This window comes from Schistocerca cancellata, chromosome 6 (assembly GCF_023864275.1).
Source record: "Schistocerca cancellata isolate TAMUIC-IGC-003103 chromosome 6, iqSchCanc2.1, whole genome shotgun sequence".
In the NCBI taxonomy this organism is placed as follows: Eukaryota; Metazoa; Arthropoda; class Insecta; order Orthoptera; family Acrididae; genus Schistocerca; species Schistocerca cancellata.
In genome coordinates, this window is record NC_064631.1 from 314,450,043 (window position 1) to 314,522,131 (window position 72,089).

A 72,089-nucleotide genomic window follows, 5' to 3' on the forward strand; every position below is an offset into this window, starting at 1 on the left:
TAGTTTGGATCTTTTATTTAGCTGTCAGTAGTGGCGCTCGCTGTATTGCAGTAGTTCGAGTAACGAAGATTTTTGTGAGGTAAGTGATTTGTGAAAGGTACAGGTTAACGTTAGTCAGGGCCATTCCTTTGTAGGGATTTCTGAAAGTCAGATTGCGTTGCGCTAAAAAATATTGTCTGTCAGTACAAGCATAGTCATGTATAAATTGTTCTAAGGGGACGTTTCACATGTCAACATTTTGTAGAGCACTTTGGGTTACAGCAGCGGTATGTGGCAGAGCGTTATCGTGTTGGATAACACAGGCCGGAATGCTGTTCATGACTGTTGCACGGTATTGCAGTCAAGGTTCATGGGATGACCACAAGAGTGTTCGTGCTCTCACACGAAATCGCACCCCAGACCGCAATATCGCAGAAGGAACTTCCAGCTTTTCGTACCCCTACTACACGGCCTCGTTCTTACTGGTTGTAGAACTGATGAATGCCTCTTGACTAACATCAACTCACCTCGTTCGATCTCAAAGGTAACTATCCCTCACGAAATTTTCGGTGTGTATTTAAATGGTGATAGAGTTTCTACTTGTCGCCTCTCCTGACTTTATTGTGGTGCAATCTAATGTTTACGTGGTAGAGAAGGAATATCACTTTTAATGTAAATTTCAGACCACAATGCCATTATACCCTCTTCACTTGGCGTAGCCAGAAGAGAAAAGAATCTGTCTTTCCCTATCAAAAATCATGAGAAGATGTTGGACACGAACCCACACCATAAGTATAAGAAGCTTTCATCAATCCAACAGACCGCCAAATCGTCTTCTGTGTGACTCATTTTTCTATCATAACGCCGTTGCGACAAACTGAGTGAGAATTCTGACACACGCGCTCGATCAGTGGTTTGCAGCATGTTCAGTACATTCATTTACTTGGTTGACCGAATCGCTATGAACTAGCTGCCTCGGCAACCCAGTGCATACAGTCGACTCTATTTTGTAATCACCGAAATAAAACGACGTAACTGCCACCTACACATAACTACCAACAGTGTAGGATGCAGAAATTTAAATACGAAGTGTTCCTTTCCATTTGAGCTACTCTATTGCGCTATCTGTTTGTTGAAAACGTTGTGCAAAGCAAAAGAAAATCAGTAACTGTCTGTCTCTCAGAAGTCTAGATCCAGCCATATGCCTTATCTCACAGCACTGTGGAATGCGGAAGTTCTGGAGGAATTTTTGTTAACTCCTGGAGCTTATAACGGATCTTTTACGTTGTGATAAATTTATTTTATTTTTTGTTAGATGTTTTCGTTAAATAGCTGAATAAATTGCAATAAGGAATAATTTAACTAAGCAGAGTAGAAAAGATAAAGTCAAAGAGATGTTCATTGGGCGGACATTGTCATAATGTAATGTCATTGCGTTGTTCGGTTGTTAAAACAAGTCGTTTGTGTTCTGTTCTGCTGTTCGGTTGTGCACGTATCTGAAAGGAATTAATTCGGGGACTAGAAGAAACTTTCACATAATAGTTACGATTCGATGTTCCGACAAAAGGGGTTAACGTCAGTGTTAATTTGAATTGTGGGCGACAGGATTATTTTTGACAGATACGTGAAAACGGACGTAACGAAAGTTGTTCGCGTATCATCCTTGAACGTGATTTTTTATTTAATTAACGATTGTGGGCTCATTAAAAGCTATTATCTCATGATTAGGATCAATCCCTCTTTCCTCCTAGATAGTGATCATACATTAACATTTACGTCATAAGAAAAAGAATTATTAATAAATGTGATGTTAAATGACAATTACGTGTCATTTCGTTAGTGTGGAACCGACGTAATATCTCTGAAATGACATTGATATATAATTTGTGTTGAATACTGAACTGAGATAGGAAGTAAATTGAAATTAGTGAACATTTGATACTGAGACTATAGAAGCAGAAGCGCTTAAGGTTTCTCTTCTCTAAAATGGAAAAATAGGTACGAAATTTAACTCAATAGTCGACATTATGTATTGCAAAGATATTAGAATTTCATACTTATTTTGACGACGCGCTGTTAAACGAAGGAACACTGAGTCTCTGTACGAGTAATACAATTAAATCTAAAATCATAATTAATAACGGCGAACTCCGCTTTAACAAACTGTATTGTGTGTCGTCATCGGGCAATAACTGCTCAACCCTGGAGACTTGTGTGGTGAAATTAGAAGTCAGGCATATAAAACAAACTTAAAAATCCATTCAAGCTACAGTGGAGTCGGCACAACACGACGTAGGCAGTGATAAGCTACAGCAGGCGAGTGTGAGCTAGTAGCGTAGCAGTAAGCGTCGTTCACCGTAGATTAAACGTCTCGAGTTTGAGTACATTCACATGTTTTAAAAGGCAATTCTGCTGTCTGCTGAAGTTATCAATCTAATGGAACTATGAACATAATTCCCACCACTTCTCAATCCAAAATAGTCGCATGTGGAAAAAGCTCTAACTTCTGCGACATTTTGATCTTTTCAGATTTAATAGATGGCCAGGCAGCAGATGCATCTCGAAACTTTTGTATTATGTATGGGGAGAGTGCATCGTGCCAAAATACGTCAGAAAAGTATCTTCTACATTCGCTGTCGTGTGGTAGTGGCATTTTATTCTTCTTCAAACCTTGTTTGACAGCATTAACTCAGAACAAGTTTTCTACATGCATGTAATCAATAAACTGCAGGTGCATTGTCAGACTGTTATAGATAACATCAGAGAATTCCCATATATCGTTGACGATTAATTTCTCTCTCATGTTTGCTATTGTTTTAACAACACTAAGAGACACCTTACGAAAGTTGTGCATTGTATTATAAGAAATGAAGTAAAACTACCCACGATAACCGTACCACGAACGTCTGTTTTAATAATACTGAGTATCTGTACACAAGATTGCCTCTATTGGCACGGATTAGTAAAATACTACTCACATTTCTATTGGGTCTGTGTTTAATTAATATGTTGTGTCATACACAAGAGATATGCAAATGTGGCATTTCATAAATAAAGTTATGTATCACTGGAAACCCAAAATTTGCTTGTCAGCAGCGGAACAAGGCGTGACCTGTTGTGCAGCATTGTAAGTTTTCACAATTGCGCTATGAGCCGAAAGATTTTTTCTTGCGATTTTCTTATCAATGTTTGATCTGACTGCTTGTAGCTCTTCCACAGAAGAGAAAAAAACATTACTGTCAACGAGACTTGAACCACGAACCGTAACAGATACTTTTCCACATGCCAGCACGTTACGAGAGAGCTAGGAAAGAAACTTACATTTGCGAGGCCATTAGTGGCTAGAACTCGTAAATCGCTATTTAAAGGACGAGATTAGTTGCTATTTCCACGTGTAACCACTTTCCTGGGCTGAAAACCGTGAATTTACAATCTTTTGTTACACTTCAACCGATAACAACTCAGATTATTCAATGAAAATCACAGGAAAAATCAAGTGAACTTTGAAGCTTAATTCCGTGCACATCAGGAAGTAACTCGTCGATCATCGAGATGCCAAACATACCTTGCCTTGTTGCCAAATCTCAGTTACAGTACCAGCAGCAAGAAGACGAACTAATGTGATCCTACGGCGGGCTGGGAAGTGGCCATAGCTGGCGTCTCAAAAGACGCGGCTGCTACAGTCTGTAATACGTCATGCGTCTGATTCGCTTTTTCTGTAACTAGATTTAGGGACTGGAGCGTAGGTACTAATATAATACTCAGAACTGACTGCACGGGCGACCGCTACGGTCGCAGGTTCGAATCCTGCCTCGGGCATGGATGTGTGTGACGTCCTTAGGTTAGTTAGAATTAAGTTGTTCTAAGTTCTAGGGGACTGATGACCTCAGAAGTTAAGTCCCATAGTGCTCAGAGACTTTTGAACTGACTGCATACTAATCATTATAAATCAGTAACTCTCATAGTTGTTTTTATATTTCTGTTGCAAGTGTACTCAAAACTAAGAAACTCATTCACTGACGTTTTGGTGCCTCACAACTAGTCGATCACAACAAACCAACAAAAATAAAAAAAGAATGTGTGTGTGTGTGTGTGTGTCAGAGAGAGAAAGAGAGAGAGAGAGAGAGAGAGTAAAAAATTATTGTAAAGAAACTGAATCATGATATTTAAAGAAATGACACGTTCCATATCATTGCTGCATTAAAAATGCACGTTAATTTTCACTAGCAGGCCGGTGTGCACGTGATATGGCTTGAAATGAAATAATGAATATTTTTGTACTGGTTCAGGATTCGGACCCACATATCTACCTTTGGAGGAGACCTAGAGAAGATTGCAGTCTTGGTGAAAGGGACGAAATGATTGAACTATACTGTTCCGAGAGATTCAGATCCTCGAAAGAGGATTTACGAATTCGAATCACAGTCCAGCACCAAATTTTTCAACGCCTCTAGTTCAATGAAGTGCAAGTAAAATAAGAGCCCTGTTCCTTTAAGTGGCTGTCGGTTCATCAAATAAAATAAAATTTTCTAATGTAAGTAAGTTTCCTGACGACAGTATTTCAGTTTACCATGACTTCAACCTAGGTCATTCCCAACGTAAACTGGCTCTGCCCAGTTGGTAATGAAGGAATGATATGTTTCATGCTGATTCTGGGTTATAACGCCATTCTCTTGAAGTTACCAGAGGTAAAGGTAAATGCCTGAACCCACGCATTGCACCTGTGGTAGTTCGTTCCACCAGGCCATTGCGGCCACATTTCTCAGCCCCAGTAGTGTGCTGTAACGGATGATGTGCTTAGCTTACAATGTTAGTCACAGTGGAAAAAAGTGAGTCTATTAAATGGTTACTTAACCATTTCTTCCGATTTCAATACAGAATTTTTTCTGGAAATTTGTAGCTCCATAAAATAAATCAGAAAAAAAGCTCGCACATGCTGGCCCCTACCAAGGTTAGAACTGATGACTCATTTAGTCATTGCGACATGAGACACAGGTGGTACCACGGGGTTATGGACACACTGCTGTCTGCACGCCACTCTCATCACGGTATTGGTCGCTCAGCGTCATAATGCATCATGAAAGATAAGTCGTCACTTATGTGAAGAATAGCATTTCTTTAACCAAAAATTTGTATTTTCTGTCTCAGTGTCTTAGATTACATGAGGATTGTATAGCACGAGTCATTCAAATGGAAAGGGAATATCAAGTGAATTTTACGAGTCAGTTCAGTACCATACGCGGAAGTGATTGCACTGTCACAGTGTTGCCAATGTTTGTGAGGATGTTGCCAATTCTCACTTGCTCTAGGAAAAACTCTGTAGCGGTATACAAGGAGAATCCTGTGCTAGTGTCATAGGAGGATACGGAGAGGAGGTGTGGGATTTGATTAATGTGCAGCGTTTTCTCTTACCAGTTGTGTCAAACATTCAGGTGTATAATGTTCCATCACGATTACAGTTTCTCACAATATATATATGGATAGAACACTTGCCTTGTTGCTTTGTGACAAAAAATTATTTCAGTACAATAAAAAGTTTTTGTAAATCAACTTTGTCCACCTGTCATGAAAAGTAAGATAACAAACACTTTGCACCACGAAATCGATTCCATCTATGTGCAGTCTTGTGATCATACAAGTAGAATATCATGATTTGCACGAGAATGTAGAAAAATGTTAGTGTGAATGGAAGCTGTAAGAAACACAGTTAACTAATTATTCTGTGCCATGTAATAATCAATTCATTTGAAAATTCAGAAGAGAGAAAACTAAAAATTATGCCTATTGAGACAGAAACTAAAGTGCAGATGTGGGCACTGTGCAGGTCTGTGATTTTTCATCTTCAGATCTGTACAAATAATGTATACTAACCAGCGTCTTCATTGCTTTCATAATGTTTCCCTCTTGTTTAGTCTTCTAATGATGAACTAGATCCACACCCATGAGTCTAATTGTTTCTTTGTATCCTTCCAGCTTCTATCTTTGTGTGTTATTTTCGGTGTTCAAAAAGCAAAACATTATGCCTGCTCCAAAGAGGTATTAGAACGAGGTTGCAAGAAGGCTAACGAACTATAATCGAAATACACTGAGGGTCCAATCTGTCTGTCGTCATGGTGTTAAGTCGCCAGAAATAGTTGGGTATTATTGCCTGCATCACTGGCCACAATATTTAAAGACCCCCCAACCAAAATCATTAAATATAATTATAAAAATGAAAATATATCATTATCCTGTGATGAGCGGTCCCACACATACATATATAAGTTATACTGAGATAAAGAGCACTGGCAAACAGTCTTCGGTACATTAGGTTACTTAAACTGGTGTCACTCTGAGCTAGAATTTATGGTCAGCGACTAAATGTAAGGTCAATGAGTCGGATGTGGGTTTTGCCCGGCACTAAATTTTTCATTATGTATTATCAAGCTCTAGCATGAGAACACCTATCTGCTGGTGGATAATAATTTTGATGATTAATGTATTTTCATTCGTTGTCAACACTAACGATATGTGACGTTTTTGAATCCCAGTGAGACACAGAACTAATTCCAAGATCTCTGTAAGTTCAAGGATGTTATTCCGAGCTGCTGGTGGAGAAAAACTCGGTAGCTAAAGTCTCTTTGTGTGTATTCAAGAACGATATGAGTCGGGATCGGTTCCCAGTCAGCACTGAACTCTTCGTCATATTATTTCTAGTTCAAACATGCTCACATGTCGCTGCTGGTGTAACAAACCCATATTTAACGTTCGTTTCCTCTAGAATATAACAGCGATAGGTGCCGCGTTGGAATCCTAGGAAATCACAATTAATGTTTCGTCTCGTCATTTCAGTTAAAACATCTAGCTACTTCCGAGAAAATCCAATATGTCACAGTTGATTTGCTTCGATAACAATCCGATTAGGTTCTGGGTTCGAATCCCTGTCCAACAAAAATTTTACCTCACGGCATTTCAAGTAAGTTGCTTATGAAGAAGCAATATTTACCATCTCTCGTAGTTCGTTAACAGGGACAATAGGTGCTGGATAGGAATTCGTGTCCGTTAAAAATGTGTACGTTATGTAATTTAAAGTTTATATTTGCTAACTGATACTGTCTAAAATCGAGGTATATCACTCTCTGCATGCCTTGTCAGGAATGACTGTTAGTTTCCGTCAGTCACGAAATTGTTGCTTAGTCTGCATGACCTGGGTTTGAATCCATATGCAGAACGAGACGGTTCGTCGTGTCATTCCAAGTTCATACATATTCTCAACTAGCTGCTCTTGAATAACTCAAATTCTTAACGTCATTTTATGTTAAATAATAAGTACGGTACATTACTTTGAAGAGGAAATCATAAATATGACTAACTTTCTACGTGCAATACCTAATTGACGTAATAATGAGAGTGGTAACATTTTAGGCATGTCATTTATTGTAATAAATATGAGGTCACAAGCCTTAAGGACAATCTTATCTGTGATAAGGTGTTCCCTGATATTTGTAGTTTCGTGGTATAACTTTATATTTGATTTATTGCGATACAGAGCAATGTTTTCTAGTGGTGACTTGTTGGAAGTATTTTCAATAGTCAAACGACTGTACCGAGGAGCGATTAGAGGACCTGCTAGACAGCTGCGTTATGCGGGTTGCATTCGAATCAGGTGAAATGCAATTCAGGTCGTTTGGATATTTTCAAGCACGACTGTACATCTACTCCCTTGTGTGACTTAGAATAAAATATTTGGTTTCCAGTTTATAACATCCTGTGAGTCCTGGCGATCCCAAAGTACTTCCTCCTCCTGTGGTTTTTATATTATATGTAGGTATTACTAGCTGAAATTTGTTACTGAGCTGAATAAAATTTTCTCCAATATCATTCCCGTGGCCGATTTCACATGCTCTCGTAACTCTGCCTTCTCTTCGTTCGCCTTCTGAATGTTCCAGTCCCACATTAGCACTAGTTTCTCGTTCCCCTTTGCATACTGACTGAGCGGTTTCCTCACATACTCTTACGTGTCGGTGAGCCATGCGTGTGCTTTTGGCGATTCTGTTTCTCTGGCGTCTCGGTAGGTGGCACGCTCCTGGATTTAAGCAGGAGCCCAGCTCGCAATTGCGAATAATTTGCAGGTGACACCGCCTCTTTAACATCACCGCGGAGTCTTGATACGGCATCCGACGACTTCAGACTCAACTGTGAGTCACAGAACAGTGGCTAGTCACAATCAAGATACAGGTTAACCATACAAAAACGACGGCTATGATTGGCGTTCGTCGTAAACCACTTCTTCATGAAGGCCAACATCTTCTCAACACAGACATCACATGAGCAATATCACCAAATTGCTTCGAGTAACTCTCCACGAGAAGTTGCTCTTTAAAGCATACATCTTGGAAGAACGGACGAAAGTTGTCAAGATGATACATATGCTTCAGCCGCTCCTGAAAAGTAACGACCTCAACGATCGCACTAAATTACGATTTTACCTAGACATCATACAGCTGATGATAATATATGGAGGTCCCACAAAAGGGATATCGGCCAAATCACATATTGTGCTCTTTCCTACTTCAAAACAGATGTCTAAGGCTCGTGGTCAACGCTCAGCGACGGGCACTAACTCGAGAACTACGTCAGGAACTCAATATGCCAACCGTAGAACAACAGATCAAAGACCGTACGCAAGAACACGTAAACAAAATTAACTTTTCGAGGCCATAGTCTAGGGAATTAAAAACAAATAAAGGGGAGTCCCCTAGAGGCATGCCACCGAATAAAAGCGCCACTACCCCCCTTTTTTTTGTCTGCAGTCTTCTGACTGATTTGATGTGGGCCTCATCTCCTGACTCTTCTATTATTTGATAAATATATTCCTCTACCCGGCCATTGACCTTCTTCTCTACGAATGCACACGCTTTGCCCGAACTCTTACGGGACTCGTCAGTTTAGTCTGGTGCGAGTAATGAGTGAAGGGGCAAATATCTATTAGTATTAGTACAAGTTTAGGTTGTGGACAGTTGGGAACGTGGGTCTCACGGGAGGCGTGCATGAGATAAGTCCCTGCAGTCGCCTTCGGTGGCTCACATGGATAGAGCGTCTGCCAGGTAAGCAGATGATCTCGGGTTCGAGTCCCGGTCAGGGCACACATTTTCATCTGTCCCCGTTGACGTATGCCAACGCTTGTAAGCAGCTAAGGGTGTTCATTTCATTGTAATTTCAATCGGTACTAGGTTGAGATGCTTTCTGATTTTAACTAAAAAATATGATTGTTGTGAAAAGCATTTAGCACCCCATGATTTTCACTTTTAACATCGAATTCCGGTTTTTTGTTCTTAACGTCATTTCAGTGCATTTTTATTTCTAAGTGTTTTTAGACATCACTTTTTCTAGCATGTTATATAAAAATGTCACACCGGCAAAGAGTACAAAATGCAAACAAACGGACCTTTTCTACACTCCATAACGCACAGAAACTGTTCGCAGTATTGCTTTAAGAAAAGAGTTTCAGGTATTTTTTGCCACAACGAAAACCAAAACACCGAATGAAAATATTACTAACAAGACAAATAAGATGCAAGTGAAATAAAGCCATTCAGGAACTCAAGTAACAAAATAACACTCATAACCGTCCACTCTTAAAAAAAAATCCATGGATAGAGAGTCTGCCATGTAAGCAGGAGATCCCAGTTTCGAGTCACGGTCGGGACACACATTTTCAGTTGTCCGCATTGATGTATATAAACAACACCTGTCGGCAGCTAAGGGTTTCGATTTAAGTATCATTTCAATGTGTAACTTGTTGTTCTATTAGAATAAAGTTAATTGAGAATTTTTTTCACGTCTGGTGCAATGAAATGAAACTCGGTACGTATGCAAAACTTGCCGAGTCAGTAACATATCGAGTTTAAGCTCTCATACAACACGAGGTGGACACTGAAAATATTTACTGTGATACAACACTTCTGCACGACTTAATTACAATAATACAAAATAGAATTTCAGTAAAGCAATGATATATAGCTTCACTGTTGTTGTTTTGACTCACATTAAGTAAAATGTATCGTTGGGGATAATATTTAGGATCGTACTGTATTCTCATGGGTGAACCAGAGCGAGGCGTACTACGACCTACCAATAGTGGTATGTGCCAGAATACAACATCCGGTGTAGACGATTTGTTCGTTAAATTACGCATTATTAAGGTAGAAGTTCCTTCCTAAAGTAGTGCCCGTGATCCAATCCGTGAATATTGTTCCGTACTACGCTCGCTACACGTGTTGTTCCATGAAGCATGCTAGTGTACAATATAATATTCGTGGTTAAGTATTAAAGTACTGATCACGTGACAAATAACAGAAAACATAGCCGGTATTTGTGTGATTCCTTAAGAAATCCGGTGGCCAAAATATGTACATTGATATTTACATATATTTACCAGACGTCAGAATACAGTGTTACTCACATGGTTAGAAATTTATTTGCTTATCAAAAAGTGGCACATTACACGTCACTTATGCCAGCACAGAAAGTATACGACCCTCTCAATGCATAAGCTTTTTGGATCATCCACGAAACTGATCGTTAGCTTTGTCCAACAATCCTGTTTTGGGGCAATATTGTGTGCCATGTTTTCGAAATCTTATGTCAGTTTCACTTTTGATATCGCGCTCTTGAATAAATTAATAAAAATGATTGTAGAGGGCATCAACATGCCCCCGAAAATTTTCCACTCGAGAATACAAAATATGTCTACTAAAAAACAACTTGTCGATAACTACCGTCGAGATCTCCCCAATTTCAAAAGCTCTCCTAAGACTCTGTACTAATGATGGCTATGTGACATAGGCAGAGCAGAGCCTTTAACTTGATATGGTGTAAATGTGCACATTTTGGCACACACATGAAGAGATTGTGTTCGTCAAAAATTTCTGCTTTACAAATTACAGAAGCTCTTGGATCACGTTAGTCTTTGACAAAGTGAAGAATGCCATATTCATTTTCAATAAGCAAATTTTACGAGACTTATGTAATAAAAGAGCGCCAGTTAGTTTTTTCTGTGACCTATCTAAGGCTTTTGGTTGTGTGAATCACAGTATTCTCCTAGTGAAATTGAAATTTTATGGGAATGATGGTATTGACAACCAAGGGATAATTCATATCTAACAAAAGGAATGCAGAAAATATAGTCCGGAGACGTAATTCTGACTAGAGAGAAACCACATATGGGGTTCTCCAAGACTCAATCTTAAGTCCACTATTGCTCCTCATATACGTAAACCATCTTCCGTCTAATACGCATTAAACAGGAGTATATCCTTTTCAGGTGCCTTCAGTGTTGTAATCAATCCAACGACACGTACATAAGCAGAAGAATTGTTAAACAATGTTCTTAAATGCGTCATTGACTGCTATTCTGCGAGTGGCCTTGCCCTCAGTTTTAAAAACACACAGCACAAGTTCTGCACTTGTAGGTATACTACGCCAATGACGGAATAATAAACAGGGTGGGAACTTGAAAAGGTTTATGTGTCCATATTAATGAGAGTTTAAACTGGAAATCCTATGATAACTTAGTACAGCAGCACATCCACTTAGAATCATTGAAGATCTTGGTGAGACACAAATCAGTAAGTTGACGTATTTTCATTCAGTAACGTTATAAGGATTAATGTTCTAAGGTAACTCATCTTTAAGAAATAAAGTTGTAAAAGCTCAGATATAATATGTGGTGCTCACCCATGCTCATCTTGTCGACATCTGTTTAAGGAGTTCCCCACTCTTACTATTGCTCCAGAGTATGCTTTTTCCCTCGTGAAGTTGATTGTAAATAATCCACAACAGTTCAAAAGGGACAATGATGTTCATATTTATGACACCAGAAGGAAATATTACATTCATCACTCCACGTTAAGGTTGTCTTTAGCAATTAAGGGGTGTACAATAGTACAACAAAAGCTATTGATAATTTATCTAGTGATACATAATGTCTGACAGATAGAAAAGTAAATTTAAAAAACAAACTGAAAAAGTTTCTCCTTGACAACTCCTTCTATTCTATAGAATTTCTATTACTATAATGCCTAAAAGGTGGAGAATAGGAATTATAAACACACACATGCATACTAAAAAAATCAAATGTGCAGAATATAGTCGTATTTACTAGATAATTTGTGATGTGAGTGTACAGTGACTTGTTCCATATCATTAAGATTTATCATGCAAAATGATCCATGGAAGATGAAACTAACTAACTAATCCACCTTCTAGTTAGCCAGTCGTTAAAATATTTTATTGTCTCTTGGAATCTACCCTTAGCTGTCAGATTCCTGGGACCATTACTGTAATCGCATCATTGTTTTCTACATAACAAAGTAAAATGGTTACCACATGTCGCAATTATACCTGAAACAAGAACTTTGTTGCACAATAAGATATCAGAGGTCACCTGCGTCTGTAAACACAACTGCCGTTTGCGTACAATTCTACAAAGCAACTGGTTAAAAGAAGTGCCAAACGCCAGTGATTGCCAAAACGACGTAATAGTAGCAGCTTCATTCATCAGTCGGACTGTTCTACAAGAATAATGGGCTTGTCATAACAATGAAAGTTTAAGAATTAGCGAATAAAAACATAATTCATCTACAAAGGCTTTATCACACTTACAGGTAATGTTGACAAGGATAGGAAGGCTGTCAGCTGTGGCCTTACAGTAGGATCCATCCTGATATGTGCCCGAAATAATTGAAAAAAAAACTAAATCAAGACGACCGGTTACCCTTCGGAATACACATGCCAGTCTGTTTAAAACAGTTTAACACATTCGGTTTATCCCTAGTGTACAATATTGTTTTGCATATAAGTTGTTTTAACACTGTAATAGGCTAGAGCTATATTGTCCATTTATTTCTCACTACCAGTCGCTGCACAGACTATATACACCACACACACTTTACTTCAGAATTAGTCGTAGACATTCAATCAGCTGGCGTCTAGACAATAACCATGGTCTTTTGAGGTTATTTATTACAGTTTTCCGTTTTATTGTCAGCACTTCTTTACATACAGATGGCAGCAGTATCTCGTATATAAGGTGTAAAAGACCAATGCGTTGGCGGAGCTGTATTTGTACCCAGGTGACTCCCGTGTAAAGGTTTGCAACGTGATTGTGGCCACACACAGGTGTTAACAGATTTTGAGCGCGGAATGGTAGTTGGAGCTAGATGCATGGGATATTCCATTTTGTAAATCGTTAGGGAATTCAATATTCCTCTATTTCGTAAATCGTTAGGGAATTCAATATTCCGCTATCAACAGTGTCAAGAGTGTGCCGAGGATACAACATTTCAGGCATTACTACTCATCACGGACAACGAGTCGTCGACAGCCTTCACTTAACGATCGAGAGCAGCGGAATTTGCAGGGATTTCAGCACCGTCAGTGGGTTTTATTGTCTTTCTATGAAACAAAAAGTCTTTTTTACTACTTATAAACATACAAACTTGAGTTTTTAAGACAGTACTTACATCTTTGAGAAACAGATATTTTTTTTAACATATTATGTTACTACATGCTGCAGATTTCCTGGATTTTTGTGCTGTTTAATGCAGTCGTTTTGTTTCACATATCGCTGCACTCAAACGTCTATCACACTACACCAACCCATAAACACCTCAAACCGCCACTTCTCAATGCACAAACACACACTCACAAACACACACACACGCACGCGTACACACCCACACCCACCGACACACACACACACACACACACACACACACACACACACACACACACACACACAGATTGAAAACTCCAGCCCAGAAAACATTCAACTGGTCAGCTGTTCGCCATCTTGTTTCCATAGTTTGTACATACTGATAGTGAAGTTAATTAATGCAGGTCTTTGTAGCGAAGGTAACGGGAAACCAGAAAAAGGAAGTGAAATGCATACCAAAACAAACACACACACACACACACACACACACAGACTTTTCCACATACTATTATTCAGTTAATGGTAGACATAACCACAACATGAACAGTGGTAAAATTTCGAAGTAAATAACTGTTCCACATTAATTCTATATGGTTGCTGATGACAAACTGAAACAAAATCACTGCCTTAAATAACATAAGAATCCAGGAAATCCACAGTATGTTGTAACAAGGTATATATACAAAACTTTGTGTTTTTTAAATACGCAAATACTGTCTAAAACAAAACCAATTTATGGGTGTGCGATACAACTAGTAGAAAATATTTTTTCTGTTTTATAGAAAGACAATAAAAAATCACTGATGGTAGTGAAACTACGGCGAAACATGTTTCGGAAATACAAAGAAAAACAAAGATTGCATTTTGTTCAAGGCACACACTCTCCAATAACAAATCTACTCTAATGACAACCTGCTTGCAAGTGTCTTTGTAACGTCGTCGATTATTCACTTGCGTTTACAGCACACCCGTATCCAGTCCTATTGTCCATTCCCTGTAACCCACTCATGAAGCATGTCGTCGTTTTCTACTGACATTCCCAACCGCTAATCGTTGCTGTTAGAGTGCCATGATTCGAGCTCTGATCTGGAGACACACTAAAGCGGCCATTGATTACGCCGGAGCTGAGGGCATAGCGCTTATGACGGCTGCTTCCCTGGCTGATTTCTATGCTCCTCTCGAACTTGCAGATGGAAATTTAAACGAACCCTGATTGCCTCTGGCAGGCTCGCCTAATAACACGCGCAGCTTTCCGCCCGCAGAATGTTCCGGCCGGCAAGGCCTCTGATTTCTCTCTCTCTCTCTCTCTCTCTCTCTCTCTGTCTCCCTCACGCTTTCTCCCTGTCTCTATCCCTCGCCACTAACACCAAACAAATGACCTCTCTGAATGAAAGTGAGGCTGGCGAGCAGATTGTTTTCTGGGCAGACGAAAACTAATTCTGCCGAAGTGCGGCGTGCAGTTTCTTCGCATCAGCACTTCGGACGGCTATAAAATTTAAATTAGCTCGCTGTACCCCCGCCGCTATCTCAGCGTCTGCTTGTAGCACTGCTCTCCTAAAACACTGCGCAAGAGCACTTCCTTAGTTTCCCGTTTAATGAAAGGGGTTCTATCTAAATTAATATCTTTGGGAAACCTCTACTTTACGACTCTGGAGTTTAAGTTAAATTTCGAAGAGATTCTTTGAGGAGAATAAACAAAGATACAGTAAAATGTTACGTTCACGACGCTTTAGGAGTGACTGACAGCCTCAAATGTCCTGTCAATTCAATGAAGCATCGGGCAAAACTAGAGAAACAAATCTTTCTTGTAACAGGTCTGTTGACAGTATCATCGTACTCTTATTTGTGCCCGTTGCTGATTCATGCTTCTATAGTGTAACCATTGCACATTTTTCTGTAGATGTGTTACTCGTCGAATTTCTTGATAGACTGTAACTGTCAAAGTAGTCGTCGAGCGCGGTCGGATGCTTGGCATCCGGGTGAATTTGGCATCTCAAAGCTTCAGTATGTCACCATTTTAGTCCTAGCTTGTAAAAAAAATGGTAAAAAATAAAAAAAATCACACTCCATGAAACGAATATCGATATGAGAATGATAAAAAACTATCTTCGTAGCATCCGGATAATCTACTATTTATCGCGTCAGAAGTAAATTGATACATCCGTAACACCCTACGTCAAAGGAAGTCAAGAAAAGAAAAAATTAAATACACACGATGATCAACCAATATTTTGTTTTGTTTACCAGACACTACGAGCGCCATTAGTGATGATGCGATGGGGTCCTTCCTTACTCCTGTTTCAGAACATAAACTATGAGGTTATTTTTTTCTAGTATGTAAAGTTTTCAGAACCCTGCATTTCTACCATCAGATCCGTGTATGCACGTCATATAATTGTGTAGCAGAAGCCATTCATGGCCGCCTTCGTCCACATTTGCGTTTGTTTGAGTTTATTTAAATTATCTTGGTTAATACTGACCATGTTTGCAGACATACTTCCTCAGTTGCTTCTTCCCTTATGTTTATCATGTAGGCGAGAACAACAGTGGACGTCTCAAACACTATTACATCCTGTCCTAGAACATAGTTATAGACAATCGTGTTGCATGTCATTTTGCTTACTACTGAACACCTGCATCCATTAGGTAACAAAGATGCAAATGATTTAGGTTTCATTTTTCTTATTTCTTTTCTTACTTCTTATTGTTGCACCTCCAGTATCCACATATAGGTAAGCCACTAACGAAGAAAACTACTACCATAACTACTGCTACAACAACGACGACGTTTTGTAGCACGGAGAAAGTAACTTACAGTTTCAGTGCAGTTAGAAAAGCTAAGAAGTCAAAACTAAAATCAGTAGTACATTGAAAGAACAATCTACTTCTTGTTTAAACTAATTAACACTACAGTGATATATGGCCTACTAAACTGTTCGTCATCTCATTCAGATAACAATTGTTTCATAGTAACGTCAGGCTCGTAACGCAACCACTCATACTAAACGACATTTTTGTTTATGCTAATAAGTTTCAATCCCACATCGGATGCTGTAACATATGTTCTTTGATTTTCTTTGAGAATGCTGTATGTTTGTTTGTTGACCCAATTATTTGTCATCTTTCAGTGTTTGAATGTAAAATTGTTTAGAACTAAAAGACGTGTAACACAGATCGTAACGTTCTTAGCTGTATCGCCCCATACTGAAAGGGTTAGTTGTTGCCCAAACGTTGTACGTAGTCATGTAGACAAAGTGAGTGACTTCGCGAGGGGGTCGCGCTTATCATGACGCTAGCGCGCGCGTAGCGAGCCTTTCCGAGCAAGTGGCGTTTGTGGTCTGAAGAGACGAGTCAGCTGATATACACGAGGCGAGCAGCTGCTTTTGAACAGCAGAAAGTGATGTCACTACTGCCCAGAATCATTAATTATGGCCCTGAATGAATTATAAGTACAGACTATCGGTATTGATTGCCAGAGACAAGAACAACGTGATAGTGATACCGGTACGATTTAAGCTTGCACAACACAACATACACTGAGAGTCGAAGAAACTGATACACCTGACTAATATCGTGTAGGGCACCTGCGAGCACGCAGAAGTGCCGCAAGACGACGTGGCATGGACTCGGCTAATGTCTGAAGTAGTGCTGCAGGGAATTTAAACCATGATTCCCTTAGGGCTGTCCATAAGATCATACGAGTACGAGGGGATGGAAATCTCTTCTGAACAGTACATTGCAAGGCATCTGATATATGCGCAATAATGTTCACCTCTGGGGAGTTTGGTGGACAGGAGATGTGTTTAAACTCAGAAGAGTGCTCAGGAGCACTCTGTAGAAATTCTGGACGCGTGGGGAGTCACATTGTCCTATTGGAATTCTCCAATGGACATGAATGGATGCAGGTGATCAGACAGGATACTTACGTATGTGTCACCTTTAACAGTCGTATCTAGACGTATCAAGGAGCCCACATCACTCCAACTGCACACGCCCCACACCATTACAGAACCTCCACCAGCTTGATCAGCCCCCTGCCGACATGCAAGATCCATGGATTCATGAGTTTGTCTCCACCTTCGTACACGTCCATTCGCTCGATATAATGTCAAACGGGACTCATCCGACCAGCAATATGTTTCCAGTCATCAACAGTCCAATATCGGTCTTGACGGGACTAGGCGAGGCTTAAAGCTTTGTGCCACGCAGTCATCAAGTGTATAAGAATGGGCCTTCGGTTCTGAAAGCCCATATCGATGATGTTTCATTGAATAGTTCGCACGCTGACACTTGTTGATGGCGCAGCATTGAAATCTGCAGCAATTTGTGGAAGGGTTGCACTTTTGTCACCTTGAACGATTCTCTTCAGTCGTCGTTGGTCCCGTTCTTGCAGGATCTCCACCAGGCGCAACGATGTCGGACATTTGATGTTTTACCGGGTTCCTGATATTCACTGTAGGCTCGTAAAATGATTACACTGGAAAATCCTCCCTTCATCGCTACCTCGGTGATGCTGTGTCCCATCGCTCGTACGTCAACTGTAACACCAAGGTCAAACTCACTTAAATCTTGATAACGTGCCATTTTAACAGACACTTGTCTCATATAGGCGTTGCCGACAGTAGCGCCATATTCAGCCCCTTTGCATATCTCCGTATGTGCATATGCATGCCTATACCAATTTCTTCTGCGCTTCAGTGTAACACGAGACAACTGGAGTTATTTGTTCGACAGCACTATCACAGAACAGTTGTCTAGGTTTAGCCGAGTTTGTATCAACATGTAGTTCAAGTCTGATACGTGAACTCACATGAGCCTGTCTTTGTCATGAATTTTACTCACAACATTTGAAATGCTGTTAAGTGTATAGGAGAAAAGTGTTTACTTGTAAAGAGAAGTAAAGCTAAATTCATGTACTACTTCTTCACAGCACTGAATGAGAAAACGATCGTAAAGACACTTCATTTCGTAAAGTAGCGATCACTTAGGGGCACCTGAGATGCTAAACATTTTTTAATGGCTTGAAATTTGCTCTTTCCTCAATGTACATATTCAGCTATCGCAAAATCGTATCAGAGAGCCCGATGTAGTGATTTTGCGTCATAGAGTTTAAGGTGAGTCTCTGCCCTGAAACCTCAATTTTTTATAATGTTTTGATCGCTATTTCACGTCCTTGAAGTGTTTACTGTTCCACCCGACAACAATTTGGCTGTATTCGAATTAAACGTACGTTAAGAACTATTTGAAATGTGGAGTGTGCGAGAGAACGTGGCACACTGACAGCCACCAAAATGGTATCTCTCTGTCAAGACTTGCATCTGATGCTCAACTGACAAGACGCGATGATGGCAAGACTCAAAACGCAAATGAAAGTTTGCACAGTGTCATCTGGTCCAAGTGTCCAAAAAAATTAGAAAAAAGGTACTTTTGGGTTTTGCAGAAGCTGTTTCTCAGTTTAACACAGGTTGTTTGAAGACTGAAGAATACAGGAGTCCCTGCACTCCTTTATCACCATGCCAGAAGAAGATCTGCTTGTCTAGAAATCGGTGACGGATCAAACAGTCCATACGATGTTGCCTGTAGAATAAGAAATTCAAGAAAAAGCCTACAGTGGTCTTAAAATTACAATAAGATGAAAATTCTTACAGGAGCTGGAACGGAAACATATGGTGCTGCTGAATTTTAAAGGCTGTGTGTCTTGTTCTAGCATTCTTTTTGAACTACATTTTTAAAATCCACATCCCGTGACTTTGTTGATCTAATTTTCGTGCCAACATTTTTCTTACAAATATTAACCAGTCGCAAAGCAATTTCTGCAGGAGGTAATCTTCAGGTATCTGCATAAATCTAGTTTGTCTATTTTGTTATCATATGCACGTACTGATAATTAAAGAAAACTTAGACACGTGAAAAACATATTGAATATTTTCCATACAATAAATGCATAGGACTGCAGAACTGTCTTCTGAATGTACCAAAAAAACTGGAATGTCCAAACTGAGGTATGGGTACCAAAAGTGGGTTTTCAAAAATACCACTAAAATCATTTTAAAACTTCAAAACTCAAAATCTTTTGAAGTTATGTACCTCAAAGATTGCGTATTGCTGCATTTTTATGTGATAAACGATATTAGAATTTGTTTGAAATCAGAAAATTAGAAAAAAAGATAAGAGTTTTGGGCGGAATCTCCGCTTAAATCTGACCCCCATTTCAGCTAAAGTAAATGCAGTTCTTTCCAAAAACAAAGAATGAACTAAGTGTAAAGTTTTAAAGAAATATTTCCTAACGATAGTTATTACAGGTGTAAATGATAACGATGAAAACACGTTTCGCTCGTGTCGTATGGCTTTGTAAAATGATAGCCTTCCCTTAGTCTTTATCAGATTGTGTTAGGCAATGGTTATGACGCACTGAACACTGTAGCAGCAAGCACGACTTGGTTTGTGAATGTATTAGTGTCGGCTAAACTTGAATGTACAGTTTATGGAGTGTGCTAAAGCCATATTTGGCAAAATTAACACTTGATGTAACTTGACTTCACGTATGGCGGTCATTGAACGTTAACTACTTTCTCGTTTCACACAGATACTGGATTCTTAAATGTTTATAATTAATAGAGTACAGTGAATGAAACCGAATACAGATACTGTGAAGACTAAGTGTCTATGTCTGTCACACATCTCTGGCGACAGTTATCGTATATTGCGGTGTTTTTATGCGATAAGCAGTATAAGCGTATATCTTAATCAAAAATAATGATTCATATATCATTTTCAAGATTTTGTTCACCATTAATGACGAAAAATACACAGTTAGTTTAAAGTTACTGTTTTCGTTGAAAAACATTATTTTGGAAGATTTTTGTAAAGCCATTGTAAAAGTTGCCATCTACTAACAGTTTAATAACTTGAGTACAAAGTACTAACGTTCCACAATAATTTATTACTTCATTATGAATGGAGGAGGAGGAAGAAATCTATGGAATGTGGGTGTGGAACAATTACAGACTTCTTTCTTCCCCTCCGTTTATTCAGTGTATTCGTCACATTCACCTGTTTTTCCATATGACGTAGTAGACTGTGCCATAGGCAGTGCCATTAGTCTCTTGTAGAACATTTCTGTTTTATACACTCTAGCAGTTTTAATGTTTGAATATGCTGTAGTATAAGTTTTATTTGTTCAGAGTCTCTTTAGGTATTACATTGTGCTTGTGTTTTATAAAGTTATTGTCATAAAATGTCACTTATTTTTACACGGCATTCTTTATACAGATATGAATTCTCGTTGAAGTTGTGTGGACTACCTATTTATCATTAAGTTATCTAAAAGTGACCTAAGAACCCGAAAGCCGGCTGGTAACGAACTAACATATTATTGTATAACAATAGTACCTTGTATTCAAGTTATTAATATGTCTACATTCCTCCAAGAACAGGCGGAATATTACGTAAATATATTGACAATTAGTTTAAGTGACGTGTTCGACAGCTGTTTTTGTGGCCTAGATTTATGCGATTTCGACCATGAAGGAAGGCACCATTTATTGACACTGTATTTTTACTGTTAGGCATAACAGCGGATGGAGTTGCTTGCCTTCTTTGAGAAAGCGTTATATACTATATTACATCAACGTTCATCATCACAGGTAAGTATAGTTCATAACTTAATTAATTTAACTTTTAATTCATCATTACTTTACTGCGTTTGGAACGTTTCGTCACACTTCTCCTAATCTGAATACCGTTAAACTGCAACAAAATTCCTAAATATCGTTAGTGTAGTTACGATAGTTTTATTACCACTACATTCAATGCCACAGAAATAAATGAACAAAACGTTTCGCATTTCTCTTCGACTATGAGTGTACAACAGTTACTGAATATGTCATTTCTAATTTGTTGCATGGAGATCCAATGGTTTACCTCAGTTCCGAACCTGTCCAAATTGAAGAAATAAATAATGTTCAATTGTACCCCATAATTTTTTAAACTCTTTAAATCCGTCTGTTTTACCACCTCACCAATTACTTTAAAAATTGTATTATTACATTAATTTCAAATCTCAACGCTAATCTAGCTTTAATTAATGTTATAAGATTAGTGCTGACTGGCATAAGTGAGACCATCATCACTGCTAATTTCACTGACTCCGATAAAACCCTGCTCATACCCCACATTAACTTCACGCCTTGTTATCCAGCCATGTCTTTTGAAATGATAAGACAAAAATTCCGAATAAAAGTAGCCTTCGCTACGACCATTAACTCAGGTAAGGTCAAACGCTTCAAAAGGCAGGACTGTACTGACCAGAACCTGTTTTATCCCATGGACAGTTATACACGTCTTTCTCACGAGTTTGCACATCACATGATATTTCTGTTTGTTCAAATGTCTCTAAGCAATATGGGATTTAAAATCTGAGGTCATCAGTCCCCTGGACTTAGAACTACTTAAACCTAACAAATCTAAGGACATCACACACATCCATGCCCGAGGCTGGATTCGAGCCTGCGATCGTAGCAGCAGCATGGTTCCGGACTGAAGCACCTAGAACCGCTCGGCCACAGCGGCCGGCTATTTATGTTTGTACTAAAGACACATGCAACCACAAAGTTAACGACGATCACATTATAAGAGCTAACATTCTTTTCAAAGAGGTTTAGTAAATTAAAGAAATTTAGTAAAATAAAATTCAGCTGACAAAGACAATATCTGCTTTTTATATGTTGGTATTTTTTACAGTGAGACTAGCAGTTATTACCACTGTTCAAAATATAACATTTTTATTAATAAATGGCTACTTGCATTTACTTATTTCTCCAATACTATATTACTTACTGGTGACTGATCAGGATACAGGGTGAATTATTTGCACGGTTCATCTAGTATTAATTTAAATCAGTTTAGCCTCAGGCTGTGGTTAAAGAGAACTTTAACACATTGGTATTCAGCATTCCACTAAAGTAAAATGAAAAGAGCCGTTACAGGCTCCCTTGATGCAGGAAGCGAAGTGTGGGTTTTGCTGCTTTCTGAGACTACACGCAGTAATCTCGGCAGGGCGGTGGGCGGGTGGGCTTTTACGGCACAACTCTCGACCACAGGCAGCTCCTGCCGTGGCAGCCTCTCGGTTTTTTTTTTTCCTTTTGTATCCTTCCCCTCAGAGAAAGCGATCCGCTTTCACTGATCCGAATCTCTCGCCCCAAGGAACAATTTGCAATGGAAAGGGTATCTCGGAAATTCCACTGATTTCGTTTCACCCTTCCTTAAAGACATCTGCCGAGCGATTTAAATATACAATCTCCTGGGGACGTCACTGAAAGCTAAATCTTAAAGTGCGTAAGAGATGAGAGAATAATTTCTTTGATTGCTCTATCTAGACATCGTTAGCAGTACTGAATCATTCTCCAGATTTTAAAAGTAATCCTTTCAAGCACATATTGCTTGTCTTAATCTCAGAACTACGCGAACGTTGAAAATGTCGTAAGGAAAGTGGAGGTCGGTAAAGGAAAAATAATACAATTTACCTATATACCTGTTCAGAAGAGACAATTCTGCTACAGCATCTCAAAATCATGTATTTGTCCAGGGGCTACGGAAGATGTACGCTTCTTCGCACCGTACATGCAACTGGCTCACAACGCTTTTACTTTAAGAGAGACTACAACATAATGCGGAAAAACTGAGCAAATTTTCATGTAAGAAGTAATCCAAAATCATGATGTAGCTTACAGTCTCCCACTTGAGCCTTCCACTCACGGATTTTGGACAAGTAAAATATTTTTCTGCACATCATGCTCTTATTTTATCCACGACGTGCCGTCTGCTGTGACCGAGCGGTTCTAGGTGCTTCAATCTGGAACCGCGCAACCGCTACGGTCGCAGGTTCGAATCCTGCGTCGGGCATGGATGTGTGTGGTGTCCTTAGGTTAGTTAGGTTCTCCTTCACCCGCTCGCGCGGGCGCTGAAGTGACCGCCTTTTTGCAATTTCGCGCCATACTTATTCCACAAAGGTAACGAGGCGGCGGGAGGGACATGTATTCTCTAGTTGCACCTTTTTCCGATAGCTGCTGCTCAAAGTTCGTCCAAGTCGCACTTCTCTGCCTCTCAGAACAAGTTCAAATAGGTCCGAACACGTTCAGCGATCAGTTTACCGCCTTGCGAGCGCTTACGTCACTTACCAACACGATCAGTCTACCGCCTTGCAAGTGATTACGGCACTTACAAAAACGGTCAGTTACCGCCTGGCGAGCACTTACGAGACTTTGTTCTACTCGTCTACTTCGGAATGTAAGTATTTCTTTTTGTAATTCCCCTATAATTCCTCAATTTTATTGACTCTTCCAATTCTCTAGTGAATGTGCATTACTTTCTACAAATTTTGTAATTCACAAATTGTGTTTTTCTTTCTACTTTAGCACTTGGTCATTTTAAGAAATTTCTGTTGGCAAAAGTAACAATTATTTTTATTTTTTAAAGGGAACGACGAAACCTTACGTCTGATGACACACATAGAATCTTGGCTGAATTGGAGAGAGAGGAAGCAGAGGGGAAAGGTCATGAGGAATCCGTAAATGATGACGTTTCCTATGACCCAGATTATGAACAAGAAGGGACTGAAGACGATATACATCAAAGTGAGTCGGAAATTGATTTGGGAAACGGGGGAGGAAATGACATAGATCAATAGGAGCTACCAACAGATGACATAAGATTTTATATAGGTAAGGATACCAAAAAACCTGTACAAATCACAGACTCTAATTCAACCAAAGGTGGAGTTGATACTGTAGACCTCATGTGCTCCAGAATTTCAACATCAAGAAGACCACAAAGGTCTTGACTTGGCAGGATTAAATTCGTTACGCATTTTTCAATTCAACACAGGTAATATGAAAGAAAAAACGAGAAGACAATTCTTACATGCGTTATCTTTGGAACTGATGAGCGAAAACCTGAAAGAAAGAGCTAAATTGAAGCATTTACCAAAAGATTTCTTAGTTTTTTTGGAAAACTAGAGAGAGAGTGACGTAGTTTATCCAGCTGTGTCAACACCTACAAGGAGAGGAATATGTTATTTGTGTGGCTCAAAAAAGAATATAAAAACGAAGCGAGAATGCGGTGAATGTGGAAGAAACGTCTGTCTACGGCATTCAACCACGACAGTTACGTGCAGTAATTATTGTCAGCCTCAAAACTAAAATGAAATGGATACAGACTGATCAGCATTTTTCATCTGACAGAAATGTTTGTGACGTTTTCAATCAAAAATTCTTTTTTCAAAGCAAAATTAGCTTTTCTTGTGACGAGTTAAGACAGTGAATGATTCTTGTCTTAAGTATTACGGTATATAGTCCCGAAACATTACAATTAAAAAAATGTTCTTATATTCCATTTAGGTATTTCGCTTCCTTTTTGTATTCCTTTGTATATTTTATTGTTAAATAAATAATTTTGATTACAAATGTGTTTGAAATACTGTGCGAGATATCCTATGTCGATATTTTATGGAAATATGACCTTTAAAAACGGAAAATCTCAAGAGAGTGATGAAAACTCTCGCGTGACTATTTCTAGCACGAGCGCATGAAGGTTAAGTAGTTCTACGTTCTAGTGGACTGATGACCTTAGATGTTAAGTCCCATAGTGCTCAGAGCCATTTGAACCATTTTTTATCCACGACATACACTCCTGGAAATTGAAATAAGAACACCGTGAATTCATTGTCCCAGGAAAGGGAAACTTTATTGACACATTCCTGGGGTCAGATACATCACATGATCACACTGACAGAACCACAGGCACATAGACACAGGCAACAGAGCATGCACAATGTCGGCACTAGTACAGTGTATATCCACCATTCGCAGCAATGCAGGCTGCTATTCTCCCATGGAGACGATTGTAGAGATGCTGGATGTAGTCCTGTGGAACGGCTTGCCATACCATTTCCACCTGGCGCCTCAGTTGGACCAGCGTTCGTGCTGGACGTGCAGACCGCGTGAGACGACGCTTCATCCAGTCCCAAACATGCTCAATGAGGGACAGATCCGGAGATCTTGCTGGCCAGGGTAGTTGACTTACACCTTCTAGAGCACGTTGGGTGGCACGGGATACATGCGGACGTGCATTGTCCTGTTGGAACAGCAAGTTCCCTTGCCGGTCTAGGAATGGTAGAACGATGGGTTCGATGACGGTTTGGATGTACCGTGCACTATTCAGTGTCCCCTCGACGATCACCAGTGGTGTACGACCAGTGTAGGAGATCGCTCCCCACACCATGATGCCGGGTGTTGGCCCTGTGTGCCTCGGTCGTATGCAGTCCTGATTGTGGCGCTCACTGTAGCCCAGCTTCATGGAGACGGTTGCGAATGGTCCTCGCCGATACCCCAGGAGCAACAGTGTCCCTAATTTGCTGGGAAGTGGCGGTGCGGTCCCCTACGGCACTGCGTAGGATCCTACGGTCTTGGCGTGCATTCGTGCGTCGCTGCGGTCCGGTCCCAGGTCGACGGGCACGTGCACCTTCCGCCGACCACTGGCGACAACATCGATGTACTGTGGAGACCTCACGCCCCACGTGTTGAGCAATTCGGCGGTACATCCACCCGGCCTCCCGCATGCCCACTATACGCCCTCACTCAAAGTCCGTCAACTGCACATACGGTTCACGTCCACGCTGTCGCGGCATGCTACCAGTGTTAAAGACTGCGATGGAGCTCCGTATGCCACGGCAAACTGGCTGACACTGACGGCGGCGGTGCACAAATGCTGCGCAGCTAGCGCCATTCGACGGCCAACACCGCGGTTCCTGGTGTGTCCGCTGTGCCGTGCGTGTGATCATTACTTATACAGCCCTCTCGCAGTGTCCGGAGCAAGTATGGTGGGTCTGACACACCGGTGTCAATGTGTTCTTTTTTCCATTTCCAGGAGTGTATTTCGATTATCGTACTTGACCTCTCGAGCTGTTTACTACGGTTTTTACATTCCTGGCTGTATTAGTGATATGTATGAGGGCGTGCTGAAAAGGAATACCTCTGAATTTTTTATCCTGTTCTCAATACCTGGTGGAGTACTGCATGCCATACGTATTATTTGGCCGACTTTCCTCCTTCGCTGACGGAAGTTGCAAGTTACTGCCGCTAGAGGTCTCCAAAGTGCAGCGTGTAACATGACAGTATGTAACGTAACTACGTTGGTGTGAGAAACAGCGCGCAGTAATCAAGTTTCGAATTCGAAAAATTCGTCCATACTTGGAGTACCTTCTCCCTCAGCCTGACAATGCCAAACCACGCTGCGAAATTTGCAACAATCCGACGCCTTGGGTTTTCTGTCATCGATCGTCCTCCACACAGTCCCGACTAGGCCTCATCGGATTATCATCTATTTCCAAAACTTAAAGAACATCTCCGAGGTCTTAACTTTGATTGTGGTTCCGTCATCAACGTCAACCACTCACAGTTACAGTATCAGCGAACTGATCTCTTGTTGGGGGAAATGTATTTGTCGTCAGGGTGACTGTATTGAGAAATAAATTTGTAGACATGAAGAATAAAGATGTAGAATGTTAATAAAAGCTCTCGTAGTTTTCACACAAGAAATTCGGTGTCAATACTTTTGAGCATACCATGATATATACAAAGTACGTACATACGCCACTCAGCGTTTTCCATACATAATTACTGAAGTTTACAGTTTCACGAATTAACAGGTATATCATTTGCGGAAGTGCTATCATGGCTATAACATCAATACACTCCTGGAAATGGAAAAAAGAACACATTGACACCGGTGTGTCAGACCCACCATACTTGCTCCGGACACTGCGAGAGGGCTGTACAAGCAATGATCACACGCACGGCACAGCGGACACACCGGGAACCGCGGTGTTGGCCGTCGAATGGCGCTAGCTGCGCAGCATTTGTGCACCGCCGCCGTCAGTGTCAGCCAGTTTGCCGTGGCATACGGAGCTCCATCGCAGTCTTTAACACTGGTAGCATGCCGCGACAGCGTGGACGTGAACCGTATGTGCAGTTGACGGACTTTGAGCGAGGGCGTATAGTGGGCATGCGGGAGGCCGGGTGGACGTACCGCCGAATTGCTCAACACGTGGGGCGTGAGGTCTCCACAGTACATCGATGTTGTCGCCAGTGGTCAGCGGAAGGTGCACGTGCCCGTCGACCTGGGACCGGACCGCAGCGACGCACGGATGCACGCCAAGACCGTAGGATCCTACGCAGTGCCATAGGGGACCGCACCGCCACTTCCCAGCAAATTAGGGACACTGTTGCTCCTGGGGTATCGGCGAGGACCATTCGCAACCGTCTCCATGAAGCTGGGCTACCGTCCCGCACACCGTTACGCCGTCTTCCGCTCACGCCCCAACATCGTGCAGCCCGCCTCCAGTGGTGTCGCGACAGGCGTGAATGGAGGGACGAATGGAGACGTGTCGTCTTCAGCGATGAGAGTCGCTTCTGCCTTGGTGCCAATGATGGTCGTATGCGTGTTTGGCGCCGTGCAGGTGAGCGCCACAATCAGGACTGCATACGACCGAGGCACACAGGGCCAACACCCGGCATCATGGTGTGGGGAGCGATCTCCTACACTGGCCGTACAACACTGGTGATCGTCGAGGGGACACTGAATAGTGCACGGTACATCCAAACCGTCATCGAACCATCGTTCTACCATTCCTAGACCGGCAAGGGAACTTGCTGTTCCAACAGGAAAATGCACGTCCGCATGTATCCCGTGCCACCCAACGTGCTCTAGAAGGTGTAAGTCAACTACCCTGGCCAGCAAGATCTCCGGATCTGTCCCCCATTGAGCATGTTTGGGACTGGATGAAGCGTCGTCTCACGCGGTCTGCACGTCCAGCACGAACGCTGGTCCAACTGAGGCGCCAGGTGGAAATGGCATGGCAAACCGTTCCACAGGACTACATCCAGCATCTCTAAGATCGTCTCCATGGGAGAATAGCAGCCTGCATTGCTGCGAAAGGTGGATATACACTATACTAGTGCCGACATTGTGCATGCTCTGTTGCCTGTGTCTATGTGCCTGTGGTTCTGTCAGTGTGATCATGTGATGTATCTGACCCCAGGAATGTGTCAATAAAGTTTCCCCTTCCTGGGACAATGAATTCACGGTGCTCTTATTTCAATTTCCAGGAGTGTAGTTCAGTTGACAGGTACCAAATAATGGAAAATAGAACTGATGATATTGACACACTTTCCAGACAATATTAAATTTGTAACTAATAATATGGTTACATTTCCGTAATTGCCTTACCTACGCAAAACTGCAGGAATCAAACAAATGAAAACGGGTCAATCTAGTACGAAACGGAAAAAAACAAACACAGTACTTATCAGCGTTACGCTAGTTTAAATATTTAGTGGCTTCAAAGTTTCTAACATCCTAGTAGTAATTAGTCTCTGTTTGTTTCGTTTTTCTAAGTGTCTTCGTTACAGTACGCTGCGATACTTCCATTTCTAGCCACGCGGAAGCAGCTTAACGGTGAAAACTTTAGAAAGACTAATAGTTTCTCTCTCTCTCTCTCTCTCTCTCTCTCTCTCTCTCTCTAGTTGAAATTCTAGATGTCGTCAATTATAATGTTCAGGAATACACTGTCCGCAGAATGCATCAAATGTGTAACGAGAAACTAAACAAAAGTTGCTTTCCTTGAATGCGCATCTTCATCCATACTAGATGTATGGTACGTCACTTCTGCATCCATAACTTATTGTCTCCCTTTTTTTTTTTGTCATCAGTCTACTGACTGGTTTGATGCGGCCCGCCACAAATTCCTTTCCTGTGCTAACCTCTTCGTTTCAGAGTAGCACTTGCAACCTACGTCCTCAATTATTTGCTTGACGTATTCCAATCTCTGTCTTCCTCTACAATTTTTGCCCTCTACAGCTCCCTCTAGTACCAAGGAAGTCATTCCCTCATGTCTTAGCAGATGTCCTATCACCCTGTCCCTTCTCCTTATCAGTGTTTTCCACATATTCCTTTCCTCTCCGATTCTGCGTAGAACCTCCTCATTCCTTACCTTATCAGTCCACCTAATTTTCATCATTCGTCTATAGCACCACATCTCAAATGCTTCGATTCTCTTTTGTTCCGGTTTTCCCACAGTCCATGTTTCACTACCATACAATGCTGTACTCCAGACGTACATCCTCAGAAATTTCTTCCTCAAATTAAGGCCGGTATTTGATATTAGTAGACTACTCTTGGCCAGAACTGCCTTTTTTGCCATAGCGAGTCTGCTTTTGATGTCCTCCTTGCTCCGTCCGTCATTGGTTATTTTACTGCCTAGGTAGCAGAATTCCTTAACTTCACTGACTTCGTGACCATCAATCCTGATGTTAAGTTTCTCGCTGTTCTCATTTCTACTACTTCTCATTACCTTCGTCTTTCTCCCATTTACTCTCAAACCATACTGTGTACTCATTAGACTGTTCATTCCGTTCAGCAGATCATTTAATTCTTATTCACTTTCACTCAGAATATGCAATGTCATCAGCGAATCGTATCATTGATATCCTTTCACCTTGTATTTTAACTCCACTCCTGAACCTTTCTTTTATTTCCATCATTGCTTCCTCGATGTACATATTGAAGAGTAGGGGCGAAAGGCTACAGCCTTATCTTACACCCTTCTTAGTACGAGCACTTCGTTCTTGATCGTCCACTCTTATTATACCCTCTTGGTTGTTGTACATGTTGTATATGACCCGTCTCTCCCTATAGCTTACCCCTACTTTTTTCAGAAATCTCGAAAAGCTTGCACCATTTTATATTGTCGAACGCTTTTTCCAGGTCGACAAATCCTATGAAAGTGTCTCCCCTAACAGAGGTAACAGTTTGTCTTGATAGGCCATTTATTACTCTTTGACTTCTTTGGGATGCTCCATGGCACAGAAAGACATTCATCGGGAGAACTTTCTCTAGCATTCCTGTCTGCAAAGAAATCATCAACGTGGATGTCATTAGTAAGAGCATTCCGAACTGCTTATTTTGATAGAGTCCTCTTAAATCAAAGAGAACAAAATAGAAATACGAGTACCGCAGGGACCGAAGTATGAAACTTATGCTTCCAGTCCAACGTGAACTAACTGTCACGGATGTTTGTGGAGACAAGATCTACATTACTTACACAGAATGGTTTGGAGAAGTGAGCCTGTGTCCTGTGGATGTCGGGTTCATCTGTAAATAGTTTGTTACGGTTGTGTTAATACTTGTAAAAACTTGTAAAGTGAAAGGAAGAAAGTCTCTGAAACTCAATACTGGCTTCAAAAACTGTGAGCCTCAGTTGACTTGAGGAGGTTAGCTTGTATTTCAGTGAGTACTATTCTGTCTCAAATGCAAGTAAGGCAACATACATAGTAAACATACAAATATAAATGCACTTTATTGAAGAAAGTGACTCAGTTCCGAAATATGGTAGAAAAGAAACCTTTACAGCTGTTGTCGTTAACAGGAACTTAACAGGAAATGCAGACAGATGGTATGGTTGTTTTTTTTATTTTCAATGACAATGCTGTTTAGTATACACAGACACACTGATAATAGCTCACTATATCGTAGTCTACCGTCGATTATTATACACAGCTGTTATCCGGAACTGTGCTTGCGTATCAGTAGTTTTGTTACGATGAGTGATGGTGAGTAAGTAAGCTACAGTGCGTGCAGGAACGTCAGCTGCCCTCACGTGCCTGCCTGCTCAGTTAAGCACAGCTTGTGATTTCTGCCCCCTCTCCGCGTTCCCATTGTACCACAACACACGATGTGTTGGCAATCAAAGAACTGCTGCCGAGAAATGCGTGGAGAGCGGCATGGGAGGAGCGCAAATCTATGCTTCGTGTTACTGAAGTTTGTGTACTTTATGCGACGTGTATCTGTGCAACAAATAGTGTGGAAGTATGGATTTAACACACTGAAGATCGTATGATTATTATACTTATTGCTCTTAATAGTATCACATAGCACTTATCAACCTGAAAGCCTTTTCACACATATGATAAAGAGCAAAAGTCAAAGTTTAAGTAGTACTTTTTTCAGAGACTAAATACTGTCTTTTTCCCTAACTTGCGTCATATTCATAAAAGCAGTATCTTGTTTGCACACAGTACAAAGTAGCTTACTTTATTGAGCTAGACTCAAGCTATCTCCATGACATATTTCATTACAGTTGGTTCTACTGGTTGGTCGCGAAAACGTAACAGACACAGTTACTTTCACATTTATAATATTAGTGTGGGTATGTTTATCTTCCATGACCTGATTTTGATGAAGTAAACCCTATACTTTACCATACGTTATCGTCATGTTACCTGTAAAAACCTCATGAAAGTTCGTCTAGCAGTTTTGTAGATTATGGTGTTCAAACAGACAAACAGAGAGTAACTACAGTTTTACATATTTATTATTAGTTCACAGAATAGACAGATATCGTGCAGCACGTGTAAATACACGTAGCGAGCCATTAAACTAGCAACACTATAAATACAGCATGCAACAAATGTGGAATTTGCACGAAGTGTACAAGTTTCTTGGATATCCAAATGGTTAATATTTCAGCATAAGAGCAGAAAGCAGACATGAGTAAACTCGTCTACATTCTATAACTAAGGAAAGATTATGTAGGTATATCTCACTTAGAAATCCCGTTTGAATGTTTCCTTATCTGTGAGGAGGAGAAACGTTTTCCAGTACGTGTCGGAATTCGAGCCTTTGGAGACTGCGATTTCTCGTTCCGCAATATTGCTGCTCGCTTTGATCGCTACGTCATACCATCATAGAATTGTGAGAGTCAGGATAACCATTCATAATGCTATGCGGGACCTCAACGTCGCGACGTGACTGGCTCCCGAGGTGACCGTATGTTGACTCTCTCACATAGGCTCGTATTGTCACGACACGTTCCTTGTGACTGGAAATATGCCTGTTTGCAGCAGAGTAAGTATCCACACAGACTGTAAAACATCTGGCACGGCGACCAATGTTCGCGCTTCTCTTGATGTGGCTGCAAAGGCGCCGACAGCAATGGACACAGGGGAGGCACAATATCGTCTTTTCAGACGAGTTCTACTTCCGCGTTAGCCATCACAATGGATGTATTCATGTGTAAAGGCACCAAGGAGAATGAACGCTAGCCGGCCGGAGTGGCCGAGCGGTTCTAGGCGCTTCAGTCTGGAACCGCGCCACCGCTACGGTTCAAATGACTCTGAGCACTATGGGACTCAACATCTTAGGTCATAAGTCCCCTAGAACTTAGAACTACTTAAACCTAACTAACCTAAGGACATCACACACACCCATGCCCGAGGCAGGATTCGAACCTGCGACCGTAGCAGTCCCGCGGTTCCGGACTGCAGCGCCAGAACCGCACGGCCACCGCGGCCGGCACCACCGCTACGGTCACAGGTTCGAATCCTGCCTCGGGCGTGGATGTGTGTGATGTCCTTAGGTTAGTTAGGTTTGAGTAGTTCTAAGTTCTAGGGGACTGATGACCTAAGCTGTTAAGTCCCATAGTGCTCAGTGCCATTTGAACCATTTTGAGAATGAACGTTACCATGTATATCGAGTCATTGTCGTATGGGCTCAGCACCTGGGGTGATTATATGGGATGGTATATGGTAAACACGAGCACCTCTGATTTGCGTTGGAGATAATTAGGTCAGCAGTCACTACTTTCTTGACGCATTAAAATTTAGGGCTAAATTCTACCTTTGTGGTATACGTAACTTTATTTTTCAACGGGGTAACGCAAGATCACATTTTTCCCTTGCTGTCCTGACCTACCTCGATACATTTATTCAGTTGTTTATTTATTCCATTCCACTGCAACGGGTTAAGCTGTAATTAAAACACAGGCTGTATTGCCTCTTACACAAATTATGCAATGCACAATAATATTTAATTTTATACTACACAGTACTACCTCTATCACCGAAACTGTTTCTACTACATACATAAAAAAAAGGTTTGCATCGCCTCGGTTCTGAGAGTTCCGAAACTTATACAGAAAACTGGAAGAGAGATCAACATAAACATAATTTCCGCTCTCTTTATTGCTCATGTAAACCATACACTGCATGTTGTACCACCATAAAGCGAGACCCTCAGAGGTGGTGGTCCAGATCGCTGTACACACCGGTACTTCTTATACCCAGTAGCACGTCCTCTTGCATTGACTATGCTTGTATTCGTCGTGGCATACTATCCACATGTTCATCAAGGCACTGTTGGTTCAGATTGTCCCATTCCTCAAAAATGGTTCAAATGGCTCTGAGCACTATGGGACTTAACATCTGAGGTCATCAGTCCCCTAGAACTTAGAAATACCGGGTGATCAAAAAGTCAGTATAAATTTGAAAACTTAATAAATCACGGAAAAATGTAGATAGAGAGGTAAAAATTGACACACATGCTTGGAATGACATAGGGTTTTATTAGAACAAAAAAAAGTATTGCTAGACGCGTGAAAGACCTCTTGCGCGCGTCGTTTGGTGATGATCGTGTGCTCAGCCGCCACTTTTCAAAAATGGCTCTGAGCACTGTGGGACTCAACTTCTGAGGTCATTAGTCCCCTAGAACTTAGAACTAGTTAAACCTAACTAACCTAAGGACATCACACACATCCATGCCCGAAGCAGGATTCGAACCTGCGACCGTAGAGGTCTCGCGGTTCCAGACTGCAGCGCCAGAACCGCACGGCCACTTCGGCCGGCGCCGCCACTTTCGTCATGTTTGGCCTCCCAGGTCCCCAGACCTCAGTCCGTGCGATTATTGTCTTTGGGGTTACCTGAAGTGGCAAGTGTATCGTGATCGACCGACATCTCTAGGGATGCTGAAAGACAACATCCGACGCCAATGCCTCACCATAACTCCGGACATGCTTTACAGTGCTGTTCACAACATTATTCCTCGACTACAGCTATTATTGAAGAATGATGGTGGACGTATTGAGCATTTCCTGTAATGAACATCATCTTTGCTTTGTCTTACTCTGTTATGCTAATTATTGCTATTCTCATCAGATGAAGCGCCATCTGTCGGACATTTTTTGAACTTTTGTATTTTTTCGGTTCTAATAAAACCCCATGTCATTCCAAGCATGTGTGTCAATTTGTACCTCTCTGTCTACATTATTCCGTGATTTATTCAGTTTTCAAATTTATACTGACTTTTTTATCACACAGTACTTAAACCTAACTAACCTAAGGACATCACACACATCCATGCCCGAGGCAGGATTCGAACATGCGACCGTAGCAGTCGCGCGGTTCCGGACTGAACCGCTCGGCCACCGCGGCCGGCGTCCCTCTCCTCAACTGCGATTTGGGCGTAGCTCCCTCAGAGTGGTTGGTCACGTCGTCTATAGACAACCCTTTTCAATCTCTCTCAAGCATGTTCGATAGGGTTCATGTTTGAAGCAAGTGCTGGCCTCTCTAGTCGAGCGATGTCGTTATCCTGAAGGAAGTCATTCACAAGATGTGCACGATGTGGGTCCTCCCTGGCGCAAAGTACCAATGCGGACGCGATGGAACCGCGTTATTGACCGTTTAGGCATGGCTAAACTAAAGACAACACGAGCCGTGTACTTCCTTCCTGGTGGAATGACGAACTGATCGGTTTTCGGACCCCTCCGTCTAATAGGCGCTGCTTATGCATAATTGTTTACATCTTTGGGCGGGTTAGTGACTCTCTGAACAGTCAAAGGGACTGGGTCTGTGATATAAAATCCGCAGTCAACGTCTATCTTGAGGAGTTCTGGGTACTGGGGTGATGCAAAAATTTTGTGATGTATGTATTAATAATAATAATAATTAAAAATAATTTCAAAAAGATTCTAGCCTTACTACGAAAAAAACTAAATATGCTACCAGAGACATGACTGTTTCTCTTATTCACTGTGATAGTGAGGCTTAACGGTTATGGCATCTAACTAATAAGCAGGAGACCTAGGTTCGAATCCCAGCCTTGGTGGAAACTTTTGGAACGTGGCAATGTGCGGTGCACGAATGATCACGCTTCAGAGAAGCATAGTGTTAACCCTTTTCAATTAAGCGAGCACTGATCAGAATGCAGCGTGATGGCAGACGGACGGACGGGCCAGAGTGGAGGCAGCGTGCCGAAGGAGCAGAGTGGGGCGTGGTAGGCCAGCACGGTGACTTGCAAGAACGTGAAGGCAGAAGGACACAGAACAACCAGGGGTAGTTTAGAAATACGATGCAGCATGCACAGGCGGGCATCCCCTGGGGGTGGAGAAGGGGGGCTGCTCCGATCAGAGGTTGCCAAAGGACAAAAAGATAGTTCGTGTGAAAAAACTTTAAATTAGAGCGGAGGGCCAGAGTAAATGTTGCAGGGGAGTGAAAATCAAAAGTGTACTTGCGCAGAAAGCAGCAGGGAAAGTATAAAGTAAAATGTGTCTGTTTTAATGGCAGAGATGACGGCTGAAGTCACAAGCGGTTTAGTGGGGGAAGAGAGCACAGCTCGCCAATGTTGAGGACTAGCGGTTAGACCGGGGAGCAGTATGGATGGCCAGCAGTTGCGTTCCTGCAAGATTATCAACTAAGTTTTGCTTTGTGGCTAAATCTGCATAAGGCCGTGACAAAGTAAAGTTGCGTAGGTGGTGAAGTTATTTTGACTGTGAATGAATGTTTACCTTAATATGTGACAATTGCTGAGGTAGTAACGCAAATAGGTAATTGAGCAAAGCTTAGTGCATACAACAACCTGACAGTCACTGAACACGGTAAGTCAGCTGCTGAGCTGCTGTGCTTGTTCCTGCTGTTGCAATTCTGTTCTTCTTTTCTGACAATGATAATTATGACCGACTGGTTATGATCCTGCTTTTTTTTATATGGGGTATCAAGTGTAAGTAAGGACTGAATTCCGTGGCATCCATTAATACAAGATCCTGGCCTTGTGCACTGAAAGACCCGCGTGGCAGCTGAGTGTTTTATATTAATACGACGAAATCTAAAATACTGCATGCAAAATCGGACATAAATAACATGAAAACAAAATAACAACAAATAATGACTCATAATTTACTTTTTATTAATTACCAGATATTTTACAATATCTTTTGTCAGAAAAATTATACATAGTTTTGCATGCCTTATAACGTAAACTATTCTGTCCCGATGTAAATTTTTTAAGGATATTATCATTAACTAAATATAAAATCCACAGTCTCAGAACGTTTTGTTGACCTACTTGATATACAGTTAAAGTAGTTAATGGTCATTTTCAAATATTCTTACTCTATTTCATTTGGGCTGTGTTCATCATCATCATTTCCTGCAGACGGTAACAGTTTTTCATAGAAACCCGTATCTGCAGTAGGAATGTACTTTCTAACCAATTTCATGACATCATCATATTTGTGCCTTTTAAGAGGTAAAGAACCACCATACAGTGATTCCTCTGGGAAGGTAATGTTACCTTTTATTGCCTTCTTTAGTGGTGCAAACTCTGACATAACAGTCATGTGTTGATTCTGGCTGGCTTTAAATATTTATTTGTGAGCATAACTGAACTGCAATGTTTTATACTGTAAAATTTTTAAAAGCTCATTGTGTTTTGTTTTCATATTTGTTTTAAAGAACTCTTTAAAGTGGTCTTTGTAACTTTCGAACATGTTTTGTTTCACAGGAACAACACTAAAGGATTTATATGTTTTTCTAACAAGTGAATGTCACTCTTCAGGAAGGTGCAACCTGGTTACAACCCTTCTCCTCTTTTCAATGTTCCCGAAGTCCCTATCACATGGGAAAAAATGAGGGTCCCCGCTCTGGAAAGATAAGTGTAATTTTCTGAAATTTGTTAGTATGTGCAAGACTGAAGAGATACTGTAGAAGTGCCTTGTTTTTGTTTTGGGCAGCACAGTTATCTGAAAATAATACAATTTCAGTTGTGTCGGGGGGAATGACATGTTTAAGGTACCAATCTAAGCAGGGAATAACTTCATCAGGCCCCTTTTTGCCATCACGTTCTGTGTACATGAACATGTGAGCCTTCCCACTGCTGCAATAGTGTATATTAAAGTTGTACTACATCCACAGTTATCTGAGATAAAATACATATGTTGAAGGAAGTACTGCAAGTGGCAAATTTTGATGGTAATCAAATGCTAAACACGCAACAGCTTTATTTTCCCTAGCCATTTTAGTTTCTTCCCTAAGTCGTTCATAGAATACTTCGCAAATGTACTTCCTTCTCGCGTTCAAGCTCACTTTTGTGTTCCAAATCATCAGTACAATTTGCTGTTAATTTCTTTAAACAATCACACTTCTCACAAATGTCACTTTTTGGGTGTCCAAATTAAATATTAAAATTAGCTTTAAAACATCTGTAATAATATTCATTTGTTATCCTACAGTTTTGCACTTTTTCACCTGGTTTTAAGGCCTTAAAAACATCTGCCTCATGCTGTTCTATATATAACTCATACATTCTCTTTACATTCAATTCTGGAGATAAAAATACTTTCTTGATATTATCTGCTCTACTGTAGTGCGATGTTTGTGCAGGAAACTGTTTTATGTGATTTATAATATTTTCTAAGTCATTATCACTCACTCTGTCAGGTCTGTTTTCATGTTTTCCTCTACGATCTGCGGGTAGACAAATATTTTTGGATGCAAATGAAGCCAGACGTTCAACCCGTGTCTTATTTATCCCATAAAGACTGCAGAAAGCTTTATATTACATGTTGTTGGGTTTTAAGCTGCACCTGGAGAGACATATACTATTTTGGGCTAATGTTACTTCACTGCATGTTATTACACAAATACATACCTTGTAAACAATGCGAAGTTACGAACTTGTGAATCTTCATCTTTTCTAGGCCTTCACCGGTCAACTTGCTTTGGTGTAATCGATGCACACAAAAACGCATCCTGTGCTTCTTTTGTTTTAAGTGAGTTAAGCTTTGTCAGTCTTTGCTGTTTTTCCTTTGTATCAAATGCATCTAAACATTTTCTTTTGCAGTTTCACACGTGACATACGACTCACCTCGTAACCTTTTCAGTTTGTCTCTGTTACTTTTCCATTTCCTAGAATCACCTTTTCTTTTCCTTGTTACGTGTTCATATTCACTACCACTGCGTGAATCATCGGAAGACATGTCTTAAACACAATATACACTACAGATAAACGCAGATAAACGCACTATCTGAACAACTTCAGCTTCAACTTCACATGCAGCCATGTAAACAACACAACAGCCTGTCACGCTAGTGCTGCCACCTACTGGTGCAAGAACCAGGCAATTCCAGAACTATTCTGTTTCTTACACCAAATGCAACCATGCATATCTCATTCAGATCATTCAGATCAGTCCGCAAAAGCCTGGTTCTTGCACCAAAAGATGCACGTTCTGGTGTTATATCTCATGCAGATAACATCTCAATTTTTACCAGAAATGGACTTATCTGGTTTTTGCAGCAAGCCTGTCAATTGCGATTAGCCTGATTGAGACGACAACAAAATGCAATCGGTATCCGACAGTGGTCTTAAACCCACTTAGAGGGGCATATCCGTCTGACCGTTATCTGACTGGATTCTAGGGTGCAAACTACGATTTTGCAACACGTTTGTAATAAATGGTGTCAGAGGACTGTGAAGCTAATATAACTGGTTTTATCAGAGGTGCGTTGCATTATTTGGTGACAGCGGAATTCCTCTCCGAACCCTTAGTTCTACGTATTTACGAAGTACAGAATCCACAGGGTGCCGAATAACGTACGAGCGGCTGAACTGCAGGTAAGATTATAGGTCGAGGAAGTGCGGAGGCTGACTACGCTGCCACGGCGCAGGTAAGTTACAAAGAGGACCTGCCACGCACCTCTGTAAATCTACCGCTTACCGTACCAGACAGTCCAAGTGGTCCAGATCCATTTGCCGCTTCAGTCTGCATACATTCGTCATAGATATTTGAGACCTAAGTAGGTCTCCTGAAACATACAGTTTCGTTAGACTATTGTAACAACTCCAGTTCTTGTATTCCACATTTCGCAATTGCACTCCATCGCTTCCTGTCCATACGCATGCTCTGCCAGTTCCTTGGGCGCTGTGGTGGGCGGTTGCAGCTACATTTACCTCTTCCATTGTTTGTTGGCTCCCTGGTCGCAGGAAAGGATTCGCCTAAACCACGACCACAGTCCGTGCTGCTGAGGGCAGACCGCATTTTGGCCTGAGCCACCAGAGACTGTGGTCACGTATGTTGACTTGCACTTGCTCGAGTGTATGTGTGTGTGTGTTTATGTTGTCTGTTTTCGAAGAAGGCCTTGCTGGCTGAAAGCTCACTTTCCAACACCCTTTTTGTTGTGCCTCTCTGCGACTCAGCAACTCCACTATATGTTAGTAACAACTATCCCCATAATATTTTTTTTAATTTCGTTCTTATATCGTTTCTTACGTTAATTCTTATATTTTATTCTTATGTTTATTCTTTAGGAAGATTGGTGCATTCTGCTGGATGATGCCGATCGTAGAAACATTCGAAACATAGAAATGTCGAACACCACGAATATCGCACTAAGGTTTGCCACAGTGACAGGCCTTCTTCTGAAAATCACTCGGGAAAGAAACGTCGTTAACAATACTGAAGGTTTCGATCGTTGACAACAATTTCGTGGCGAACTACGCATAACTCATCATTTTACTGGAAACTTGCGCTTGTAATTGACTATGAATCAAGATACACTACAGGAATTTCACCGAAAGCAATTTCAAATAATTTTCTCATTCATTTATGCTTTTTTTATTCATTCACTATATGTACAATTAGTGGAAGAAGAAGGACAACACTATTTGAATGTATATTGGAATATATTCGTGTAGTAATCTTCTACCGAAATATAGATAAATGAAATACAAAAACCAAAAACAAATGTAGTAATCGAATTTAGAAATCGGGGTGAAAAAGTTTGAAGCAGCAACGCAACTCACTGTGCCCCGCTTCGGCTGAACTTTTTCCGCAGTAAAATGCACATAAAATACCTCAAAAACTTTGACCGTCATTTTCTCAGAAACGGTCTAGTGTCTACGGGTAAGCCGAGATAGTGTTAGCTTATTTTGACACCTCTTCAACTGAGCGAAGTTTTTGCGAAATCGGGTTGTGGTACTTGTGGATGTTCTCATCGTGGGACGGGTACGAGGGGCTATGCGATACACTTCGTCTTAGGGGCCTTGGGATTGTGATCTGATTTGCGCGCCGTATGGTAGGACCTTCAAGAATCGCGACTCTGTGAGCAAATCAGAGAAGAACAGAGTACAAGATTTGTAATGTATTTTGTGGATATAATTTCTCTAGTGTAGTGAATGTACCAGGATTGTAAGTGTTACTAACCTGTACTGAGGTATGTATGATTTTGTAGGGGTACGTTTGTAAAAATATTGTCTGCAGTTGGAGATTTTATCTGCTAGGTGATTTGTTTGGTAATGTCACTGGCATACCTGATTCAAATTTGATTGATTATTTTATAGCACAGAGTGCCTGAACCATCTCTACTTTCTTACAACCTCACCTCAAGAGCAAAGTACTTGCGACCTGTGTAATATATCAGCGCGGGGACAAGAACGTCTGTAGAAGATATCAGTCGGGTGAAGCATTACAGAATCTCAATCTTGTACCTTGAATTGACAGAGTACATATAGGCCACACACACACGTACCGCATTTCAAGTAAAAGTGAGAAGAGCTGCATCCTGTCTGGGGTAACACAGAGGAGGGAATGAATGTGAAGGGTACGTGTGGCACTGGGCACTGACACCATTCGTCACAGTCGGTTATTAATTCAGTTTCGGTCACTCTGATTGCTAGCCTCACTTCTTTTCAGTTCATTGATACTTTTTGACAACGTAAGACCACAATGCAAGAGAAAAGCAGTGGTGCATTATTAACCGACAAGTAAACCCTTAGTAATTTCAACTGTGTAGTACATTCTGTTACAACGCAATACAGTTCTTTCATTTATTACATTTCTCACTTCTACAATCCTTGTTCACCTGATCTATTATCTGTGCCGATTGTGTGGCCAGTTTCATTCGACAGACCTTTTTTATTGTTGACCAGAAGGAATACGTCAGGCGCAACTTAGCGTTCAACCTGTTTCCAAAAACTTTGATTTGGCTTTTATTTTTATTTTTCCCCTCCTTCATTGCTTCGACACTCATTTTAGGCAAATCGGAAGATGAGTTAACGGATTTTTTCTCATTTTTTGTTATCCATTTCCATTTTCCTCAGTGCCTTTACGAATGTGCTTGGCCGCTTTCAGTACGTAAAGCAACCCATTTTTTTTTTCTTGGTCAGTTGCGGTTGAAAAATTGTGGAGTTTTTTGTGGGACATCGTGCAATATTTTCGGTTCAGCCTCTAGAGTTTCAAGAAATTCCGATAGGTATAGCGCTGTATACAGCCTTCAAAATGGCATCTATAACCGAAGTCCTTTCCAAGCAGAGAGCAGTTATTGAATTTCTTTTAGCGGGAAACCAGTACGTCAGAGATATTCATATGCGCTTGCAGAATGTCTACAGAGCCCTGGCAGTGAACACAATCACGTTGTCGCTGGGTGAGGAGTCTGTCATTGCAACAAGGCCGCGCCAACCTGTCCGATCTCCCGCGTACCGAATGGCTGCACACAGCTGTTAACTTCTGTAATGCTAGAACGTGCAGATACTCTCATTCGGTGTGATCGACAGATCACAGTGAAACACCTCGCCGCTCAGCTGGACGTCTCCGCTGGCCTTACACACATCTGTGTATGCTCCCGAGAGGTGCTCAAAAAACATTGATGGACTGTTCTTCGTCATCCACCTTACAGCACGGATATCTCATATTCCATCTGTTTACCCCAACAAAGGATGCACTCTGCTGGAAGCACTACGTGGATGCAGCACGTAGGTGGCTCCGGCGTCGACCAGTACAATGGCATCAAGCGGGCATACCGGCCCTCCTAGTAAAGTAACGCACGGTCGTCGCACTGAACGGAGATTATGTTGAAAAGTAGATTTTTATATCCAATAGAATGACGAATCTATGGCATACTGTAATCCTGAAGCCGGCCGCGGTGGTCTAGCGGTTCTGGCGCTGCAGTCCGGAACCGCGGGACTGCTACGGTCGCAGGTTCGAATCCTGCCTCGGGCATGGGTGTGTGTGATGTCCTTAGGTTAGTTAGGTTTAAGTAGTTCTAAGTTCTAGGGGACTTATGACCTAAGATGTTGAGTCCCATAGTGCTCAGAGCCATTTGAACCTTTTTTTTGTAATCCTGAATAAAACCAAGACGCTTTCAAAAAAACAGTGTGCTGCGTTACTTATTGAACGCCTCTCGTATTGCACATCACCAGCCTCCATATTTCGCCACTATCTCTTTCTTTTCCTATTTTTAAATTCGCCTTTCACTGTCTAAGGCACTCTATTCTCAGGGAGTATGGATATTCTGTGAATCTTTGCTCATTTCCTTTTATTCTTCAAATCTATCGTTAAGTGAAATGTCAAGATTGCTATTTTAATATGCTTATCTTTTTCTCAAACCAAACTGTATTCTCTTTACTAATTACTCAAGTTCCTTTTTGTCTTTTATGTATGGTACTTGCAGTCAGTATTGTTGAGACACGAGACATAAGCGGTTAAACAAAGTAGCTAACAATTCCATTATTCAGGTTTTTTTTCCCTTCCTTCCGAAATGAAACCAGCGTACTGCATCGTGGGCCGGGAGTTCCCCATTCGGGGAAGTTCGTCCGCTGAGGGCAAATAGTTATTGCATTCGACGCCACGTTGGGCGACTTGCGCGCCGGAGTTGGGGATGAAATGATGATGAGGACAACACAACACCCAGTCCCTGAGCGGAAAAAATCTCCTGCCCCAGCCGGTAATCAAACCCGAGCCCCTTGGCGTGGGATTCCGCCGCGCTGACCACTCAGCTAGCGGAGACGGACACCATTCCTTCTGATATACGAAAGCGAACTGAATCGATCCTCCCAAACTAAAAAACTTTGGGAGTGGTTCTGTGTTACGTTACGACTTAAGTAATGGTAGGGAATTGTGTTTCAACATAGTATACAGGGTGGTCCATTGATCGTGACCGGGCCAAATATCTCACAAAATAAGCGTCAAACGAAAAAGCTACAAAGAACGAAACGTGTCTGGCTTGAAGGGGGAAACCAGATGGCGCTATGGTTGGCCCGCCAGATGGTGCTACCATAGGTCAAACGGATATCAACTGCGTTTTTTTTTTTTTTTAAATAGGAACCCCTAGTTTTTATTACATATTTGCGTAGTAATGTATAGAAATATGAATGTTATAGTTGGACCACTTTTTCGCTTTGTGATAGATGGCGCTGTAATAGCCACAAACATATGGCTCACAATTTTAGACGAACAGTTGGTAACAGGTAGGTTTTTTAAATTAAAGTACAGAACGTCGGTTCGTTTGAACGTTTTATTTCTGTTGTTCCAATGTCATACATGTACCTTTGTGAACTTATCATTTCTGAGAACGGATGCTGTTACAGCGTGATTACCTGTAAATACCACATTAATGCAATAAATGCTCAAAATGATTTCCTTCAACCGCAATGCATTTGGAAATATGTGTAACGACATTCCTCTCAGCAGCGAGTAGTTCGCCTTCCATAATGATCGCTCATGCATTGACAATGCGCTGACGCATGTTGTCAGGCGTTGTCGGTGGATCACGATGGCAAATATCCTTCAACTTTCCCCACAGAAAGAAGTCCGGGGACGTCAGATCCGGTGAACGTGCGGGCCATAGTATGGTGCTTCGACGACCAATCCACCTGTCATGAAATATGCTATTCAATACCGCTTTTAGCGCACGCCAGATATGTGCAGGGCATCCATCATGTTGGAAGTACATCGCCACTCTGTCATGCAGTGAAACATCTTGTAGAACATCGGTAAAACATTATTTAGGAAATCGGCATACATTGCACCATTTAGACTGCCATCGATAAAATGGGGGCCAATTATCCTTTCTCCCATAATGCCGCTAAACAGAACGCGTGAAAAGAATCTGTCATCGTTCCGTAATTTCTCTTGTACCCAGTGGCAAAAATGTACACGACATTCAAAGTCGTGGCCAAGCAATTCGTGGTGCGTTGAAAAATGGTACGGATGCAATCGATGTTGATGTAGCATTCTCAACACCGACATTTTTGAGATTCCCGATTCTCGTGCAATTTGTCTGCTACTGATGTGCGGATTTGCCGCGACAGCAGCTAAAACACCTACTTGAGCATCATCATTTGTTGCAGGTCGAGGTTGACGTTTCATATGTGGCTGAACACTTCCTGTTTCCTTAAATAATGTAACTATCCAACGAACGGTCCGGACACTTGGATGATGTCGTCCAGGATACCGAGCAACATACATAGCACACGCACGTTGAGCATTTTGATAACAGTAGCGATCGATACATCAACACGATATCGACCTTTTCCGCAATTGGTAAACGGTCCATTTTAACACGGGTAATTTATCACGTAGCAAATACCGTCCGCACTGGCGGAATTTTACATAATACCACGTACTTATACGTTTGTGACTATTACAGCGCCATCTATCACAAAGCGAAAAAAGTGGTTCAACTAAAACATTCATATTTCTTTACATACTACGCGAATATGTAATAAAAAATGGGGGGTTCCTATTTAAAAAGACGTAGTTGATATCCGTTTCACCTATGGCAGCTCCATGTAGCGAGCGAACCATAGCGTCATCTGGTTTCCCCCTTCAAGCTAGACGAGTTTCGTTCTTTGTAGTTTTTTCGTTTGGTGCTTATTTCGTGAGATATTTGGCCCGGTCACTACCAATGGACCACCCTGTATATTTTGGTCTGTGTGTGTGTGTGTGTGTGTGTGTGTGTGTGTGTGTGTGTGTGTGCGTGTGTGTTTCAGCGGACTTGACTATTGTACAAAATGATCAAAGGACGAGTATATACAATAATTACATCTAATTGCCCTAATTTGTTTTATTCCAGCGGTTATTCGAAAATGCCTCCACACGTAAATAATGCGATACCACCACAGTCGTAATATAAAATTATTGTCTAAAGCCGTATCATATGTCCTTCATCAAACCTGTGTCTACTTACTGCTAACACAGTCAAACTGAAGGCTGGAGTACCAGCTGTTTGTACCGACGAATTCATCCAGTGCGGTAAGGGATCGCCGTGAACGCGTATACGCTTCAAAGAACACATTTTGCAGTTCGTCAAGAGCCTGAGAGCCTGTACGTATCTGCAAGCAGATTATCTTGTGGTTAGTACAAAGGGCCTCCAGCTCTCGTCACGCGAAGCTTGATTTACCAGGTGAATGTGCAAGCGCCACGAAGCAGCATTCCCTTTACGTGCTGGTCACGGGATCGCTTTCACTGAAGAGCCACGGCACTCAAAGGTCTCGGGCAACGAGCACCACACATGTCTAAAGCGTAGAGTCCGTACTTCCGCTGGATAATCCGCCTTTCCGCCACAGAGCGCCTGCGCAGTGACACTTACCGTAATTACGCGGTGACACCTCCACAATGCTTTGAGCTGCCAGAGTATGGAATAGCTTCTAACGTAGAGATGCCGTATCATCACATCGACATAGCGATTACCTTTCCTATCCAACATGTTTATCCTTCGCGCTGTCATAAGCTCTCACTTTTTCTTCTCCAAATCTTTCAGTTTTTCAGTACACTCTGTACACTCTGTAGAACGACTGAGGCCTTCGCCGTTGTGTCCCCCCTACCCTTCACCTCTACAACCTTCATCTACTTTCCCAAGGAGGCCTCTGTCGACTCCCTCTCTCGGATGATGCCCTCTCTCCCTCCATTTATCCCTCCTATCAACTCTGATCCTCACTTTCCCCTCCCAGGCTCCCTATCAACCCCCCTCCCACCCTGTTTGTTCCCCAACTACCCTCTCTCTGCCTCCCTTCTCTCCCCTGAGTCCTTTTTGCTCACTCCTCCACTGCCTTTCCCACTCCTTCTCAGCTTCCCCTTTTCTATGCCCCCTCCCTCCGTCGGATCCCCCTTTATTCTTTACCTCTCCTCCCCCCCCTTTTCCAGCTCATCTGTCCGGGGTCCTCCGCCCCCCCACCCCACCTGCCACCATGTCACCTGTCTAGCGCTGTTTCAAGTAAATGTTCAGTGTTGTGCGTCCCCTCTCAGCATTGCGAACAGCCCCCATACTGTTGCTAGTTGTGTTTTTTATCTCGTGTGAACAGAAACCCGACAGTCGCCGTGTTTTTTTTTTAATTGTGCCTGTCTACTTATTGTATGTCTTCATCCGCATCGTCACCGCAGTGTTTTTATATTTTAAATTCCACAACTTTCCGCCATTTTACAGTTTTTTATAATATCACCGTTTTATCACCTTTTTTCGTGTTGTTTATATTCTCATTATGTTTGTAACTTTTCTGTGCGCTGTAGAGCAGCATATTACACTGCTGCCAGCCCGCGCATCTAAGGCCCTGGGGGAGGGGGGGGGGGCGGAATCGAAATTCAGTAGAGGAAAAATAAATAATAAAAAATAAACGACTGAATCACTACAGACCTCGTGCCATATCTCATCGATGAAATAACAAATACGCAGTTCCAGTATCACGTTTGTTTAAAAACATGAATGTGACAAGAGAACGATAAATACAATAGAATGGACACTGCGTCTGTGGTTCGTCGTCTTTTCATTTCGTATTAGGAATGATTAGCAAATCTTTCCTTACGTAATATGGCTTGTACTGAGTACTAAGATCAAAACTACTATAATTCGGTAATACTCGGGACGACGCTTCCAGAGGAGAAACGTTACTTTCTCTTGGATCATTGCTGCATCGAAGCAGCTTAAAAGAAACAATACTGCAATTTCCATTACAAATAATTATAGCGAGGCCGTCCGGAGTGGCCGAGCGGTTCTAGTCTGGAACCGCGCGACCGCTACGGTCGCAGGTTCGAATCCTGCCTCGGGCATGGATGTGTATGATGTCTTTAGGTTAGTTAGGTTTAAGTAGCTCTAAGTTCTAGGGGACTGACGACCTGAGAAGTTAAGTCCCATAATGCTCAGAGCCATTTGAACCATTTTTGAATTATAGCGATATGGATGAGTGCTACATTTTTGAGACCCACTTTGTACCCAATGATTAAACAATACAGTCATGTGATGAATTTTACACGAATTTATCATGAAAATAATGTATAGGATGCACCTGGGGATGGGGCTGAGGTACTGGATATTAATACCGATGAGATTAATTTGGTTCTGATTTATTACTTAAATCTTCAGGCAGAATAGATGAAGCTTTCGACGATGACTGGCACGTTATGACCACTTCTTGCTCGGGATGCGTAAAGGCGTCTGCATCATCCTGGTCGCGGAGGATAGGACACAGCATAAATTCCAGCGGACTGTCCCAGGGAAGCCTGAAACTATCACCATAAAACACTACAATAATCTTAGTGCTAGCTTAGTACAGATCTTGATGACCGTCACAACAATTTAAAAAATCCACTAACAGCAATATCATCTGCCACTGAACGCAGTCCTCTATTGCAAGTCAGCATATTTAATAAAATCTTTTCTAGAATCAAAGCTGTTATTACGTGTGCATGAAGAGAACTGAGCAACTCGCCTGAAATCTAATAAACACTATAGTTTAGAGTACCATTGAAACACGAGCCTTAAAATAAGAGATGCAAGGAGTCATCATAATCCAACAACAAGTTTAATAGAAGGTAGTCAAGCAATTCAGAGCTCAAATAAGAAATTTACCTATCAAATTTTAAAAAGAGTTATTAAATAACCTTAAAAGTAACCGAAGCTGCCTTGGCAAACTAAGAGTAAAGGTAATGAAAGAGTAAAGGTAATGAAATAAGGTACTGTACCAAAATACTACGAGTATTTAAATAAGATCGATAGGTCTATTTAAAACATAATAAAACAACAAGATGCCCACGACACCTTCAGAAAGTAACGGCATTACGACTGGGCCACACAGAATTACTCAGTTGACACTCACCGTCAGTTGCAGCCACACAACAAACACAAAGGCTGCGTAGGATAACAGAGCGGCCTCACCATCTTTACTAATACATCGCACAGCAGCAAGTTTTCACGTGTACGGCGGCCGTCCACTGTGCGCACCGTTGAATAATCAGGCCATCTACGTGGTGTGTGTTAACCACCATTCAGTACAACAGTACCCAGATCAATAATTACGATCAAACCAATTACTTAGATTAAATAGCTAATTACAATGGTACGCCACTACTAAATTAACCAACGATTAGTGCAACTGCTTCTTAGCAACAGCCTTGCCGCAGTGGTAAAACCTGTTACCGTCAGATCATCAAAGTTACGCGCTGTCTCGCTCGGCTAGTACCTGGCTGGGTGACCGATCGAGTGTGTCGATCGCTGTTGGCAGGCGGTGCAGCCAGTCCTTTTGCTGCCAACTGAGAGGCTCCTTGATTAAGACGTAGCGACAACGAGCGGGAAAGCTGTGTGCTAACCATCCAGTGACGCCTATCGTATTAGGATAATGCGGAGGTCGGTGGGTACCATTGGACCTTTTGAGGCCTTTTCCAACGGAGAGGAGTACAACTACTTATGGATAAGGTACCACACAGAATAATCGTCACAGAGGACGGAACAGCTGTACAACACCAGATCCTTAAGTCAATCAGCAGGGCAGATGTCACTCAGTCAAGACGAAAACGAAATCACTTGAAGACACGATTCCAGTCCCAGGATAGTCTGACCATCCAACAACATTATCAGACTGAGATCAAGTAAAAGCTCTGCAAGCCTTGCTCAAATAATCAGTTTCAAGATTTGAAATATTAGAAGTTTTGGTTGGTTTCGTTGTCTAAGGGCCGGGATTTGATGAGTACGATAGCAGAAATACCTTTAAGAATGTCATCAATTACTGCAAAACGGTCGCAGGTTAGAATCCTGCCTCGGGCGTAGATGTGTGTGATGTCCTTAGGTTAGTTAGGTTTAAGTACTTCTAAGTTCTAGGGGACTGATGACCTCAAAATTTAAGTCCCATAGTGCTCAGAGCCATCTGAACCACTTAAACCCACTAACATTGTTACAGTCCGTCCTTACTGCAATACACAGTGCATCCTAAAGCAGGGTTATCCTCCAAGGTGATGTGCCATTCGGAGCTTATCTTCGTGGAAACGGATGTGAACAGTGACTGAGTCGTAACGCAGAAAATTAAAACACCACTAGCAACTTTGCCGACAACAGTGTAATGATCTGAAAACACATCTGCGAACACTTGAAACCAATAGCAAAACTCAAGGACGGATTGCGCTGGCCTGTGCTTCCACTAAAGCCAAGCAACTAAACATATTAAGCAGCGGCGGTTAAGCAATGCAAACAATGAAGTCTTTTACCAACTCTAGGCTACCCAATTATCTCTACGTCCTGCGCAATTAAACAGACTATCAGGACTACGGCAAACGTCAAAATTCGACATCGTCATCGTACAGACCCTAGACAACTCTGTTATCGTAATCACCGATGACATGTCACTGACAGTCTCCCAGACAACACCCTGTGCCTCGTGGCCACTCCAGGAGTCGCCAGCGCCTCTCGATAATAGCGCGAGGATCGCCACTGACGCACATTCGGCAAAACAGAAAGAGGATCTGCTTATTCAGTGGCTACGGCGCGAATTTAAGGATACCGGAACGAAAACAAACCCTCACAGTCTCGATCTAAGTCTATGGATATCAGAGCTCCGCGTAGTCGACATGCTTTCGCCAGCGCGATCGAATTGTGGTATTCGCCAAGTGCCCTCTGGATGTTGCTGTCGCCGGCCGCTGTGGCCGAGCGATTCTAGGCGCTTCAGTCCGGAACCGCGCTGCTGCTACGGTCGCAGGTTCGAATGCTGCCTCTGGCATGGATGTGTGTGATGTCGTCAGGTTAGTTAGGTTTAAGTAGTTCTACGTCTAGGCAACTGATGACCTCACATGTTAAGTCCCATAGTGCTTAGAGCCATTTGAACCATTTTAGAGCCATTTGTTGCTGTCACTGCCTAGTGACATCTGGTCAAGTGACACCACGCGATGCAGTTTTCTTGTATGCTGTGCTGCCATCGATGTGGTAAAAATCTTAAAATCACAGGTGAATAGTGTTAGTGGGCATTAGTGTCTAAGTCGTGCACCGCCTGAAGGTTTAGGTGCTGGGACGATTAGACTCTCTACAAAAGCAGGCGGAAATGACACGCCAGATACATTAGTTCAGGGCTGATTTCAGTCCAACAGGAAGGAATCAAATATTGAAAGGCCCGGTAAAAATCCTAGGGTATTTCGCTCGGCCCCGGTGATTTACTGGGCGCCCCCTTGCTTACTGCTTCTACCACTTCGTCCTCGTTACTTTTCTCCAGTAGTAAGGCTTCCGCCTCTTGATCGAGCGTCCCAAAGCACGTTTGAACAATTTCCTGTAGAGGTGGCCTGTCATGTTCTTCTTTTATGTATAATCGGGTTTAATGGTCAACTAACGCACGTGATATGTCATTTTGTGTCGGCAGATGTACGCGATCCTCTTTGTCGATGTTATGTGTTAGGACTCTACGCTACTGCTTATGTGACTCGATCTAGTGCTCGGAAAGACTGCTGCTCTCTCCGGATGAGGACGCATAGTAGGAATCAATGCACATTTGGTACATTCCCACCACCAACTTAATTTCTTCCATCACAATATTTCGAAATTTCTTCAATAACTTGGTGACACTCTGGAAGTTTAAGGTGGGCCACATTCATTTTCCACAGGCTACGGCTTCACCACACCAGCTGTCCTCAGAGGGCGATCGTGCACATATATACCATATCGTCGGTGAAGGCCGCTGACCGTAATTCTGCATAACGGTGCCGGCCGCGGTGGCCGTGCGGTTCTGGCGCTGCAGTCCGGAACCGCGGGACTGCTACGGTCGCAGGTTCAAATCTTGCCTCGGGCATGGGTGTGTGTGATGTCCTTAGGTTAGTTAGGTTTAAGTAGTTCTACGTTCTAGGGGATTTATGACCTAAGATGTTGCGTCCCATAGTGCTCAGAGTCATTTGAACCATTTTGCATAACGGTTATCAGATTACGGCGGCGCATGAAGTAGACGCCATCGACAGAGGAGACGGAGTAGCTAGTTACATAAACTGTGTGATCAAAAGTAACCGGACACCTGGCTGAAAATGACTTAAAAGTTCGTGGCCCCCTCCATCGGTAATGCTGGAATTCGTATGGTGTTGGCCCACCCTTAGCCTTGATGACAGCTTCCACTCTCGCAGGCACACGTTCAATCAGGCGCTGGAAGGTTTCTTCGGGAATGGCAGCCCATTCAATCGTCCAATGATTATGCTCCTTACACCAAGCGAGGCGTCGCTTGGCATTTACCGGAATGATGTATGGTTTATGAGCAGACGCTCGACCATGAAACCAAAGTTTTCTCACCACCCGCCTAACTGTCGTAGTACTTGCAGTGGACTGTGATGCAGTTTGGAATTCCTGTGTGATGGTCTGGATGGATGTCTGCCTATTACACATTACGACCCTCTTCAGCTGTCGGCGGTGTCTGTCAGTAAACAGAAGAGGTTGGCCTGTACACTTTTGCGCTGTACGTGTCCCTCCACGTTTCCACTTTATTATCACATCGGAAACAGTGGATCTAGGGATGTATAGGAGTGTGGAAATTTCGCTTACAGACGTATGACACAAGCGACACCCAATCACCTGGCCACATTCGAAGTCCGTGAGTTCCGCGGAGCGCGCTATTCCGCTCTCTCACGATGTCTAATGACTGCTGAAGTCGCTGATATGGAGTACCTTGTAATAGGTGGCAGCACAAGGCTTCTAATATGAGAAACGTATGTTTTTAGGTTGTCCGAATACTTTTGATCACATAGCATATGTACGTCAGGTTCGGTCTCCATGGACATGTTCCCACGAGTCTACGAACTGTGGGTCTCGTAGCAGTGTTCTCTATTCTGAACATGGGTTATAAGGTGGGAACTGGTCCTCCAGAGCCGGCACATAATTGAGGTCGCCGCCGAGGACGTTATGAGCGTGCCGCCCTATAAAGAGCTAGACTATTTTTTTCGCGAAGAAGCGTAATCGTTCTGCTCGTTTGTCTGTGCCTGACAACGCGTGGATGTTGATAAGCCGCACTCCAAGCACTGCCACAGTCATTCAGCGTTGTCGTTGTTACGTAGGTGACGTCCTCCGCTACAAGGTCTTCCTTAAGGAGCATGTCTATGCCACTACCGTTTTCTGAACCTGATGGCATCAAGCTGTTGTAACCATAGAGGGATGGGAATTAGTCGACGGATATTTTTGTTAAAGAGCCATCTCTATATCTGCTGCATGCAGCATATCTTTGAGTCGGGTCGTCTTTATCCGTGATCATATGGTATTAGTATTAATGAATGTGTTGTGGAACGCCAGTTGACGTCCGTCAGTTGATGCTGAGGAAAGTGCAAGAGGGCCCGGAAGGCGGCAGCCTGCGTGAGGCATGGATGCTGTCGTGGGTGGGAGTACTTCAGTTACTACGCACTCTGAGCGTACATGGTCCTCCTTGCCACAACCCGAGCAGATCTTGGGTTGCCCGTCGTAAATAATTAGTGTGTCTTTTTCACGAAACCTACGTTATTTGATTAACTTTCCTGAATTTATGATCTGTAAGTTTAAATTTTTATGATTTTAAAAGGAAAAAATTGTATAGTTATTTTGTGCAGACAAGGTGGTAGCGGACATTGTGAGTAATCACTAATGTCATAACACAGGCAGAGGAAGAAGGCCTTGAGCTTGATTACAATTTTGGCGGTCAATCAAGTCAAATGCTACATAATGACATTTAACTGATTATGGGAAACTTTTAAAAGTATATATATGAAATATTAATGTGAAATATTATTATCGAATATCCTGGTAGAGCACAGTATGACTGTTCAGCTAATTTTGTTTCTGCGTGCAGGGCTACTGAATGTCAATAAAGTGTAAAAGTTTCTTGGAATTTCAGTGTACCATTAGTTGAGTCTTCTCTCCATAAGTCCTTTTCTCCACTTTGTTAAAGGTATACCTCAAGGTGAGGGAGAAACGGTAACAATGGACCAATGGACGGGGAAGTGGGAAGGTGCGTTGTTGGTGTAGGAGAAAAGAGTAAACGTTTATAGAAAAAATACGTCTTGATAAGTCGAATAATAAAAACGAATGACCTCTCACATCTGTATGTTTCGTATAAGACCTGCACACTGAGGTGCAAAAGTCGTGGGACAGCGGTATGCTCATATACAGTTGGCCATAGTATCGCTACTCAAGATACAAGGCATTGGCAGAGCGATCTTTTATCTCAGGTGATTCATGTGAAAAGGTTTCTGTAATGATTATGGCCACACGAAGGGAATTAACACACTTTGAAAGCGGAATAGTAGTTGGAGCTAGAAGTATAGGAAATTCCATTTTAGAAATCGACAGAGAATGCAATACTCCGAGATCCACAGTATCAAGACTGTGCTGAGAATACCAAATTCCAGGAATAACATTTCACCACGGACAACACAGCGGCCAACGACTTTCACTTATCGACCGAGAGCAGCGGCGTTTCAGTAGAGTTGTCAGTGTTAACAGACAAGCAGCACTGCCTGAAAAAACGGCAGAAATGAGTGTGGGACGTACGATGAACGTATCCTTTAGGACAGTGCGGCGAAATCTGGCGTTAATGGGCTACGTCAGCAGACGGCAGTTCCTTTGCTAACAGCACGACATGGCCTGCAGCACCTATCCTGAGCTTGTGACAGAATCGGTTCGAACCGAGATGACGGGAAAACCGTGGCGTGGTCAAATGAGTCCCGATTTCAGTTGGTGAGGGTTCGACTGTGGCGCAGACTCCACGAAATCATGGACCCAAGTATTCAACAAGACTGGTGGTGGATCCATAATGATGTGGGCTGTTTTTACGTGGATGAACCGATCATTGACTGGAAATGATTATGTTCGAGTACTTGGAGGCTATTTTCAGGAATTCATCGACTTCATGTTCCCAAACAACGATTGAATTTTTATTGACGACAATGCGCCACGTCACGGGGCCACAGACGTTTGCCACTGGTTTGAAGGACTTTCTGAAGAGTTCGAGCGAATCGTCCGACATTAATCGCATCGAAAATTTATAGGACATAATCGAGTGGTCAGTTCGTGCACAAAATTCTGCACCAGTAACACTTTCGCGGTTAGGGACGGCCATAAGGCAGCATAGCTCGATACGTCTGCAGGGGACTTCCAACGACTTGCTCAATGCATGCCACATCGAGTCACTGCAGGCCGGCCGGTGTGGCCGAGCGGTTCTGGGCGCGTCAGTCTAGAACCGCGAGACCGCTACGGCCGCAGGTTCGAATCCTGCCTCGGTCATGGATGTGCGTGATGTCATTAGCTTAGTTAGGTTTAAGTAGTTCTAAGTTCTAGGGGACTGATGACCTCAGATGTTAAGTCCCATAGTGCTCAGAGCCATGTGAATCATTTTTTTGAGTCGCTGCAATACGCCGGGCAAAAGGAGGTTCAAATGTTTCAAATGGCTCTGAGCATTATGGAACTTAACTTCCGAGGTCATCAGTCCCTTAGAACTTAGAACTACTTACACCTAACTAACCTAAAGACATCACACACATCCATGCCCGAGGCAGGAATCGAACCTGCGACCGTAGCGGTCGTGCAGTTCCAGACTGTAGCGCCTAGAACCGCTCCTCCACCCCGGCCGGTGGAAAAGGAGGTCCGACCGATATTAGGAGGTACCCCATTACCTGTGTCACCTCTGTGTATATTGCTGTACGATCACTAAGAATCCAAATATCATATCATGCAGTCTAAACTCGAGTATTGTGGCGAGAGACTCTGTCCTGCACTAGCAGAGCAGCTGAGGTTCATCGTATTGACTGATGTTCCTTTTTGTACACGTGATTACAGTGATGGCCTTGCCTTCCTTTTTTCGAAAATATGCACGGGATTAAATGATATCAATATTATATAGTTACAATTTACTTACATTTAAAATATTTCATACATACCGGTACATTTCTTTCGTTTACATCGAAATATGCTACAGTGCTCATTCTCGTGGCTTGGTTGGCAGACTAAATAACACGAACGGAAGACATATTCCGCTTCATGTATTAAAGTAATCCAAGTCAATCAAAAGAAGGCTTTTTTCGAAAATTTTTGAATGTCTCTCTTTGTAACCCTAACGGCATCCCTAGTTGCAGTAGAGTTATTTCCATGTGTACCCCATTTAACCCTCCACGACAGCTATGGCAGGTACGGTAGGTGATCCTTAGGCACATATATATTCCCTCCAGATGGTGGTACATACACAAAATATGACTGAAATCTATCCAGTGGTTTACAAGGACAGACAAACAACCAAACATAAAAAATGGCTCTGAGCACTATGGGACTTAACATCTATGGTCATCAGTCCCCTAGAACTTAGAACTACTTTAACCTAACTAACCTAAGGACATCACACACATCCATGCCCTAGCCAGGATTCGAACCTGCGACAGTAGCAGTCGCGTGGCTCAACAACCAAACATAAATGCGTATGTACAGACATATACAAAAAACTACTTTTACAAATATACGCTGATGAAAAAAAAATAGCAACACCAAAAAATAATGTAAGGCAATGAAGTTTCAAGAATATATTTGGGTAGGTAACATATTAAAGTGATCACCATTGGAAAATCACAGATTAATGTAAGCGCGGGATAGGTTATTGCAAATGTGACATGCCGGTTCATTAATAATCGGTGTAACCGCTAGACTTTTGGATGTAAGATCATGCAAACGTGCATGTTTTGTGTTGTACAGGCGCCGGATGTCAGTTTGTGGGATGGGATTTCTTGCATGTTGAAATTGGTCGGTCAATACAGGAACAGTTAATGTTGGTTGCGGGTGACGCTGCTATTGTCGTCCGATGATGTCCCATATGTGCTCGAGTGGAGACAGATCTGGTGATCGAGCAGGGCAAGGGAACATGTTGACACTCTGTAGAGCATTTTGGGTTACAATAGAGTATGTATGATAGCGTTATCCTGCTGGAAAATAGCCCCTGGAATCCTGTTCATGAATGGGAGCACAACTGGTCAAATCGTTAAGCTGAAGTAAAATTTTCAGTCAGAGTGTGTGGGATAACCACTAGAATGCTCCTTCTGTCATAAGAAATCGCAGCCCACACCATAATTCCAGGTGTAGGTCCAGTGTGTTTGGCAGGCAGAAGGGTTGGTTGCAGGCCCTCACCAGGCCTCTTTCTAACCGATACACTGCCGTCAACGGCACCGAGGCAGAACTGGCTTTCATCAGGAAGCACAACAGACCTCCATTCCGCCGTCCACTGAGCTACCGCTTAACACCATTGAAATCGCAAATGGCGATGGTTTGGTGTCAGTGGAACACACGCTAAGGGATATCTGGCTCGGAGCTGTCCTTGAAATAACCGATTTGTAACAGTACGTTGAGTCACTGTAGTGCCAACTGCCGCTCAAATTGCAGATGCCGCCTGGTCTTCTTACAGCCGTACCTGCTCGTGATCACCGCTGCCAGCAGTCATGCGTAGTAGCTATACTCCTATCAAGTCTTTCTGCTTACGATTGTTATAGCATATATTTAAAGCAAACCTTAGTTGTGTCCTGACAGTGGCGCTACTAGAGTCATTCTTATGCGACTGGTGCCAAATGTTAACAGGCATAATTTTTTAGATGTGGAAGCACGCCTACCAACTATCGTTTATGTCGCGCAACACCTTCTTGGTGTTGCGATTTGTTTCCCGTTAGTGCATACAAATATAGAGAGTTAAGATAATGCATCTGAGTGCAGAATTCACAATTATTTTAATAAATGAAGGTATTAGGTGCGTCGAGAGCAGGAATCGGCTGCGATGAGTGAAAATGTGTGCCGGATCAGGATTCAAACCCAGGATCTCCTGGTTACTAGCCAGTTACTTAAACAACTGCGTCCGTAGCAAGTCTGTCTGGAGGAGTGCCGAGAGAGTCCACGCATTTGTGGTAAATACTGTGTCCGGGTGGCGCAGTGGTTAATGCAGCTGCTAGTGAGCACGTGATCCCCGATTCGATTCCAAGCCCGGCAGACATTCTCACTCGTCGCCGCTGTTTCAGCGATTCAGCTGGTATCACTAGTTTGCTCCCTTTCCTTTCCTTCGTCACCCCTTCTCCTCTTTCCACTTTCAGTTTACATAATGAATGCTGTACTTCTGTAGTTGGATAGTGGGTGATCAAAAGATTTCCGTTCTAAAGCAGTATAGTCCTGAGTCGGTATGACACTCAGCTAAAATTACCGTCAGCATTGAGGCAATCATCCCATCGACGGAGCAGGTTGAATTTGGTAAAACACCGTGTCATGCTGCGTAGCGAAATCCGTAGCTATCTGCAGCACACTCTAATCCGACAGGAAACGTCGATCTTTCTAGGCCTTTTTTAAGGTTGACCCTAGGATGCATGATGCCGAAAACACACATGGATGCATATGCAGGACCTCCAAGGCCCTGCCCTAATTTAAAATTTTCCTCTTTTCATATAATCATTCTTTGGAGTTAAATTTATATCTGTCAAATTTATTGTCATATTGAAAGATTCCTAAGATACAGTAACAGGATCTGGTGGGCCTGATCAACATTTCATTAATTTTTTTAAAAAACTCTAAGAGTGAATTTTTATTAGTTACATCCATTTACATACAACATATGCAAATAATTTTATTAATTCACTTTTAAGTTGCAGTTTACATTTTATAACATTTATTACAACCAATTTCTTCAATTAAAACATACTTGTTATTCACAATATTATGTATATAGGCAATATTTTGACAAAAAGTTATTATTCATTGTTCACACAAAATTGCATTTTTCTTAGTTTTCAACATGCGACAAACAAGAAGCACAAAGAACGCCACTATGTTCCTTACAAATGTTGGTTTTACACTTAGCGCTTTTCCTGTGTTTATTGTATGAACAATAACTGCAACTTCTTATTTTTCCTGAAACAGGTAATTGGTTCGGCAATATGACATTTTTTTGAACACCACATCTTTGCATGGTATCAACGATTTTCTTTGGAAGATTAGGGATCTGAGTACGAAGTTCCATTAGTGGTCTTACCTTTTCCTCTGCTTAACTCTTAGGAACAAACGCCTTTTATCACTTCTTCCACTACGGTATGCCAGATGTTGGGTGGAAAATAAAATTTCACTGTTCATTGCTGCGACGTCCATCATATTTATCCATAATGCAAATGGCCATCTTCTTGTTTGTCTCTTGCAAGTGTAATAACGAATTTTCTGGTCCATTTGATCTATTCCACCCTTCGTAGAGTTATAGAACTTTATTATATCTGTTTTCTTTTTTGCATGAGTTTCATCAATGTTTCTATCGTGATGCATTGTGCTAATGAGACCTACAGACTTTTTCTTTTTGGGAACATAACTCACCATTGTAATGTCACCTCTAAAAGCAAACAAAGAGGAATGAATCGCTCTTGATGCAGATGGTTTCATCTCATTAGGAATTTCTGATTTATTTTGTTTGATTGTTCCCACCACTGTAGTTTGCTTCTGAAGCATCTCTTCTGCCGGCTGCACACTAGTAAAGAAGTTGTCAACAGTAATATTTTTTGATGATCCTTCAATGCTTTTAGCAAGATCTTTCATCACATTCAATCCAAGATTTTTCTGAATAGGTTCATGGGGCTTCTTCCCGTGTAAACAATTCCGTCTAAAGCATATGCAGATGTAGCATCACATAACCAAAATATTTTTGTGCCGTACTTGGCTGGTTTAGAAGGCATATACTGGGTGAAGCTGCATCTTCCACGGAATGGGACTAGCTTTTCGTCAACTGTGAGCGAATCATTCGGAATCATTCTATTTCTACACTTGTCAAGAAATAGTTCCCATACATAGAGAACAGCTGCAAGTTTGTCATCTGCAGATCGAGCTTCACGCGTAGGCTTGTCATTAAATCTAATCATTCTCCTTATATCCTCGAATCTATTTACTGATATGGTGGCCTTGTATGTAGGATTTGCCTTTTCATCCAAGAATAATTCTCTGATAGGGACATCCCAACTCTTCTCAACACCAGAAAGCAGTAAAAGACCAAGAAAACCCTCCATTTCAGCAAGCGAAACGTTTTTCCACGTTTTACCACGTAAAGCAGCCACTCTTCTGCCTTCAATATTTGTGCAGTTGATGATTTCCTCTAGTATTTCCTTGGAAATGAAATAGTCCCAGGCATCCTTAGGTTTACAGGTTTTCAAACCACGGGCTGGACCAGGTGCCTTCTTTACGATATTATGGACAGGCGTACGAAAAGTTGCAGGAGGATCTAATTTCCAAATCGTTCCATTCTGACTAATGTACGTGTGGTATTCTATACCCTTTTGTGGTGGTTCTTCATTTTCAGACTCTGATGAAGTAATGTTATCGGAATGACTGTCATCTGCCTCAATATTCACATCTGCAGGTTAATTGGCTGATTCTTCACTACTTGCATCTTCAAAAATATATCCTTCCTCGCAAGAATCATCTTCTTCAAACCACTGAGCCACAACACTTTCAAAATTAGCTGCACTTGCACGTTCTGACTCTCTTGCTTTGCGTGTCGAAGCCATAGCAAAAGGCGTGTCTCTCGAACAGCAGCTTGTGCAGCACTAAATGAGTCATATTCGTAAGAATATGGGGCTTGCAGCAACAAACTAACTACAGTAACAATGAGGCTGACAAGAGCAGCAGAGGATAATAATACTATGCAATAATAAAACATTTTGTATAAAAAAGATCAATAATACACCTACATCGCCAGTATGTGAAAGTAGTGTTACTGTTACTGTTGGCACTCCTGTTGCTGGAAATACCACAGTAGTTATTGTTGAATTAATAACTGCTCCCAAACAAATGTTGAAGACAATATAGGCTAAAGAACATTTATAAATGTGTGAGGGCTTCTGAAGCCCTGCTTATGCATTCATGGTGTATGGGTAAACGTGCTGTATTATACAGAAAACTTGAAAAGGTATCTCGTTCAGACTTGATAGGAGGAATGTCACAGTGTTAGTGAAAGAGTACTGGAAAGCAGTTTGAAATCAAACAAAAAATTACAGATTTTTTTTTTAATGAAGACATACAAGGGCCTCGTAGGCCCTGTATATGCTTCCTAGGGAAAGTTTGTCACTTAGAATGTTTGACGTTCCCACGCTTTAGTTTCTGCTGGTCAACCACGATGAACATCTTGCCAACCAACCGTTACATGTTAGGTGAGTTGCTTATTAGATGAAGCTGTAGAACAGGGAAGTCATAGTAACCGTCTATCATCGAAGCGTCTATGCGCGTTCCTCTCCACATACAGGGTGTTACAAAAAGGTACGGCCAAACTTTCAGGAAACATTCCTCACACACAAAGAAAGAAAACATGTTATGTGGATATGTGTCTAGAAACGCTTACTTTCCATGTTAGAGCTCATTTTATTACTTCTCTTCAAATCACATTAATCATGGAATGGAAACACACAGCAACAGAACGTACCAGCGTGACTTCAAACACTTTTTGTTACAGGAAATGTTCAAAACGTCCTCCGTTAGCGAGGATACATGCATCCACCCTCCATCGCTTGGAATCCCTGATGCGCTGATGCAGCCCTGGAGAATGGCGCATGGTACCACAGCCGTCCACAATACGAGCACGAAGAGTCTCTACATTTGGTACCGGGGTTGCGTAGACAAGAGCTTTCAAATGCCCCCCTAAATGAAAGTCAAGAGGGTTGAGGTCAGGAGAGCGTGGAGGCCATGGAATTGGTCCGCCTCTACCAATCCATCGGTCACCGAATCTATTGTTGAGAAGCGTACGAACATTTCGACTGAAATGTGCAGGAGCTCCATCGTGCATGAACCACATGTTGTGTCGTACTTGTAAAGGCACATGTTCCAGCTGCACAGGTAGAGTATCCCGTATGAAATCATGATAACGTGCTCCATTGAGCGTAGGTGGAAGGAACTAAAATGAGCTCTAACATGGAAATTAAACGTCTCCGGACACATGTCCACATAACATCTTTTCTTTATTTGTGTGTGAGGAATGTTTCCTGAAAGTTTGGCCGTACCTTTTTGAAATACCTTGTATGTCTGCGTATGGGCATGCTGATACACGGCATATCACTGTGGCTGAGTGAAGTGATGGACCTGAACACCGAAAAGGTTCTAATCCTTGGCAGTAATGTGATGTTGAAGAGTAACCTTGCGGGACCATGAAACACCACGATATGCCGCCCATCATCATCAGGGAATCTCCGTTATGTTTCACTCTTGTAAACTCGACCAGAAATTGGAAACAGTGTGAAATAAGACTCATTTGACCAAATGTCTTTCCTCCATTGTTCCATTGTTCCATTGTTCGCGTTTTATGGCTTCTGCACCAAGTTTTCCTATTAAGGAATTTGTATCTCTCTGGAGTGGTATTGGAATTCCGGCTCCCCTTGCAGTTCCCTGTTTTTGGAGCTCTCACTGTGTTGTTTTGGTGCTGTCAGGGGTCGACATTATTTCAGTAGTGGCTTTTGCAGCTGTTGTCTTTCTACTTTTCGTCACAGTCAGCATGGCTGCACCGGCATGTTTACCCTTGGGCTAGGGACCATTTGTATATCCACCAGAAGAATCATCTTAGAATCACTATCCTACAGTACAGAGCCAAGGAATGAATATTAGACATATCTCCCAGTTTAGGCAATTGGAGCATATCAGTTGGTTCTTTTTACATATGATGTCGTGTACGGTGTTCTTAGGTGGTTAATGGAGGCATGAGCAGTTACAATGTTTTCGTACTAAAACAGAGCCGCGGATTCCAGGACGGCTATGCACAGAAATGGATGAGATTTTTATTATGTATTCCTCAGATTACGATCTTGAAAAATTTTGAAAATTTTCATCATATATTTATCCGTTACCCTACTACTACAGGTAAAATACGCACGTAAAATCCGGTATCAGACGAAATCTAAATAATAAACAACGACAGTAAACTTTTCGAATTTTAATGGTATTTTCTCTAGGCATTTAACTAGAAGTGCCATATTCCCATTTTGAAAAATCTTTATCCGTTATCGAGAAACTCCCGAAAACTTTGTTTTTGGATACCAAAACCGAGCCAAGTTTCCCAGGTACTGTTAGTGGCTGTGATGTAAGATCTCGATCCCTGACAAACTTAAAAATTTTTTTGCTATCTTTATACGTTTTCAAGAGACAGAGGTTCAGACTTACGCTACTTGCACTCGTACACGTAAATTACGCACGTAATTACCGGTTTTGTGGCGAAAACGTAGTTCACACTGTAGCTTACCACAGAGAAAAGTGCTGCAAAGTGTCTCTGTCATCATGAGAGGGTTTCTGGGAACCTCATATTGTAGTAATAAAGCACATTCAAAAGAGTTTTGCACGTAAAATTTGGTTTGACATGCAAAATTAATTTAGCATTATATCAGTTTCTCATAAGTAAATTTTTATTAACAAATACATTTCGTTTCCTGTGAGTGATATACCCTGCCTGCAGCACCGCAGCAAGGAAAAGAACAGAACTAACGGAAAAGTGCTCCTATCGAAGCACAAAAATTGAAAAGTGGGATACCAGCTGCCAACTTCTACCTTCCTCAGAAACATTAAAACTTTTCCCAAACATTTTGGCATGTAAACATATTCGCGCTTTTTTATGACTACACAGAAGGAGAAACTGATAGTGGGAAACTTTAGGAAAAATAGTAAATACTGTAAGATAGTAGGCAGTGATCATGGTATAGAAAGCGCGAAGGAGACAATGGTAGTGTGAGAGAAAGAGAGGAACTCATGGCAGTGGCACCTTCTTGACATTGACAAAACAGTGTTAGGAAAGGAGTGAACGAGATACTGTCAGCTAGAGAGGAATAGAGAGTTAGGGAGCTATCGATAATGATGAATCACAGGCCTTTTTGTGGAAGTATGTGGCAGAAAATATGTCGCGTCTTTTTCGTAGGAACTAGCCTAACGAAAGCATTAAATGTTTTAGAAACCACAGAAAACCCAACTCTGGATAAGGAGACATGATCTGAACCACCGTCCTCCAGAAAGTGAATTCGATGTCTTCCTGCTGCGTTCCTCGCTTGGTGACATAGGGAGATGTAGTGGCCCTTTTCTGTGGTCACCTGGTGTGGTCCGGTACCCACACGAACCTCTTCGCTTTATTGGTAGCACATAAACATTCACACACACGTCGCTGTGGTACATCTACATCTACATTCATATTCCTCAAGCCACCCAACGGTGTGTGGCGGAGGGCACTTTAAGTGCCACGGTCATTACCTCCCTTCCTGTTCCAGTCTCTCTAATTTTACATTCGTGATCTCCTCGGGAGGTATAAGTAGGAGGAAGCAATATATTCGATACCTCATCCAGAAACGCACCCTCTCGAAACCTGGACAGAAAGCTACACCGCGATGCAGCACACCTCCCTTGCAGAGTCTGCCGCTTGAGTTTGCTAAACGTCTCCGTAACGCTGTCGCGCTCACCAAATAACCCTGTGAGGAAACGCGCCACTCTTCTTTGGATCTTCTCTATCTCCTCTGTCAACCAGACCTGGTACGGATCCCACACTGATGAGCAATACTCAAGTACAGGTCGAACGAGTGTTTTTTAAGCCACCTCCTTTGTTGATGGACTACATGAATGCTCTACAAGATTTCAAAAATCATGAGTCATTTCCCAGAGACCGGTCATTCGGTCCTGTTATAAATCACTTAACTTGGTGATTTTGGACCCTTTGATGTCACATATGCATGTGGATACTCACATCCCCGTTTACACTCAGTTTAATAGTCCTTCATTGAATGAACTTGGCTTAAACTGACCTTTGCACTTAAATAATAGAGACAGATGCTGACCCTGATAGAATACCATTTCCAGGCTGGCCGACACAATGTCGAGAAACGTTAGTTCGTATTTCCTAAGATCCCGTCATGTCGATACTTTGGTGATAAAGAAAGTTACTCCAGTGAAAAATAAATTGTAGTTTTGGAGGACCAAATATTGCGGTCGATGGACCAGCCAACATTCATGAGATATATTCGATATTCCTGTAAGTTCATTCCTTACTAATTGTTGAAAGTGGGTAATGTAGCTAATTTATCGATTTAATACCTAGTTTTTGCAACTGAAGTGAAAGGACACTTACATACTTATTCTTTATAGCTGTACTGCTCATATATCCAAAGAGACGAAGCGAAATATCTATACTGATGCCACTAAAACTAAGTACAACAACTGGGAATTAATGGAGTTATAAAACCAAGAGGATGCTTTTAGGGGACGAAAGTAAAAGTCACGGCCGTTTTATTTCACCAGAAAGAGTGGCAATCCGAAATTTACATTTATTATTATTATTACCTTTTACGAACATTGGACGCTTCGAGAAAGTTTTACAGCGAAAGAGCGGTATGAAGAGCCTAACTGTTACTAGTAGATGCCGAAGGCTCGCATTAACAGTATTGGCACATGTTGAGAAATACATTTAAACTCTGATGCGGCAAAAAGTACCCTGCAGACTGTATCAGTCTAGAAGTGTACCAGTCAGTCAGATCTCGATAACGATGTGAGAAAGCAGGTATAAAGCATAAATGATTCAAAGAGAAAGAGCAACACGATGAATTCTACCAATCGACAAAAAACGTCGATACAATGCGCAGTTCCAGATGAACCAGAAAAACAGAGTAGGTCAAGTAGCTATCAAGAAATAAGAATTGGCTTCGATGTAATTACATTAAAAATGCGTTACTTGAAGAGGGAAACGAAAGTCGACGTATTCATTTTACCCATCTACTAAACGACAAGCCGCAAATACCCTATGGATATGGATGGACACTGTGCTCACATAGCTCGGTGCTGCCACAAATTAAGTACCTGGAACGTACATGTCTGCTTGCTGCAACGTCCCGGAAAATACTCTCCTTGAGGAGGACGTAGAAACTGTTGTTATTCACTGGAAACGTGAAATCGCCTAAGGAGCCAGACGAAGCGAATCATCTTCCAAAGCACACGCCGCAAAGGTCAGTCAGAGACATTTCCATAAAAACTACCACTGCAGACTTCACTAAATCAGAGATGCCACCGGCGAAAAACTATCATAAGTTAAATGTTTTACAGGAGACAGAGTCTGAAAAATGACCAAAAATAACTCCCAATACAAACACTTTGTCGTTGGATCTAACATGATGGATGTCTCAAAGAGACTTATTTGTACTAAGTGCATGACTGGTGTGCTATACACACACATTTCCTGTAACACAAGACTAATATGCTTTGGTTCCTGGTGAACTTGAGTTGTCGTTGATTGATTATAGACAAATAGACGTTCGTCAGTTTTTATGCAGGATTCTCTCTGGAATGTCAAACCAGAAACCGTTCCTGTTTATGTGGTTAATCATTTTACGTTTGTCTGGTAGGTCAGAAACCAATCTACTCAACAAATTACAGGAAATAAATGCCATCCTGTTTCTTCAGTTGCTCTAGTAAGTGAATGTTACGGAATATTTTAATATTCGTTTTATACATATAGGTAAGTGTGCTGAGAACTAATCTAGAGGAGTCGCCCTCTTAGGATTAAAACGCCACGACGACATTTCTGAGTTTCGTACGATTATACCTTTCGTAGAAACTAGTCTCCCGCCGCTCTCTAAAATTTCAAATAAATGTCGTTACACATAATGAGAGTGTTAATTTATTTTCAAAGAACAGTCGGAAGAAATTTGTATTTGCTCATCGTTACAGTGTGAAGTAGAAATGGAGCTAATGAAATGAATCAGCTAATAGCTTATTAGGTTTAGAGCTTTCAAAAATAGTAGTTTTTAAAAATAGATGGGTTAATGATTTATTCTAGCAATAAATCCTTTTGAACGAGTATTCGTTGTAAGCATTTGCAAAGAGAATGGTCAGTTAGCATAAAATTGCACGAATTATGTACTGGATAATTTCAGATGAAAAATACATTCGCATGTAACATTCGTTTAATGTGCTTCATTAGCTTTCTACGTGAGCAGCTGAAATGAAGCTGTGGCTTTTGCAGTTAAAATCACTATTTATCGGATATGGAGAACATTAACTAGTAAGGAAATACTGCTCGGTAAAGATATATTACGTGATTATTCTCTGTATTTAGCTTCTAATCTTAACTGCTCCAATTATTACTCATTTATTCCTCGTACAGCGAATGCTTGCTGTATAATCAGCCAATTTGTGGCTGACACTAATCGGGAACTGTATAATCTCACCAGAATACGCAGCACGTGTCTAGCTGCTGACGCGGCGCGCGACAGTAGGGTTTTACTCGGCGTTATGGACCTCAGTTAGGAATGATGAAGTGTATGGACGTGGATGTGCCGTAATGGAGGAAGAGGATATTGGGGATAACATTAAATCAAGATAATAATCGTGAGTTTGGAACTTCATCGCATTAATGAACCTACACCAGTGCCCTGAGCCTCACATTTAAAACAATGTAAAACGCTAAATTGAATAGCAACAACGCTGCTTTAAACGATTCATTTTATTTCGCATGTTTTGTATTTTCCTCAAACTAAAATGTTTAAGATTTGAATTTATACTCCAGTCACAAATCTGTTTTCATGATGTGTATTTCCCCTCATCCTAAATACGACCTCTGACTTAATGATGGGGTATAATTTATTCTCGATTGTAAAAATAAAGGCTTTCGCAACAAACTCTTTGGGACTAGCTTGGAGTTCTATCGCACATAAACAAATACACTAATATTCAGTAAATACAGTAATATTCACATTCTATTAAACGACTATTTTGAAAAGTAAGATTCAGCAGATACTTAAAGACAGAAGATCATGGATTTACTCATACAACTGTAATTCAAAGACAGTAGTTGAATTAATACAGGGTTTATATAAATGAATATCGGGGTTTTAATGCTTCATAATATTTATTACATTAAACTTACAGTTATAAATGATATGTCAAACGAAAGAGCAACTCAAACAGTTGTGTTTGGCACCAGTGCGCAGCGCGCAATATTCCAGCCGCAGTCCGTTCGACAGTGGTAGTAGCGAAGATGGCGACTTGTGAACAGAAAGCGTTTTCTGTTTTGCAATTTTCAAGGACCGAATCTGTAGTTTCTGTGCAAAGCGCGTTCCGGCTGAAGTTTGGTTGTGATCCTCCAAGTGATAATAACATTCGTAGATGGTATCATCAATTTGAAGAAATCAGTCCGGAGGGCAAGTCGTGAATTACAAGTTCCCGTGTCGACTGTTTGCAAAGTTTTAAGAAAACGCGTACAACTACGTCCTTACCGTTTACAGTTATTACAAGCTCTAAAGCCAGCAGAACATGGATTACGTGCCAAGTTCGCAAACGAAATGTTGTTTCATGACGATGAAGATTTTCTGGATCATCTTGTTTTCAGTGATGAATCGACCTTTACCCTTAGTAGACATGTTACCACTCACAATGTGCGCATCTGGGGCTCAGAAAATTCTCACAAGGTGGTACAAATGCAACAATATTCCCCTAAAGTGACTGTTTTTTGTGCCGTATCCCGGCGGAAAGTTTATGAGCCTTTCGTTTTTGGTGAACCTACTGTAACTGGCACTTCTTACCTTGATGCACTAGAGCAATGGCTCTTCAAAAATGGTTCAAATGGCTCTGAGCACTATGGGACTCAACTTCTGAGGTCATTAGTCCCCTAGAACTTAGAACTAGTTGAACCTAACTGACCTAAGGACATCACACACATCCATGCCAGAGGCAGGATTCGAACCTGCGACCGTAGCGGTCTCGCGGTTCCAGACTGCAGCGCCTAGAACCGCACGGCCACTTCGGCCGGCGATGGCTCTTCCCTCAGTTGGAAGAAGATGTGCCAGAGAACTTCATTTTCCAGTAAGTTGGTGCGCCACTTCACTGGCATAGCGAAGTACGCGATTGGTTGAACTTCACTGTACCCAAGCGCTGGATAGGTCGCAAGGGGCCCAATGACAAGGCTTGCTTTGCATGGCCTCCACGTTCACCCGACTTAACGCCATGCGATTTTTTCCTCAGGAGCTTCATCAAGGATCGTGTGTACGTGCCTTCGCTACCAGCAGACCTCTCTGAATTAAGAAACCGGATTGAAGCAGCTGTTGCTACAATCACTGAAGACACACTTATCAACGTTTGGGAAGAAGTCGGCTATAGTCTTGATGTGTGTCGTGTGACAAATGGTGCTCACATTGAACTATTTGAGTTGCTCTTTCGTTTTACGTATCATTTATAACTGTAAGTTTAATATAATAAATATTATAAAGCGTTAAAACCCCGATATTCGTTTATGAATACCCTGTATTACTTTAATATGATTCGTAATGTTAAATTCTGCATAACTTGGAAAATACTGCCTTACAGGAAAATCTAAGCGTAATTTTGGAATCAGCATGAAAGCTGCTTTTAAGATGAGACACTGTACATAAATTCTCGGTCCTTTAAATTTCGTAAGATTTTTACTTATTTTATTGTGTTAAGATGGTGCACAGGTTGCAGGACTCGCTACTGGCTCAGGTATGGTTTCTACGTTGATGTACATCCAGATGGATGTCCTTTTTATATATGAAACAAGAAACGGCTTGCCTACAGGCAGCGTATTTCTGTTATTACTTACATTTTTATACTTTCGTTTCCAGACATGATATACCTTAAACTAGTGGGCAGATTGGTGTATAAACACGTTTTATGTATACTCCCAGCATCACTTGAGAGCGAATTAATGTTGTGCTAGATCAAATCCACTTACAAAGTTTTCGTATTTGTGAAACCACGCACATGTCGGACGATAGTAATGTGCGATTTCGATCAGTTGTTTAGAAAATAAATGGTGAACACTTAATTTAGATGCACAAGAATAAAAAAACTGACATACGTTCATTACATTAGCATGCGGGCGTGAGTACAGAAGTCTTGTTGTGCTGATTTCATTAATGTTGTTGTTGCGTACAAATTGCAGTATCCTGCAGATCGAAAATGTTCACAAAGTTAGTGTGGCCACTGGCTTTATGAGACTTTTGATAAGTAATATGTATAAGTGCGTCATCGGCTTTGGCTCGTTGGTAACACCGGTTCCCGTCAGATCAACGAAATTAAGCGTTATTGGGCTTAGCTAGCACTTGCGTGGATGACCATCGGGGTCTGCCGAACGCTGTTGGCAAGCGGGTTGCACTCAGCACTTGTGAGGCCAATTGAAGAGCTACATTATTTAGAAGTAGCAGTTTCGGTCACGAAAACTGTCAACGGCCGGGAAAGCGGTGTGATGCCCACACCCCCTACATACACTCCTGGAAATTGAAATAAGAACACCGTGAATTAATTGTCCCAGGAAGGGGAAACTTTATTGACACATTCCTGGGGTCAGATACATCACATGATCACACTGACAGAACCACAGGCACATAGGCACAGGCAACAGAGCATGCACAATGTCGGCACTAGTACAGTGTATATCCACCTTTCGCAGCAATGCAGGTTGCTATTCTCCCATGGAGACGATCGTAGAGATGCTGGATGTAGTCCTGTGGAACGGCTTGCCATGCCATTTCCACCTGGCGCCTCAGTTGGACCAGCGTTCGTGCTGGACGTGCAGACCGCGTGAGACGACGCTTCATCCAGTCCCAAACATGCTCAATGGGGGACAGATCCGGAGATCTTGCTGGCCAGGGTAATTGACTTACACCTTCTAGAGCACGTCGGGTGGCACGGGATACATGCGGACGTGCATTGTCCTGTTGGAACAGCAAGTTCCCTTGCCGGTCTAGGAATGGTAGAATGATGGGTTCGATGACGGTTTGGATGTACCGTGCACTATTCAGTGTCCCCTCGACGATCACCAGTGGTGTACGGCCAGTGTAGGAGATCGCTCCCCACACCATGATGCCGGGTGTTGGCCCTGTGTGCCTCGGTCGTATGCAGTCCTGATTGTGGCGCTCACCTGCACGGCGCCAAACACGCATACGACCATCATTGGCACCAAGGCAGAAGCGACTCTCATCGCTGAAGACGACACGTCTCCATTCGTCCCTCCATTCACGCCTGTCGCGACACCACTGGAGGCGGGCTGCACGATGTTGGGGGCGTGAGCGGAAGACGGCCTAACGGTGTGCGGTACCGTAGCCCAGCTTCATGGAGACGGTTGCGAATGGTCCTCGCCGATACCCCAGGAGCAACGGTGTCCCTAATTTGCTGGGAAGTGGCGGTGCGGTCCCCTATGGCACTGCGTAGGATCCTACGGTCTTGGCGTGCATCCGTGCGTCGCTGCGGTCCGGTCCCAGGTCGACGGGCACGTGCACCTTCCGCCGACCACTGGCGACAACATCGATGTACTGTGGAGACCCACGCCCCACGTTTTGAGCAATTCGGCGGTACGTCCACCCGGCCTCCCGCATGCCCACTATACGCCCTCGCTCAAAGTCCGTCAACTGCACATACGGTTCACGTCCACGCTGTCGCGGCATGCTACCAGTGTTAAAGACTGCGATGGAGCTCCGTATGCCACGGCTAACTGGCTGACACTGACGGCGGCGGTGCACAAATGCTGCGCAGCTAGCGCCATTCGACGGCCAACACCGCGGTTCCTGGTGTGTCCGCTGTGCCGTGCGTGTGATCATTGCTTGTACAGCCCTCTCGCAGTGTCCGGAGCAAGTATGGTGGGTCTGATACACCGGTGTCAATGTGTTCTTTTTTCCATTTCCAGGAGTGTATCTACATTCTCTGACGCCTCTCGGCTGAGAATGGCACGGCGGTCGTTCAGTTCCGTCGGGCCTTTCGATGTCTGTTCGGACGAAGTTTACTTTTAAGGTTTAACTACAGTATATACTGGTATGATCAATTCAACATTACATTCTATATTTCTGACATACCGAGGACTAGGTGACCTTGAACTTCACGAAAAGTAATGAAGCAGCAAGATACTATTCTTGCAAAGTCAACAGAAATCAGTTTACTGGCGTCGGGTGCTTGTATACAAAAAAGCGGGCATGCATTGTTGCCCAGTCAAGACACAGTTGGACATGGCTCTGCAGTCAAGCATTTAGGACACTCTATTAAATTTCGCGGTTTCAAATCTGCGTCACTTCAAGCCGCGTCATCATGCTCATAGATCTTTTGCTACCTAACGAACATTTATACTAGTGATTTAATAAACCGACATGTTACATTTGCGCCGGCCGCGGTGGTCGTGCGGTTCTAGGCGCTCCAATCCGGAGCCGCGCTGCTGCTACGGTCGCAGGTTCGAATCCTGCCTCGGGCATGGATGTGTGTGATGTCCTTAGGTTAGTTATGTTTAATTAGTTCTAAGTTCTAGGGGACTGATGACCACAGCAGTTGAGTCCCAAGGTTCTCAGAGCCATTTGAACCATTTGTTACATTTGCGCTTGATAAACTGCTCGTGTGGTTACTGAGTGACGGTTCATAGCACAGGTGGATGTTGCTTCTATGCTACTAAATGAAAATATTAGCACAGGAGTCATCTTGGATCTACATCCACACGATTACTCTGCAATTGACAT